This window comes from Manis javanica, chromosome 17 (genome assembly GCF_040802235.1).
Source record: "Manis javanica isolate MJ-LG chromosome 17, MJ_LKY, whole genome shotgun sequence".
Classification (NCBI taxonomy): Eukaryota; Metazoa; Chordata; class Mammalia; order Pholidota; family Manidae; genus Manis; species Manis javanica.
The window spans coordinates 5,536,818-5,588,134 of record NC_133172.1 but is presented as its reverse complement, the minus strand read 5'-3'; the positions used below and the strand labels follow the sequence as shown (position 1 = coordinate 5,588,134).

At 54.7% G+C, this 51,317-nt stretch overlaps 6 protein-coding genes and 3 non-coding genes across 24 annotated transcripts; 2 read left to right on the top strand and 7 right to left on the bottom strand.

Moving 5' to 3' along the window:
• Window positions 1–2,826: 2,826 nt before the first annotated feature.
• On the bottom strand, window positions 2,827–17,250 carry LOC118973819 (uncharacterized). 4 transcript variants are annotated; one of them, XM_073225496.1, is made up of 8 exons: window positions 17,111–17,129; window positions 15,528–15,629; window positions 14,641–14,683; window positions 12,707–12,746; window positions 12,073–12,321; window positions 3,191–3,292; window positions 3,046–3,105; window positions 2,827–2,931 (listed from the first exon to the last, which is right to left on the bottom strand). In XM_073225496.1, exons 2-8 carry the CDS (start codon window positions 15,536–15,538, stop codon window positions 2,894–2,896), a joined length of 543 nt encoding a protein of 180 aa, XP_073081597.1. In that variant the 5' UTR covers window positions 15,539–15,629; window positions 17,111–17,129; the 3' UTR covers window positions 2,827–2,893. The 4 variants fall into 4 exon arrangements, with proteins under 4 accessions (XP_073081597.1, XP_036881835.2, XP_036881836.2 ...); XM_037025940.2 differs by lacking the exon at window positions 15,528–15,629 and having other exon boundaries at window positions 17,111–17,250; XM_037025941.2 differs by lacking the exons at window positions 15,528–15,629; window positions 17,111–17,129 and adding an exon at window positions 17,171–17,250.
• ACP4 (acid phosphatase 4) lies at window positions 7,345–11,754 on the top strand. The gene is given in 9 exon segments (XM_073226322.1): window positions 7,345–8,059; window positions 8,061–8,418; window positions 8,518–8,715; window positions 9,599–9,806; window positions 9,808–9,866; window positions 10,112–10,645; window positions 10,648–10,713; window positions 10,774–10,796; window positions 10,798–11,754. Coding segments are annotated over 9 exon segments (1,593 nt in total). The 5' UTR covers window positions 7,345–7,999; the 3' UTR covers window positions 10,885–11,754.
• Window positions 12,394–12,483, bottom strand: LOC118973839 (small nucleolar RNA SNORD88). The gene has a single exon (XR_005063365.1). It is a non-coding gene; the product is annotated as a small nucleolar RNA SNORD88 (small nucleolar RNA).
• LOC118973838 (small nucleolar RNA SNORD88) lies at window positions 12,834–12,924 on the bottom strand. The gene has a single exon (XR_005063364.2). It is a non-coding gene; the product is annotated as a small nucleolar RNA SNORD88 (small nucleolar RNA).
• LOC118973837 (small nucleolar RNA SNORD88) lies at window positions 14,756–14,846 on the bottom strand. The gene has a single exon (XR_005063363.1). It is a non-coding gene; the product is annotated as a small nucleolar RNA SNORD88 (small nucleolar RNA).
• A 1,877-nt stretch (window positions 17,251–19,127) lies between the features above and the next one.
• On the bottom strand, window positions 19,128–23,701 carry LOC118973783 (uncharacterized). 3 transcript variants are annotated; one of them, XM_073225637.1, is made up of 6 exons: window positions 23,016–23,701; window positions 22,445–22,607; window positions 22,330–22,372; window positions 21,754–21,900; window positions 19,913–19,994; window positions 19,128–19,439 (listed from the first exon to the last, which is right to left on the bottom strand). In XM_073225637.1, the coding sequence occupies exons 1-6, from the start codon at window positions 23,699–23,701 to the stop codon at window positions 19,280–19,282; spliced, it is 1,281 nt and encodes a 426-aa protein (XP_073081738.1). In that variant the 3' UTR covers window positions 19,128–19,279. The 3 variants fall into 3 exon arrangements, with proteins under 3 accessions (XP_073081738.1, XP_073081737.1, XP_036881560.2); XM_073225636.1 differs by having other exon boundaries at window positions 19,135–19,439; window positions 22,330–22,607; XM_037025665.2 differs by having other exon boundaries at window positions 19,217–19,439; window positions 19,863–19,994; window positions 22,330–22,607.
• An 81-nt stretch (window positions 23,702–23,782) lies between these two features.
• LOC118973821 (uncharacterized) lies at window positions 23,783–33,713 on the top strand. Of its 8 annotated transcripts, none has more exons than XM_073225638.1 (5): window positions 23,783–24,027; window positions 26,151–26,284; window positions 32,232–32,378; window positions 32,759–32,887; window positions 33,068–33,713. In XM_073225638.1, exons 1-5 carry the CDS (start codon window positions 23,783–23,785, stop codon window positions 33,343–33,345), a joined length of 933 nt encoding a protein of 310 aa, XP_073081739.1. In that variant the 3' UTR covers window positions 33,346–33,713. The 8 variants fall into 8 exon arrangements, with proteins under 8 accessions (XP_073081739.1, XP_073081742.1, XP_073081745.1 ...); XM_073225644.1 differs by having other exon boundaries at window positions 23,943–24,027; window positions 26,092–26,284; XM_073225642.1 differs by having other exon boundaries at window positions 23,947–24,027; window positions 26,087–26,284.
• Window positions 33,714–33,814: 101 nt separating this feature from the next.
• On the bottom strand, window positions 33,815–39,855 carry KLK1 (kallikrein 1). 2 transcript variants are annotated; one of them, XM_017661581.3, is made up of 5 exons: window positions 38,061–38,172; window positions 36,318–36,477; window positions 34,827–35,113; window positions 34,583–34,719; window positions 33,815–34,028 (listed from the first exon to the last, which is right to left on the bottom strand). In XM_017661581.3, the coding sequence occupies exons 1-5, from the start codon at window positions 38,104–38,106 to the stop codon at window positions 33,873–33,875; spliced, it is 786 nt and encodes a 261-aa protein (XP_017517070.1). In that variant the 5' UTR covers window positions 38,107–38,172; the 3' UTR covers window positions 33,815–33,872. The 2 variants fall into 2 exon arrangements, with proteins under 2 accessions (XP_017517070.1, XP_036881845.1); XM_037025950.2 differs by lacking the exons at window positions 36,318–36,477; window positions 38,061–38,172 and adding an exon at window positions 39,687–39,855.
• On the bottom strand, window positions 39,352–45,934 carry KLK15 (kallikrein related peptidase 15). Of its 3 annotated transcripts, XM_017661572.3 has the most exons (6): window positions 45,888–45,934; window positions 44,508–44,581; window positions 41,552–41,705; window positions 40,988–41,271; window positions 40,726–40,862; window positions 39,352–39,991 (listed from the first exon to the last, which is right to left on the bottom strand). In XM_017661572.3, exons 2-6 carry the CDS (start codon window positions 44,548–44,550, stop codon window positions 39,839–39,841), a joined length of 771 nt encoding a protein of 256 aa, XP_017517061.1. In that variant the 5' UTR covers window positions 44,551–44,581; window positions 45,888–45,934; the 3' UTR covers window positions 39,352–39,838. The 3 variants fall into 3 exon arrangements, with proteins under 3 accessions (XP_017517061.1, XP_036881844.2, XP_073081747.1); XM_037025949.2 differs by lacking the exon at window positions 40,726–40,862 and having other exon boundaries at window positions 45,856–45,910; XM_073225646.1 differs by lacking the exons at window positions 39,352–39,991; window positions 40,726–40,862 and having other exon boundaries at window positions 40,980–41,271; window positions 45,856–45,915.
• Window positions 45,935–51,317: the final 5,383 nt, after the last annotated feature.

Here is a 51,317-nt window from a genome sequence, read left to right as displayed (position 1 = left end):
TGGGTGGGAGGCCCAACCGTCCATTGAGGACGTGAAGGGAAATCCTGAGGGTCTGGGGACAGTGCAGGGAGGGAGGGGGAGCGGGGAGGGAAGGACAGGGGGATCTCCCATCTTCTCAAACTCTGGAGACAGTGCCCCCAGAAATGAATAGCAGAGTGGGGAGGCAGGACTAGGGAGGTGTAGAAAAGGACAGGAACCCAGAGGTGGGGGGGACAGGGACCCAGAGAGAGGGGGACAGGGACCCAGAGAGAAAGCAGCAAAGTGGAAGAAGAGAGCCTTGGAGGGGATAAAGGGTGCGCAGATGTGCTAGGACCACACAGCCGTGGGTGCGGATGGGAGCCGAGGCAGAGAGGCGGTGAGAGACTGGCGAGGCTGCGGGGGGCACCCAGTGGGAGACAGACAGAAAAAGATCTGGAGACAAAGGCCCAGCTAGAGAGAGGGACTTGGAGAGTTCCTGTGAGGGGAGCTGCGGCCTCAGCTGCAGGGGAGGAGGCTGCGGGGGAGGAGACAGATGGACGACAGGAAGACACACAGACAGGGGACAGTCTGGACGTCCTCAGAGACATGGGCCTTGGTGGAAAGACAGGAATACAGACACGGCCCAGGAATGTGCAGTGAGTGTGACAGCAATTCCAGGGATGGGGGACTTTCAGGGCTAAACCAGGAAAGCGCCGCGCAGACAGGACTGTCCTGCAGGTGGGAGTGACACAGACAGCACCGGGCCACTGCTGCCGCTGGAAGAGCACATGCCCCCCACCCCCCAGCCCTCTGGAGCCCCTGCCTGGGAAGCAGCGTTGCTGGCTCTCTTCGGTTTCCTAGCTCCCAGGTATTTCCAAACTAAAGGTTCGTTTTTGCTTGGCGTCCTGTGTCTTCTGACGTGTCTGCACAGCTCCCTCGGAAGCGCTGGAAGCGCCAGGGGGAAAATCTATCTCTTCTGTCTTTGGAAAACGCACTGCGGTGACGCCTCCTGACCCGTCTGCGCATTAGGATCTCCGTGGGGAGCTTTTAAAATCCAATCGATGTCCAGGCCCGGTCCCCAGGCGTTGCGGTTTAAGTGGTCCAGGGTAAAGCTGGGCTCTGGGAGTTTCAAACACCCCCCAGGGATTCCCATGGGCTGCGGGCTGAGCCCCATCCATCTCCAAGTTGTGAAATGCGACCCTGATAGCTCCCAGGGGACCGAGAAACTCAGTGGGGGAAAACCCTGGGTAGGGGGGCAACCATGCAAAGAGAGATTCCGTCGTCGGTATTTGTTTCTTTTACAAACACTGACAGCCAAGACCCAGGCTGCGGGTCCGTTAGGAGTCAGGGCCTGTTCTGTGCATCCCCTGCCCCCCAAGCTCCCAGTCAGAGCCGCCAAGATGGGAGGGGAGAGTAAGGAGGGATGGGTGGGGGGCGGGCGGGCAGCCTCACCCTGATTGGACGGGCTTCTTAGGATTCCTTCCGGGGGGAGTCGACGCAAAGCGGAGGAGAGGACTCTGCAGGCAAGGCACAGAGCGTGAGCAAAGGCACTGGGGTGGGGCATTTTTACCACCTGTTATGGGCGGTTAAGGATACCCCGAGGAGGGGATTTAAGAGGTAAGTGAGGTTTAAAAAAAAGAAAAGACAGGAAGGCGTCCTGCCACACACAGACCCTGGTGCTGGCTGTGGGGCTGGGGCTCTTGCTGCGGGGCTCTGGGGAGCAGTGGGAGGGCCGTGGGCAGGGAGGGAGTAGAAGACCCCTGTGGGGACCGGACGAGAGAGAGTGCGGGGTGAAGGTCCAGGTAAGAGGAAGTCCTGGCCAGCGGGGAAGCAGCAGCAGGGATGGCTCCCTGCCCAGCTTTCAGAATTAGCGTTTGGGGGAAATCAACTTCCCTCCTGGGGCCGGGCCACGAACTTCTGGCTGCGAAAATAGTCCAACGCCGCCCCCATGTGGTTGTTCTGAGTTTTGCGCTCAAGGCCTCCTACAAATAAATGATTACGCTTTTGAGAATTAGAGGGCGCCATCACCAGTTATGCTGGAACAAGCGGCCCGAACCGTCTGTAATCCGTGAGCTAAAGTTACATGGCGACTGTTAAGTCCGTTCCTAATTGGAATTTGCCGGGCCTTTCCTGGGAAACCCAGGATGTTCGGTCACTCCACTCGGAAGCCACCTTTTCAGATCTTGAAAGTGTTTATCAGATGAGAAAGTGGATGAAGGTCAACCCAAGGGCATTCTACCTTCTGGGGAAGGGGGCAGGGAGAGGGGAGGAGGCGGTTAGTGAGGGAGCTAGTAACAGACTCTGGAGATCTGGACACATCTATGGGAAGGGGCATTGACAATTGGTACTGAAGGTCGAATAGGAGTTTGGTGAGAGTAAGATGGGAAGGATGAAGATGATAACTACAGACCCTTTGCAGCTTACAAATTCCATTCACATCTTTGATCTCAGGCCACCCTTGTGGCCTTCTGGGGCCATCAGACAAAGATTTCATCTTTGTCTTGTCTGACTGACAAGAAAACCAGGGCTCAGAGACAAGAAACAGATCTGAAGTCCGTAGCTGTCTGTGTTGGTACCAGGTGAATCAGTTCTGCTCTTCCTTCCCTCTGTGCTCTTGCATACAAAGTTGAAATGTCCTTCCCCACTCTCTAAATGCTCCTGACAGACTCTTATTCATCCCTCAAAACCCAGTTCAGATTCTGGGCTCTTAGCCTCAGATCTGAAGTCCGGGTCTCCAGTTCCCTCCTTCCTCAGCCCCAGGAGGCCAGGTCCCTCCCCCACCACACCCCCTGGCCCAAAGAGCTGGCCCTCAACCCCAGAGCTGCCCAGTCTGTATGCCTCCGCCAGGGTGGTGGGATGAAGCGGATGTGCTGATTCAGTCACATTTATTCAGTCTCAGAAGCCAGAGTCATGGTCTGAGGCAGACGCAAAGCTCTTAGATTAGGCGCGTCCTGGGTCTTCTCATTGTTGAGCCTAGGAGAGGGAGAGAAAGAGATTCACAGAGACATGGGAGAGAAACAGAGACAATAAAACGGGAGCCAAAGAGACAGGGACCCAGACTGCCACCTCTGCCCTCTTCCCACTCACCTTGTTGAAGAAATAGATGGAGGCGACGATGGTAAACATGGCAATGGCCAGAGTTACATTCTGTGGAGAGGGGGCAGAGGTCAGGGTCTGTCCCTGCACCTCCAGCCCCTCCCAGGCCTCCCTGCCCCTGCTGGACCCTTCTCACTTCCTGCGAGTTTGGAGCCATGGTGCTTCAGCCGCTCAGCTGCTTGGCCTCCTCTCTCTACCTCGCCTGGGCCTCTGAGACAGCCGCGCTCGGTCCCGGAACCTGAGAGGGGGGTCGTCAGGGAGACCAGAATGGTGGCCCTGGTGATGGGAGAAGGGCATTCTGGGTAGAGGGCACATAGGGGCAGAGCGGGATTTGGGTGCAGAATGTCACATGCAGTATCTGAACTTGGGAAGGGGACATGTGAAATCAGAGAGTCAAGACTTCCAGCGCAGCCCTGGGGAGTTTGTTTCGCGCTCCCCGCAGAGTGCCGGAGGGCTATGGGAGGGCTGCGAGGGCAGGGGGCAGGGGGCAGCTCTGGAACATCTCAGAGCAGCAGGAGGCTGGGGGCCGGGAGGGCAGGGGAGGCGGCCCAGGCAAGGTTTCCTCCAGCAGAGGCTGCCGGACACGAGGTTGAGGGGCGCAGCAGAGGCTGGACTGGCCACCCCAGTGCCCAGCCACCTGCGTGGGGTGGGAGCGTCAGTCATCACAGTAGAAACGTGGGGGCAGAGGCAGCGGCTTCTCCACGTCCAGTGCCGGGCCCGTGACTCCCACAGCCCACCCACCATCCCTGCCTGACTGCCAGCCCTCCTGCCAGTTTTGTAGACACCTAACTGCCTTTGTTTTTGGCCACCACACCTTTAGAGCTAACTTCCAGGTTACCAGAAATATAGAGGCTAGAGAAAAAGTGAACCTTCAGTACCTGCGGACCCCATCTTTTTGAACTCACCGCCTTGCTAGAACTTATTTGTAATCCCCAAATGAATACGCCCGGCGCTCTCGCGGTCATTCACGGACAGGTGGCTAAAATCCTGAGTCACTGGCTGTGCACGTCGGACAAGGGGACTGCTCCCTCGTTTCGGCTCTGAAGCTGGGCCGCCCAGGGCACGAAGCTGGGAGGGGTGCTTCCATGCAGGGGGGGACTCCCACTCTGGGGCCAGCTGCACGAGGTGGAAGCCCAATTCCCACACCTGTCAGTGGGGTGGTGGCCTCAGGCAAATTTTCGACTTTGTGAAATGAAGAAATAGAATCTCCCAGGATGAGCAGATGTTAGGATTTAAAATTATAATCTGTGTGACAGGCTTGTATTTCCCCTAGAAGCAATGATTCAGAATTTGCTGATTAAGTGTTCCTGCTAACTTTATTAACTACCGGGAATGACAAGAATCGGCTGTAAAATCTATACCTTAGGTCACCGACCAGAAAATTCCAGAAGGCAAGACATTCAACAGGGCAACTGGCTTGGTCTCTGCAGCAAGCCCATGTCACAAGACCAAACAGAGGCAAGTGCACTGGCTTTATTTTTAAAAATCTGTGAGAGACATATGACCAGATTTGGTAAGCAATCCTGAACGGGGTTCTAGTTTGGACAAATCAGCTGGAAAGGATATCTGGGGGGAACTCGGGGACATTTGAATGGAGAGGGGGTATTAGGTGAGATGGAAGTGTTACAGACATGGAAAGGAGGAGATTGCTACAAATTGCACGTCTCCTGTATCTCCTTGTGGCAAAAAGTATGTGTATGGAAAAATGAACATTAGGAAATCTGGAAGGCTGTTCCTTCTCAGTGTCACAGCAGAAAGCAGGGGACACAGCTCAAAAGGGGTTAGCCAGAGAGAAGTTTAATGCAGGGACCACATTCAGAGGTGATAGGCTGGGGCTTAGCAAAGTTGGGAAGCTGCTATCACCCTGACTTGAGTCCCTAAAAGATCTATTCAAGTCCTCGGCCCTGGGACCTGTGACTGTGACTTTATTTGGACATAGTGTCTTTGCAAATGTAATCAAGTTAAGATGAGGTCATAGCTCGTGTCCTTACAAAAGAAGAGACCCAGAAACAGACACACAGGCTGAAGGCCACGTGGTGATGGAGGCAGAGACCGGAGTAATAGGTTGACAAGCCAAGGAACGCCCAGGATGGCCACGCCACCAGAAGCCCGGGGAGAGGCTGCGAACAGACCCTTCCTCGCAGCCTCAGAAGGACCCAACCCTGCTGACACCTTGATTTCCGACTTCTTGCCTCCAAAACTGTGAGAGAATAAATTTCTGGTGTCTAAGCTACCCAGCTGGTGGTGATTTGCTATGGCAGAGCTAGCAATCACACCCTCGCAGGCATTCAGGGCCCTAGAGGGATCCATGTCACCTGAACCCTAAGAGGCAGGGGCCCCCAGTGGGAGCCACGCTATAGCCACCACCTCTCACCCTCGGGAGTTCTGCTTCCCTCACTGGCCGATCCCAACTGGAATCTGGAAGACGGGGCCAGAACGGAGCTGAGGGCAGAGGCCCACCTCCAGGGCACAGAGCAGGATGGAGGACTGAAAGTGGGTTGGAGGGGTGGGGCGGGCCAACGGGGAAGAGCCAGGGGGTCCCCCTGGCATGCGCTTGGGCGGAAGGCTGAGCAGGGGCCTCCAGTCCCCGGAGCCTGTGAATCCACTCCCTCACGGGGCTAAAGAGCCTTCGCAGGGGTGATCACCTTCAGCACGTGGAGGTGGAGTCTTAGTCAGCTCCAGCTGCTAGGACACTATCACGCATGTGGAGGCTTGTAAACAACCCAAATTTACTTGTCACAGTTCTGGAGTTTGGACCTCCAAGATCAAGGCACTGGCAGATTTGGTGTCTGGTGAAGGCCCGCTTCCCGGTTCATAGATGTTTGTCTTCTCACTATGTCCTTGCACGGTGGAAGGGGCTGGTGAGTTCTCTGGGGTCTCTTTTATAAAGGTTATAAACGCACTTGGCCTCACACTGCGAAGATGTGCAAGCAGCGCCATGGCGAGGAGCTGAGGCTTCCTGCCCGCAGCCATGTCAGTGAGCTTCTGTGTCACTCTACCAGCCCCCGTCAAGGGCTGTTCTGCAACTTCCGATCCTGAGCCAGAACCACCCTGCCGAGCCACTCCCAAGTTCCTGATGCACACAGACTGTGAAAAAATAAGTGGCTACTGTCTTAAGCCACTGAGTGTTTAGGTGATTTATCACACAGCAGTAAGTCATTAACATTGTGCAGCAGGATTCTGCAGAAACCTTGCCGTGATTGCTGAGGGTATTTGCGCTCATTAACCGGCAGGGAGATGGTACAGATTGCGCCTGCTCCCATTTGACGAATGAGGAGTCAAGAGGCAGACAGGTGCAGTGACTTGCTCAAACTCACTGGGAAGTGGCGAGGTTAGGGTTGGGTGTTCAACCACTGGCCCCCCCATGCCAGAAGAAGGTGTAATCTCTAAGAAGCCCAAGAGAGCCTCAACACTTAAGAGGTGAAGAAAAGGGCAGACTGGGGGGTGGGAGGGAGGAGAGAGCACAGCATGTGTCTACAACATAGGGCAGGGGTCTCTCTCCCTCTGAGCCCAGGGAAGGGCACCCGGGTTTAAATCCCAGCTTTGTCGCTAGCTGTGTTCCCTCAGGCAGATTACTTAGCCCTTCTGTGCCTCAGTTTCTCCATTTGCACAAGGGGATGGTAGTAATTCTATCAGTCCCTTCTGGGGTTACAGTCAAGATTAAATGGGTAGACCCACCACTTAATCCAAGGCTGGCAAAGGCCCAGGGGAGCTGGAGGCCACCGTGGCTCCTGGGGGAGGCGAGCTGGGACCTGCCCTTCTGGGGGTGCCGGATAATGAACGGGTGGGGCTGCGGCAGAGACAGCAGGCTGAGCTCAGGGTCTGGGCTGTGTGGCAATGACTGGGCTTGGGTTCCAGGGCCTCCCCTGGACCGCTCCTCTTCCCGTTGCTGCTCCAGCCCTGACGGAAGGCCCCTGGTGTTCATGGCTGTGGTGAGGTGTCCTCCCTCCAGCCTCGCCCCTCACATGGTTCTGTCCCTAGGTATTCCACCATGGCGACCAGGGTGACAAGCTGGGGAGGGGCGCATGGGGAGGGGTCTGCAGAGGGTCAGGTCTGCTCTATCCTCAGGAGCTCGTCCGCCTGCAGCTGAACAGCTTCCTGAGGAGCCCCTCCCAGACCTCTCTGAGCCTGGAGTACCAGAGGGAGGAGGCAGTGCCCTGCTGACCCTTCCTGGCCTTCTGACCCACCTCTGACCTCTACTGATTTCAGTGCTCCCTTGGCCTCCACCTCTAACCTTTGACCACCATCAATCTGACCTGTACCCTACCTAACCCCCATCAACCTGACGTGATCTCTGACCTCCAACTAACCCATCTCAACCTGAGTCACATCTTGACCTCTATCAATTGACTTTATTCTCTGACTCCCACAGACTCCAACCAGACCTTCTGACTGTCGACCTTTAACTCCAAAACTTGATCGATTTTTCTGTTGAATCCGAAACTACCTTGATTGGACTTGCTCTCTTGACTGCCAACCTTTGCCCTCTACTCTTCATCAAATCTGACTTTCTTTTCCCATCTCCTGCTCTATCTTCTAACATTCCCCAATTAGGCTCATTCCTCCTGACCTCTGATCCCTGATGGACATGTACTGAACTCTGACCCCACGTCCTCCAGTTTGCCCTCCTAATCTTTACTTCCAATTTCCAGCCACCGGCGATTCTGCTCCTCCTGACTTCCACTGACTCAACTGACCCCCTTAATCCTACGTTCCCACCCAACTTCTGATCCCCAACCCCACAGCTCCTGACATTGACCTCTGACCCTTGAGCCCAACTTCCAACATTGAAGGCGGGACAAGGCGGGACACTAGAACCTGCCCTAAGTCTTGACTCCCAACACCTGACCTTGGACCTGAACTGAATCCCGTTGTGGTTTAGCGCTGCAGCTGACCTCTGATCCCGGCTGTGTTGCCCAGCCCGCGCTCGCCCCACACCAGGTGCATGTTCGCAGCCGACTTTGGCCGGATGCTGGAGGGCGCTCAGTCCGACCTGGCTAGTCTGGTTCCCCGAGGCCGCTTGGAGACGCAGCCCTGTGCACACCGCGCTGGTCAGGGAGGACAAGGTCAGAGGGCCGGACAGCGCGGGGGTGGGGGTGGGAGGGCCGGAGACAGAGACCCAGAGACTGGGCGGGCCCGCTCCAGCATGCTGGGCGCCCCCTGGAAGCCTGTGCCTTCCCCTGGGCGGAGCTGTCCAGGCGGGGTGGGCCGGCCCCCCAGCGCTGCGCAGCCAGACCTGGGAGACCGTGGACCAGAGACAAGAGGCCCGCCTCCCTGCCCACTGTGAGGCCCTCAGTCACCCCCAGCTGCTGAGGGAGGCCACCGAGGCTACGGAGTACAAGGCGGGCCTGAAGGCCTGGACGGTGTGGGTGCCACGGCGGGACCGGGCAGGCAGGAGGGGCGTGGCCACCGTGGCAGTGGGCGGGGCCGACGGGGAGGAGCCGCAGGTGGAGGTCGGGGGGTACTTCCCGACTTAGGGGAATAATTTTACGGGCCCGGCGCTGGTCTGGGAGCCGCTCCGCAGAGCGGGGAAGGTTCTGGACACCCTCATGCGCCAGGTAAACCCTCGCGCCACCCACACAGTCAGGTGGTTAAGGGCACCTGCATTCGAACCCCAGCTTTGCTGCTCATGTGTTTCCTCAGACAGGTCACTTAACCTTTAGAGCCCCAGTTTCCCCATCTGCAGAGCGTGGACGGTGACACCTGGAACCTGAGGTTGCCGTGAAGGCTGAAACCACGTAATCCACGCGACGTGCTTACAACAGCGGCCGACAGAGGCACCCCCGAGATTCGAGGATACATGCTTGCTCCCCCTATGCAGTTCCGTTATCGGAAAACGCCCGAAACCGCAACTTGGGCAGCAGGAGCTGACCTGAACGCGTGGTCCTTTGCATCAGCTTTCCTTACCGCATTTCCTGGGCATGTTCCTGTGGGGAAAATTGCAGTATTCCCAGAATATCCGGCCTGGCTTCCGTGTGTCTGCATATCCTCAGGGGTGGAGCTCACCTCCATGAAGGAGGGCTTACCTGAACCTGAGGTGGGGACGGGTGGTCTGGCCCCCGCGGGAGCAGGAGAGGCGCCCGGGCTGCAGCTTATAAGCAATAAACGGACTTTAAACTTTACTTCTCCCTCGGACTGATTTTGGTTTGAGACATTTTGCCCCAGGATTTCCTGTCCCCAGATTTACAGCTAATTGCACGGTGCAAACAGCAACGTGTAGGATTAAGGGGGCTACCCCAGACACCACTGGCTATGTTCCGAGGCACGATATGGTATTGGCACCATGGGACCCTCTAAAAGCGAAAATATCTTAATTCTGAAACACCTCTGGGCCCAAGGGTTTCAGAAAGGCTTCAGCCCTGTGAATGGTCATTACTATTACTGGTATTTCCCACACCAACTTCCTGGCCAGACCCAGCCCATGAGGGAGTCGGCTGACGGGAGGACTGCGGCTAATCAGGGACAACACCAGCCCCGGAGGGCCTGCGGGAAGGTGAAGAGCTCAGAATGTCTGTCACTTCGTTCTCTTCCCGTCTCTCCCCAGCAGGCCTTCCTCCCCTCCCATCCTGGCCTCCCCCAAACGCCCTACAGACGCTAGCCCAGATCTCAGCTTTGGATATTAAGGCTCATGTGGGGCCATCCCGGGCAGCAGAGGCCCAGCCGAGGGGGTGAGGAGAGGCGCGGGGCCGGGAGGCTTCCTCTGGGTTCCAGCCCTGGTCTTGCCTGCTGGATGCCATCCTTCCCAACTTCTCAAGTCTAGCACCTGGGGCTGCCCCTCAAGATGGTCACCTACTCAGCTGAGTCCTTGGAAGGCAGGCGGTGCCACGTGGCACAGGGATGAGGGGGATGGCGATTTGGGTTAAGGAAAAGCTGGTGGTCTCAGTGGGACTTCAGCCCGCTGCCCTGGGTAATTCCTATCACCAACCTACCTTCAGGCCCTATCACCAGAGGTATACTCGAGGAGGAAGGTGATGGTGTGGAGAAATTTAGCCCTTCTAGAACAGGCTGCCTGAGCTCATCATGTTTTGCATATATTTGATTGATCTTTTTTAAATGACTACCTATACTGGTGGGACTGGGACTTCGAGGGTGAGCAGCTTCGGTGCGTTTGTGCGTGGTTCTAAGGAGCGGGGAGACTGCCAGATGCACAAGTCTGGAGGTCAGGAGATGAGCCGTCTCTCTGCCCACAGCATGACAGCACTACCAGCCCGCCTGGGGGTCCGGGTCTCTATGATGGGCACACCCCACCATATGCCACCTGCCTCGGCAACTCAGATGAAGACGCAGGGGAGGTGGGGGCAGCCCCCGGGACAGGGGGGATGCAACTCTCCAGAGCGACGGACAGTGGCCGTGGCCTGGGATGGATCAGGCCGCCAGGTAGGAGCCAGGAGCCCGGTTTCTCCACTCAGCTGCTCTCTGGACTTCAGGTCAGTGGCACTAAGTCAAGGCCTGGGTGTCACTTGTCTGCTCTCGCCCTCCAGGAATGTCACAATCTCCCTCTTCTACTGCAATGACTGCACCGGCCTGCCTCTGCCCCTCAGCCTCCCTGGGTGGCCAGACCCCTGCCCACTAGGCCACTTCTGCCGGCTGACTGCCCTGCCCGGTCTCCAGCTCGTGGGGTGCCCTGCTACGACTCCCATGAGTTTGCAATCCCTGCAGGTGGTGGCCTGGTCTGGGGAAGCAGCTGAGGTCCTGAAACTCACACCGGTGTTCTCCCAGCCACCGTCCTGCCCCCGCTGGCTTGGGGCTGCGGGTATGCCTGCAGCGCTCAGTGTGGGGCTTACGAACTGGAGACCTGGCTGCCTGCCGGCCTGGGGAGGGCCTATGTGAGCTGAGAAACTGGGTACCCCCTTTCCCATAGCTGACACCGGACCCCACGTCTGCTCACCCACTGCTCTGGCCTCTGTGACTCACTGTGGCCACCTGGGCAACACGGAGAGGGATTCCCACCGGGCTGCTACAAGTGGTTGTGTGCAGTGTGTACATGTGTCATATATGTACGTGTGTGGCTTGTGAGCAGACACGTGAATGTTTCTGCACTTATGTGTGGGCCTGCAGGGCATTGGTACATACGTGAGCCCACATGACATCCCTGTGGACACGTGCACATGCTATGCAGTCTGTGCATGTGGGCACATACCTGTAGGTGTGCCTACACATGTGCTGACACAGGTATTTGTACTTATGCACATGTCCAGAGATGCCCGTGGAGAGATGGGGCCCCTGTCTGCTGTGCATGACCCCTGCCCATCCTGAGAGGGTTCTGGATTCAGCTCCACACCCGTCCACATGTGGCAATGCGAGGCTATTGAGTAAGTGCCTGTGTGCCAGCACCCCTTTGTCATGGCTGCTGTCCTCACAGGTGACTCCTGGCCCTGAAACCCTTAGCCCAGATGTGATAGACACTGGCCAGAGGCCACACATGCAGCTAGGAAACCACATAGGCCCAGCTGCCCTCTCCCTGGGCGAACAAACGGCAAGTCTGCTTTAAAAGCAAAAGGCACTGAAAAAAGTCTGAGAAAAACCATTACAAGAGAAACGAAGGTTCCTAAACCAGTCTTGTATATGCTGCAAGTATTAAGTAAGAACATTGTATTTCAAAAACTGTTAAGAGAAAGGGTACAAACTTTATGATGCATTCATGTCACGGGCTATGCGGTCCTCCCCATTTGGCCTGTAGTGCTTTGGGGTCCATGGAGCAGAGGAGTGGGTGCCCACCCACCATGTCAACTGGGCTGAATTGTAAGACTGAAACCTAACAGGCTGTGCCCAGGTGCTCCCACTCCAGGGGAGGCGCTGCACCCAGCTGCCTGCACCGGCTGATAGGTGATGCCCATGGGGTGGTGAGGGCAAGGACACCCCTCTTCTGGGCTCCTCAAACATGGCGTCAGGGGCGGCTTGCCAACAGGAGGTGGAGCTCTGGACTGGGCCGTGCGTACCCTCCCCGGGGGTGGTTCAGAGAGCACTGCATGGGGCCTCATCACCCTGACATGTCCCTGTGGGCTCCCCTGGACTTACGCTTCCGGCCCTGCGCCAAGTGCCATGGGAAGGCCTGGCTGGCACACGAGCAGCTCCTCCCTGCAAGTCCGGTCAGAGGAGGGGTGCTGAGGGATGCTCCTTCCCCAGCACGCAAGCTAGGGGGGCTCCAGCTGCACTTGGCCTCTTTGATGTGCAGCTGCCGGAGGACCATGGGGGGCTGCTTGGCCACCGTCCCCTTGGGCACTGTGGTTCTAATGTCAGCTCGTGCGGGGGCCACTGCCACAGGAGCTGCAAGGGACACAGGCATCAGGAGGGGAAACTGCCACATTCCCCCTCCCCTCAAGCACCTCCCCAGCACGGAGGCCCCTCAGATCCCGGGTGTCAAAGGTCCTGGAGAGCACCTTGTCCTCACAGGAGGTCAGAGCCCAGGGCTGGACCTCATGGGGACCCCGTGCATGCACAGCCCTTCGGGGCCCTGACCCTGGGAAGTCTTGCTCTAGCCCCTTCCCCTTCACAGGGACCCTGAAGAGGGAATGAATGTAACGCTCGGTGCCTGGCTGAGTATGTGCCCTGCACCTGCCTTTGTAGCATTAGCATTATTTGCATTTCCTAACTGGAAGTTTAATATGATCGTTGCTACTAATAATTAAGAGGGAGACCCTTCTGTTCTTACCCAGATGGATGGTGGGGCTCTTCACTCCTGGAGGAACCACCTGCAGACAGGAAGGAGTTGGCAAGGAAGAAGAGGTCAGTGGGGTGCAGGGCAACCGTGGACACCCCCCTGCTCCTTGCCCGGAGCACAGCCCCTCAGACCCCTGGGTGTCAAAGATCCCAGGGGGCACCATGTCCTCATGGGAGGTCAGAGCCCAGTGCTGGACATCATGGGGGTCCGGTGCCCCACCTCCCTCCCCAGTCGGGTCCCAGAGACACTTGCCTACAGTGCAAAGGAGGATGACACAGATAAGAACTCAAAGATCCAGGCAGGACAAATGGCCAATACCTGGTCCCTCGGGTGCCAAGTGGCAAGTACCCACTGCTTGCTTTCTGACACCCCCCCCCACCCCCCGCCAGCTCCCCGGACCACCCCTCACTGTCTGGCTGGTCCTTGGGTGTCCCTTGCATGATGCGCAGCAGCTGACGTAGGCACACACCCATCCCCAGGTGTTTCCCTGGAAAATGGAGTCAGTGTGCCCAGCAGACAGGCTGTTGGCAAATCCAGTGGCCTCCGGCTTGGCTCTGAGGCCCAGGGACACACCCCTGCAGCTGCCCTCCCCGCCCAACTTTCCAAAGCCTCTGGGCAGACCGGCTGGGCACCAGCCCTGCACCCCTCTTCCTCTGCTCGGAATCTGGGGCCGCAACTGCACCAGAACCTTCTGTGAAAGGGGGAAAAGTTACATGCTTCTCACTGGGACCTGGGAGAACTCAGTTAACCCTCCAGTGCTTAAACATGGCGAGTGCCAGAGGGTGAGCAACTGCCCAGCAACACAGACCATTACATCTAAGTTTTGTGTAGAAATGCACAGTCCAAAAGACTATTTAAGTTTAAATACAATTTAAAAGCCCGGTTCCCAGTTGCACTAGTCACATTTCTAGGACTCCAGAGCCACCCGAGGCCAGGGCTACTGGACTGGACCACGCAGAACAGACCACTCCTATCCTGGCATCCAGCCAGCACTGTCCCTGAGGCCCTTCGGTCAGCTTTCTTCCCTATTCTGCCCTGTTGTGCATCCCTGCCCACTGGCACCTCCCCTACTCCGCCCTCCCAGAAATTCCCTCAGCCCACGGGGAATGCCCAGAGCCTGCACAGGAGGCCTCAGATGAAGAGACAAGCCCCCCCAGGCCTCCAGCAGCTGCAGTCTGAGCTGGCCCTTTCCGGCAAGCAGCTCCTCGTCCCTGAAGTGCTTGTCAGTAGGAGCTGAACCCCCGAGAACAGGCTTCCGGTTTCCACTGCACCAAGCCACCGTTCACTGCCCACACCCAGGATCAGGGAAGATCGCCCTGGAGCTCAGAATGCTTGTTTCTTCTCCTTTCAGATAACCCATCCCCCCTCCGCCCCTTTTACAGCCGAGCTCTTTGAAACACTGTGGAACATTCTCCGGGTAAATCGTGTCATTTCAACAACTACTGTGTAAATTAAGGGTGACTAGTAACTGTACCAGTTTTTATATACATGATCCTTGGGAACTAAGCTTTCCTTAAAGGCGTGTTGTAATCAGTCTATAAAACCCAGTGTGACAGCGCTCCCAGCCTTCCTGTTTCTTTTCTTCTGCTGAGTTTTAAGTTTAGATTTCTGGCAGGTCACACCCACAGCATTCATTCATTCAACCCCTACCTCTGAAGGCAGCACCACCACCCGACCCCAAGCCGGGCAGAGGACTCAGGCCCATGGCTCCTCATCAGTGGAGGGACTGAGGCTCAGGAGAACAGTCGTTTGGCTTATAATCTTCAAGGCCAAGGGCAGCAGCGCTGGGGTTTCTATGTAAACCCCGAGCAGGGATGCTGGTACCTAAATTAAGTCCCAGAGGTATGGGCAGTCACCCAAGATGAAGGTGAGATATTTTATTTTAGACCTGGTAGGTCAAGGAGTGGGAGGGCAAGGGCTCTTACCAAGATGGAATGATGGCCGTGGCCCCTCGGCTGGAAGACCCACCTGTAACACAGAAGACTCGGTGAGTCAAGGGTGCAGAGAAACAGTCTGGAGGTCCAGAGTACCTCAAAACCAGGGCCCCTCAGACCCCCAGGTGTCAAAGGTCCTGGGGGGCACTGTGTCCTCAAGAGGTATCAGAGCCCAGTGCTGGACATCACAGGAGCCCGGGTCCCTCCACAGCCAGGTCCCAAGGCCACTCACCCTCAGGGACAGAGGCCAAGCTAACAGTGCTCAGCAACTGGAAAACAAAATCCATCAGGAGGCTATGGACGTCCACAGCTCTCCCTGCGCAGACACCAGGATGCCCCCACTCCCCCAGTGTCACAGGTCCACAGGGGACTGTCCTCAGAACCCAGTGTCTACCTCTCGTTTAGTTTTGAAGATTGTCAGCACTGGCTATACCTCCTAACAGTCCTTATAGCTAAAGCTGTTAAAATGCTCACCCCTTACTAGCAATTACCAAAGGGGAGGGAGGGAGAGGGGGATTGAGGAGTATTATGATCGGTACACATGGTGTGTGTGTGTGGGGGGGTCACGGGTAAGAAGACAGTGTAGCACAGAGAGGTAGTGACTGTAGATACCCCAGCAGTTAATCTTGCTGTTTTAGTCCCTGCTTCACCTTAATCTATAGCTGAAACTAATCTAAAAGAACAATAGGTGCTGCGTCTTGGAATCTGGTGTGAGTCATGAGCAGTGTGACAAGGGCTGCCAAATTCTAGTGATCCTTCGGAGGCAAACCCAGATAAGGAACACGCTGAGACTCACGAGGCTGGACACTTGACGAGACATAAGAGAAACTTTAAGACGAGTAGTTTGCAACTGTTTTAGCTTGATGAAGAAAACTCACCCTATACTCATTAATCGATGCCTGTCTTTTTGCTTGCTGTAACTTAATAAAGACGCAGGGGAGTGCTGACTTGATGCCTTGTCTCCAGAGAAGTCTAAGCCCCTGCATTAAACGTCATTCTGACTCGGTTTCTCATTTTCGCCGTCCCCGACTGCAACAAGTGACTCTGTGGCCTCTTCCTACCCTGATGGACAGTGACTGCAATGGGGTTTGTGGGGGGGACTTGGTAATATGGGTCAACGTAGTAACCACAATGTTTTTCATGTGAAACCTTCATAAGAGTGTATATCAATGATACCTTATTTAAAAAGTACCCCTTGGCAGAATCTGATGGCGGGAATAAAGTGGAGGGAGCTATTCTAGGGAAAAAAAACTAAAAGCAGCATAAACAATAACCAGAGACCCTTTACTGCAACCATTTTTTGAACAAACCAGCTGTTCAAGACATTCTGGAGATGACAGGATATATAAACACAAAGCAGAAAGGAGAGCGAATCATAAAGGAATCAGCCCAACAGACCATTTTCAAAGGTGACGAGCATTTCCATTAACCTATTTTAGAATTAAGATGTTGACTTTCAGAATATGTAAACATAGTGAAATGTTATCGACTGTGAAACTTACGTCTATTTCCATGAACGTTTGAGATTTTTAATAAAAAGCAAAAAAAAAAAAAAAAGCGAATATATCGCACAATGGCGAAAGATGACGCGCGAACGATGAATGGATGAGACAAATCCCTCCACGTATCACAGGTATTTATCCTATGATAAAGCCAACGGGTTTCCCAGGTGGTTGCCTGAGGAAGAAGCAGCTAGAGATTTTTGCCTGGTCCCGGCAGGTGGGGACAGACAATCAGGGGGCGGCCTCCGGGCTGAGCCTCCTCGGCAAACCGTGGAGTCGGGAAGCCGATGTCCAACAGGGCCTCAAGGACCGATTAGCCCAGAAAGAACGTTTCACGAAAAAAACCTTTGATGTCTGAACTAACCACATAACTTTCAGTATTTGGAGTGACCGTGTCAGAATGACTCCTGAGCCTTAACTGAGGCCCCGTTTGCTCTCTCCTAAGACCGTTCCCATTTGGATCTCAGCCAGTAATTCACACCCTACTTACTGTCACTTCTCCCTTAGAAACTCCCGAAAGCTTGTCTCTACCTGCCCCACAATCTTTGTTCTAGGTTGCACAAAAATGCCATCCTTTTGGAATCGGAAAAAAACAAGAGCGACTTCCGAAGGAAAGCACGCGTAGCTAGCACGGCGGTGGAAAACCGCAGCAAGAAAGACTCGGTGTAACACGTCTCCCGCACCCAACAAACCCCGAAAAGACAAGATGGCTGACCCCTGCGACGTGGGTTTCTGAAATCGCGCAGCCGAACTGCAGTGTAAAGGAGGGCTCGACACAGCGAGACCCGTTCGCTCTGGAGGCAGGAGTCCTCCCCACACTAAGCACCCCTTTCCGTCCCGACGCCCCTGCTCGCCCCGCAGCGCATGCGCAGGCTCGCCTCGGAGCGCGCCAGACCCTTACAAAGGTCCTGACCCCATCCACGCGACGATGTGGCTACCCCTGATGCAGCCCCGAGTACCTCACAGACGCAAGACCCGGATCCCAGAGCCCGGGAACTAAAGGACAGAAAGTGACTAACGTTTCTCGTCCCAAAGAAAGCAAGAGCGGTAGCTTGTCACATTTTATAGTCGGCGCCGCTAACATGCCCGTCCCCGCGCCAGCTCACGCTCCGCCCTGAGTCGTCCAGCACATATGTCGTTATCGGAAACCCCACTTCGGTGCTTGAAGACGGGAATAATGCCTGTTTATAGTAAAATATTCCTGAGGAATCAATGAGACATTTTCCCTGAGGCGTAGAAAAAGGAGCGGGGAAATATCGGGCCGATTGTCCTGTCATGATGGTCAGGCAGTTCTTCGGACAGCAACAAAAGCGGGCCATGAGGAGGAAGGACCCGCCGGGTGGGGGCGGGGCAAAAGAGAGGAGCAAATGGAATCGCCAGCGCGGCTGTGACGCAAGCCATGCAGGGGCCGACCCAGAAGAGGCCCCGCCGCAGAGTAGGAGGCGGGGTCAGTGCGGAGATTGAGAGGCGCGTTCAGGGAAATGCTCACGTGTCGCTGAATCAGAGGCTGAGCCTGCGCGGGGAGAGGCAGGCGGGGTCCTGGATATGGGTACGGGGTGGAAGGGTGGACTCCAGGCTGAAGTGCAGAGGGGCCCGGCGGCCTGGACTCCGGGATGTAAGGGAAGAGGGGGCCGGGGGCTGGAACTCCTGAGGGCGGACTGGGTTTGGGGCTCACCCCCGTTGAGATGGTCTAAAACCTAGGGGCTTGGATTCTTGGTAGCGATGCAGTAGATCGAAGTCTCTGTGACCAAAACACAACTTTGTTTAGCCTGCGGTCTCCCTTGGTCATTTGGGTGGTTATTCTAGTGAGGAGACTCCTATGAAACTTGTGGTCTGAAGTAAAAGGAAAAGACCTAAACTCTCTTTAAGAAAAAAAGACATTTTCTTCACTGGCTCCTGCCTCACTCCAAGTAAGGCAAAGTCCTCACTGAGGCCCAGAAGCACAGTGGCTTCCCTGGTCTTCCTGGAACCTGCCAAGGGCATTTCTCTCTCGGGACCTGTGCGTTTGCTGTTCCCTCTGACTGGAACTCTTTCCCCCATTCTATCCTCATGGCTCTCTTTCTTCTCTTCAGTCGCGTTTCTACTCAGATGTCTCCTTAGCATAGAGCCTCCAGCCCCCTTTCCAGACGGGTCTCCCTTACCTTCCTTTTTCTTCATAGTTCTCTTCCCCTAACTTATCTGTGGACGTTCTTTTCTGCTTCCCCTCTGAAATGGCAATTCCATTACGACCTGGATTTGTGTTTAGTTTGATCATTGCTATAGATCCAGTATCTGGCACATAATTGCAGCTCAGTTTTCATAAAAAATTAACAACTTTGAGAGCCTTTTGTGGAAGACAAGAGGAAGGATTATTGTAGCAATACATAAAGAGTACATGCTATGAACCAGGTGTTCTGTTACACTCTGTCTAGATTGAAGTACTATCACTATTCCCATTTTACAGATGAGCAAACTGAGACCCAGATGGGTTCAACACCTTGCCACAGGTCACAGCTATTAGGTAGCAGGGCCTAGACTCAAAACCTGCCAGCTTAACCACTGTGTGAGAGGGAGGTAGATGGAACCCCCAGGTGGAGTGCGGAGAGACCCAAGCAGTGATATAACTTTGTACTTGAATTTTAGCCCTGAACTATTAAGCAGATGACTTTGTTGGCCTCCAAACCATCTGCAAAAATCTGCTACAAGAAACAGCCTTAAAAATAAATAAAATAGACAAAAAATTAAAGAAGGAATGGGACCCTTTAGGGAAATAAAGTGCTAAAGAACAACCTTGTGTTGGGAGATGGGGGGAGAAAAAAGGGTAGGTCATGGCAGGAGCTGCTGGGAAGGGCAGAATTGCTTCAGGAGGGGCAAATTATCGGGGTCACAAGATTAAAGGGTGAAGCCCAAAGGGCTTGGGGAGAACCAGGTCTTCAATAATTGAGCACCGTCTGCAGGCCAGACCCTGTGCCTTGTGTCTCTTCCACCTGAGTCCCTTCCCTCACCTATTCCTCTACTGCTGAGGACTCCAGAGATGGTCCCAGGGAGGGATGGCATTCCCACAAAACACAAATTACGGAGCAAAAAGAATATTTTGGGTGAAAAATACAAATTATTTAAAAATACAGATTATTAATCTGAGGGGGGATTCAGAAGGACTGAAAAAGGACTAGGACTCTGGGTGGGAGAGGAGGGCTGGACAGCAGCGTTGTCAGGCCAGAGGTGGTATGAGTCCCCGGTCCTAGGTTCAGACTGCCTGGAGCATCATGCTGGACCAGAAATTCACGTAGTTCAGGTAGGAAAAGAAGCCTGGGGGAGGAAGTGAGCAGAGAGGGTGAGGTGCAACTCTGATCCCGGTCTTCTCCCCAAGCCCAACCACTGTCCCCAACCCAAACTCAACCCCATCCCCAACTCCATCCCATCCCTCACCTGTCCCAATCCCATTCCTAAATTTGAGCCCAGCCCCTCCCCCTCCACTTTTCCCAAACCCCCATCTTCCAACCCAAACCTAAACTCATCCCCTACGGTCCCCAACCTATTTCCAGAACCCAGCCAAACCCTATCCCCACATCCAGCCCTATGCCTAACCCCAGTCTCCTCTCCTGACTCTGTCTCCCCCCTCAGTGCCACCTAGCCCTGTCCACAACCCCGTCCCCATCCCAAACTCTAGCACACAGTCTCCATCTGCATCTCTGAGCCCATGCCCGAACCCAGCCCCCGCCAAGCCCAGACCAGTCATCAGGAAGAGAAAGACGCCAGTCCACGCCAGGTAGAAGCTGCACCCCAGCCTGTAGGTCATGCCTTCCTGCAGGTACTCATGCGCTTGCCTCAGGTAGAACAGGACCCCCAGGATCATGCTGCTTCCTGCACAAGGACAGGCGTTATGATGGGCGTGAGGTGTGTGGTGACCCTTGCCCATAGTCGGCTGCCTGGCTCTTGCTTATTGTTTACCCACTTCTACACTTCCCCATACCTCTGCTCGCAAGCAGGGAACGAAGCTCCAGACAGTGCCATGGCAGAGGACATGGGAAGTGCAAATGTTCTTTAACCAAACGATGGTTAAATGGCCCTGAAACCACAGACTTTGGAGCCATCAAAAGACCAGAGCTCTTGTGTTGCCTATGTCTGCCACCCTAGGACAGCCACTCCATCTCTCTGGGCCTCATTTTCCTCATCTGTAAAGTGAGCATAATCGTAGGTCCTAGCCCCTTGGGCTCTTGTGAGGAGTTACTGAGATGGGCACAATTCCTGGCACAGTGGGTCCTCACAAATTGAGACTGAGCATTATCATTATATTGGGTCTTTAATTTGTGGGCTTCTGAAGCAATGGGCCAGGAACTCAGCCATTCTGGATATTTTTGTTCTGTTTTGAAGTGACATGAATTAAAGATAAAAGGAAAAGATATTTTTTCACACAGTGGAGGACTGGGTGATTTGTTTCATGTTATTGAAAAAATTCAGGAGGTGCATTCCCTTGAGTTAAAAGGGGGAATGGGCAGAAATGATTTTCTTATAGAAAAAAATGTCCTATTTTGGATGACATAAAATGGAAGTGTTTTCTACCCTTTTTACCTTATATTTAAAACAATCGGGAAGAGTTACTAGGCAAACTATAAACACCATTTACTAAGAAGGAAACAGGAAGTTGAGTGTTCTCTAGGCTAGGTCTTAACTATCACTCCCCAAGAACGTTCTTCTGAAAGTTAAGGTCAATTACTACAAGAGAGAGGAGTACAATATCCTTCACTTCCAAATGAAAGCCCCCCCAACCAACCCACTTTAAAAAGTTTGACTTGACATGCAAATGGAAAATTAAACTATTCTAACGAGAATGTCAATTCTGAGTTATCTGGTTGGTGGGGGGATGGGAGAATTATCATGATAAGGACTTGTGCAAAGTTAAAGTTAAATAGCTACCGCCAAGTAATGACTTTCTAATTCAATCCTCAGTACATTGCCACGTGGTAGAAGTTTTATCCCCATCCTACAGATAAGCAAACTGTGGCTCAGAAAGGTTAAGTAGCTTGAACAGAAACACAAGCTGCTGGTGGTTGGGAGACAGGATTTGGGATGGGGTTGGAATTGGAAATGGGTTGTGTACTGGGAAGAGGTTAAAGTTTTAGTGGTAAGGATGGAGGTTATGGTGGGGGATGAGGATCAACTAGAGATTGGTAAGAGGATGTAGTTGGGGATGAGTTGGGTTGAGTTTGGGAGTGAGGTTCGCAGGTGGTCGGGTTGGGTTGGATTGGGAATGACCGTAAGGGATCGAGTTGAGCAGGGTGTTGAGGTCTGGGGAGGGGCTGGGGATGGTGGTGGGAATGGTTTGGAGTTGGGAGAGGAGACAGAGTTGTAATGGGGCGGGGATGGAGCTGGATATCACAAAGCAGAGGTGAGCGAGTTTGAGTTTTGTTAGTGATTGAAGGTGGGAGGTGACGTGGAGGCTGGTATGGGGTAGAAATGGGGTTGGGCTGGAAGTTGATATTTTTTGTTGGGTTGGGTTGGGGATTTGGAGGGAGACAGGATCGGGATTGGGGATGGGATTGGGGTGGGCTGGGGAGGGGGCTGGCTATCATGATAGGTGCTGGGTGAGGTGCTTCCTGAGGGAAGGATTTCAGTGCCATGCCTGTCAAGATACTGCTGATGATGTTGGAGAAGTCTAGCGTGGGTAAGTTGGAGCTTGTGAAGAAGACGATGTTTATGAGCACGATGGAGAGGCAGAAGCTGGTGATGAAGGCGACAAAGAGGAAGATCCAGGTAACGTCCAAGAAGTCTGGGGAGGGAAGAGAATCAGGAACACCAAGACAGGCCCCCAGGCTCTGAGCGTGGGAGAGAGGTTCCCCAGTGAGTCCGGGAATATTCTCAGACCCTCTCCCTTGCAAATTCTTTCTCCCCATTTTAAGAACATTGAAGTTCAACATCAAGGTATACCCTCTGGGTCAGTAAGAACAGGTTCTTGGGCCATGAGGAATGGGGTGGGCATTGAGGAACCAGCTTGATGTGGTAAGGACAGATTTCCTAGGGTGAAAAAGCCTCACGATAACGTGTGAGGTCCTAGAGTTGTGAGGACTGTGAAGTGGGCATCGTGTAGGTGAGGATGAGCATAAGGCAGTGAGGACCATCCCAGGGAAGGCAGAAAGGGGTCCCTGGGACACAGAGGAGAGGTGAGTCCCGAGAATGCAGGGTCTAGGGCAGGCCTTACAAGCAGTCCGGTCGTACTCATGCATGCAGGAGATGTTGAAACACTGCGTAAAGAGAATGGTGTCGATGGGGATGGTGAGGGGGCCAGCAGGGTCCCCAGGGGGTGTCAATGGCACCTGGAAGTGGATCCAGGCCTGGCCCAGAGAGATGCAACCGATGATCATCATGCCAGCCAGGCTCAGTATCAGGCTCAGCTGGTGGCTGAACTTCTTGGCCTGTTGCAGCAGCCACCAGCCCGTGGGCAGCCGTGAATGTCTGTGCCTACGTATCTTCTGAATCCTGCAGCAGATAACCCACCACCAGTGTCAGCACTGAGTCCAACCACCAAACCCAGCCACCCCAGGTCCAGCTGCCAGACACTGTCCCACCCAGCCTCACCTTCAGACTCTGTCTTCCTTATGTCCATCCTCCATGCCCTCTGTTTCCTAGTCCCCTTGTCTCCAGATGAGCTTCCAGGACCACCTCCCCCAGATTCAGTCTCTAGGCCGAATCACATATCCAGCCTCTATGGCGTACCCCAGCCGGAGCCACCTTCAGGTCCAGCTTCTAAGCCCTGCCACATCTAGATCTAACCTCCAGTTTCTGCGCTGCTGGCCATGCTTCTGGTCCCTGATCTTGGACTGCTGCCCCTTTCTCAGAGTTCTAGCCCAGAGCCTGGCCTACTGCCTGGAACCCTCTGCCTCTCACCTGCCAGAATCAACCTCAAGGGAGCTGTCTGATGGTAAATTGTGGATACTGCTTTCTAGGGTATTTTGGTTGAGTTGAGTGCTGTCCTCAAAGTCTTCGAAACTCTCCTTGGAGGTCCAGATCATTGATTCCACACTTTTCCTACTGGCGTCTGGGCTATGAGTAATTGAATGGGGAACACTGGTTTTGGCCTGGATTGGTAACATGGAGCCTTGAACGCCCGCATGGAGACTCTGAGGTCTTGGTGGGTGGTCTTGTTTACCGTAGGTACGGGATTCCATATTGGTCCAGGGGGTGTGAGTAGTTAATGGAGGGCTTCGGACACTGAGATAGCGAGTTTGGAAAGTTGGCAGAACATCTTGAGTATCGAAATGGCGACTGTAGGTTATTGACCGTGTGTCTTGGAGGCTGACATGGCGACCACCGACCGGCAGAGGGACTTCGAAGCTGACTCGGCAACCGCCGACCGGCAGAGGGACTTCGAGGCTGACTTGGCGACCGCCGACTGGCAGAGGGTCTTGGATGCTGACTTGGTGACTCTTGACTGGTAGAGGTTCTTGGAGGCTGACCTGGAAACTGGGGGTAATCGGCGCAGGGTCTTGGCTCTTGTCTTGGATGTTGTTGGAAGCTTCTGGAAGGAAACCTGGCTGGGTGCTCTGGCGGCCAGCTTGGGACTTCTGGGACATGTGGAGCTGCAGGGCAAGACCAGTTCCCACATGCACTGAACAGCCTGCCAACTGCCTCAGGCCCCACTTCCAGGCACCTTCATGGCCACCTGGAAATCCGCTGCTCTCTCTTCCCGGTTCAGGCTCTGTGCTTTGGGGTTTAGATCTTCCTGTGCCTCTGTACCTTCCTCTGTGTCTCTTGGTCTCTCCTGCTGTCCACAGGCAGGCCTCCGGGCTTCGGTCTGGCCTGCTGCTGGGGGCAGGGGCGAGGAGTTCCGTGACAGTTGGTGGGGGGTTCTAGGAAGTTGGGACGTTGGCCATGGACTCATACTCCACCCCAGCTCTGTGTGAGTGACATGGCTGGGGCTGGGTCAGGATGCATTCAGCGTGGGGTCTGGGCAAGGTCGTGATTAGGTCAAGAACAGGTCACAGCTGGGTTAGGTGCTAGGACTGGGCAGGGTTGGGTGGGGGAAAAGGAGCCGTCAGAGTGGAGACAGAACAGGGTCAGCTGCAGTGGGGTCAGGATGGGGACCACAGGGTCCGAGAGGGTCTAGAGTAGGGTCAGGGCTGGGTGGGGAAGATTCAGGGCCGGGTCGCCAGCATCTCTGAGATGAGTTCTTACAGTTTTTGGTGGCCTGAGATCTGAATTTATCATTCTCTCTGCCTGCGTGCCCCTAGGGCCTTATCTGGATCAATCTCAGCCCTTGATTCCCTTCTCGAGCTCCATGGCTCTTGGTCCCTTTCTTTCTCTTCTGTGTCTGTCTCTCTTCGCCTGTCCCTGAGGCCTCAGGGACCCACAGAAGATTGGGCCTGCCTCCCATCCTCAAAGGAGAGAGGAGGCAGACCCAGCCACAGCTTGGGAAGGGCTCAAGAGAAGTCAGCAGGGGTTCAGGCACCCCAAGTATGTGTAGCCTTTCCAGTCAGGAGTGGGGACTTTTCAAACTGCTGTCTCCCTCATCCATTCCTTTGTCTTTTATAACGATCTTTTGGGAAAAAAAACACACCCACAAACTTTTATGTCTTTAATTACATCATTATCTGTTTGACTCTTCTGTGCCTGTTTTCTCATCTGTCAAAGGAGATAGTGATCCTTCAGGGGGTTGTCGTAAGCATAAAATGGGTTAATATCAAGCAAAAGTACTCAGAACCCATTGTAAAAAGCACCTGTTGAGTTTTCACACATCACGGCTATTTGTTTTGATTCTAAAAGTTTCTCAATTCCCCCAAGCTCCTTCCTGAGCTCCAAACCCAGTGGCCAACCTCCTCGGCAAGCCAAATTGAGATGTACCGCGGAAAGAGAGAAAGAGGGTACCATGAATGCATGGTGCTGCTATACCTTGATGCCACCGTTCATGTATTCATTACCCATTTTGTTTAATAAATAGCAAAGGCTCTGTACCAGGTGACAGGGGTGCAGCAGGGTAGGAGGACCTACCCTCATGGAGGTCTGCTGGGAAGGCCGGTAGGGAGCAAGATCGGGAATCAGGTCTGTGATACAGCAGCGGAGAGATGCCTGTGACACGATGTGAGCTTTGGATGGGTTCCATTTGGATTCCATTCAAGAATGAAGGCTGGAGGTGGGGCTGGAGCCTCAGGAAAGGCGATGGGAAGGAAGTGACATTGGAGGTGAGATCTAAAGGTGAATGGGGCAGTTGGGCAAAGGTGAAAGAAGAGCACCCCAGGCAGAGGGAAGCACCCCGAGCTGTGTCGAGAGGCCCGGGTTGGAAAGTTCTTGGTGTGCTGGGAGGAACCCTGTTAGGTCTAGGGGTGCTAGAGGTAAGTGACCAGTGGGGGGTCAGGAAGGCTGGCAGGATCACAGGGGCTGGGCCACATGTGCTCATTCTTTTGATACCATGGGTCTTGGCCGCATGAACACGCTTTGGAACCTGTATCCTAGTTGTGAGAGTCCTGGGTGGCCATCTGCAACAGGGCTGGAGATGGGGGGGATGAAGGTGAGAGCAGATGGAGCTGGGCCTTGGGGAACGGGGACCAGAGAGGAGGGGGCTGGAAACGAAGCAAATAGGTTTGGGCTTAGGCTGGGGCTGTGAAAGGGGGATGACCTGGGCCTTAGGGTTAGAGGTGAGAGTGGGGATGCATTTGGAGTCAGGAACGTGGGTGCGGACGTGTTTGAGGGTTAGGAGAAGGAAAATATGCGGATGGCATGGGGTTGTGAATGGTGCTGGAGAGAAAGGTAATGTTGTGGATGGGACAGGAACAGAGAGGGATGAGGGGTGGTTGGGGCTTGGTGGGGGTGAGGAGAGGGCTGTGGGCAGAAGGAAATTGAGAACAGGGTAACAAGTAAAGTTTGGGTGGAGATAGAGATGTGGCTATGCATGGAGATGGAGGCCAGAATGCCACAGGGTGAGGCAGGTGTACCCAGGCCCCCAGAATTCTCTTCTTTCCCAGTAAAGCTGGTGTCTCCCTGGAATTACTACAAGTTCATCCTGCGGGCCTGTTGTCTCGTCCTCAGCATCCTGGCGACCCTGATGATTCTCAGCACGGTGGATGGGCGTATGGCCCACGTGCAGGGCTCCTACACTGGCTACCTGGGCATCTGGCCTAACTGCGGGAGGCACAGGTGTGCCAACCTGGACCAAGTCACTGGTCAGTAGGAGCCTTGACAGGCTATGGGGTGCTCCGGAGGCAGGGTTCTCTGGACATGGTTGGAGCAGAAATCTCTGGGGGAATCTTTTTGGGTGTCCTTGGAAGAAGTCTTTAGAATTCTGGGGATCTCTGAAGGTCTTGTGAGGGAGTCTTCTGGAGTTTTTAGGTGTCTGATAAGGAAATGGAACTGTCATACTGCACAGGAAAGACAATACTACACGTGCCTGCAAGCAATCTTCCTCATAATTAGATGGCTAAAGACCACAGTTCTCTCTCACTTGCTTTTTAAAACAGTTTTGTTTTTAGTTTAAGACGATAAGAGGCTTTCAGCTCCTTCAGAAATAATTCTGCCTCCTGTAGGTCTCTGTGCAAGTCCAGGGCTGTTCAGCATTGCAGCAGGGCCTGGCGCCAGCCCCACCCAGATGATAGCGGGATAAACCTGGGCTCGTGCCTTCCCCTCTCTGTGCTCTGGTTTCCTCATTTCTAAAATGGCAGTGATCAGAGCACCTACCTGTGGGCTGTTTGAGGAATAAATGAGTTAAAACACCTAAAGGAATTAGAACAGGGCCTGGTACACATTAAGGGCCGCACCAGTGTTAGCTGTTTTTATTATAAGGATTTTTTTTTCCTGGCCAATGCATCTGCCTGCATTTCAGATCTGAAAATAAGTGCTTAGGAAACTTCCATAACACTGTGTAGTGTTAATCTTATTTATGCATTTTGGATATCTCTTTCTCTTATACCTCCCAAACTTAAGCTGGTGTAAGACGAACGGTGGTTTCAAGTTGTGGAAAATTCCAGCGGCGTCGATCACTCCGGGTTCAGGTACTGCTGGATCTAGGTGCTTTAGGAGTGTCATCAGGGGCCTGTCCCTCAGGTGTCCCTGAAGGCATTCTCTGTGTCAGGCCCTCAGGCAAGCTGTGCATGGTGGCAGTGCAGTCATCAGCAGCCCCTGGATTCCATTTCTTCTGTGAACAACCTCAGAGACAAGGGCAGGAGTTGCCTTCTGTGGCCCTCAGGCTAGTGTAGCGGGCATAGCTCTGATGGGATATGAATCCCTTGGGATTTCTCTCTTCCCTGAGCCAGTTGCTGTGGTCAGCAGGATGTCATGCTGTGATGGGGTGGCTCTGAATCACACGTTTTTCTTAAGCGTCAATGGAGGGGTAACTTCCGTAAGAAGAGGATGGACGGTAGGTGCAGAATTGCTTCGAGCAAAACCCAGTTGCTGTTGCCAGAAGAATGGGAACAGATGTGGGTGGGCATAACGATGCAGCACAATCCCCCCAGCCCGTATTTACCATACTTTATTTGAGCATAATTGCTTTGGGGGTAGATTCCCAAGAACAGAACAGCAGCGCTTCAAAAGGGCTGACAAAACTTTGTAAGGCTTTGATGTACATTCCCCAGAGAAGGCTGGATTCTCCCAACAAGCAACAGAAGCCAATTTAAGCTGGTTTAATTCAACTTATACAGGATGTTGGGAGCTAACAGAATCTCTGAGAGGCCAGAGAACTGGGCTTTGTGGGCTGAGCAATCAGGGCCATGCCCGAAGGCCAGTGGAGAACTGGCTGGCTGGGCAAGCACGCTGCACCTCGCCCCGTGGACCCCAGCCTCTCCAGACTTGGACTCCACTGGGGAACCTCTTTCTCTGCTGCCCCGGGTAGCTGCCTGAGGGTAGCTGTGGTCACCCCAATCAGAATGGAGTGAGTGCCTACTTCTGGCTGCCAATTCCAAGTCTAGCATGGCCCTCTTTTATTGGTGGAGCCTGGCCACAGGCTGAAGTCCCAGCTGAAAGAGAGGCCGGTGCCCTTACTGGGAGTTGTGGATGTACACGCGGGGAAAAAGTCCCCAAATGTAGGGCTGGTGTTCAAAGGTGCTGGGAAGACAGAAAGAGGGGTGAATCTACATTACACTCCCCATTGGTCCTAAAATGTCAACTTTGTGTGATTTTTAAAAATACTCTTTATTTTAAAATCCAATTTGCTTTTATTTCATTTCAACAGGCAAGATCGTTACATGGTTCAACATTTTAATGGGTGTAAGAGTCTCCTCCTCATTTCTGTCTCCCACCCCTCCCATCTCACTCCCTTGGGGCAGCTATTACTAAGCCATTTTTAAGTTTTTGTGTGTTCTTCTCATCATAGTCTCTGCGTATATGAGAAAATGACTGTGTATTTATATGTATGTATGGCTGTATATACACATACCAACTGTTAAGTCCAGGGAGAGGAAATCCTGGGGCAAAATACCTCTAAAAACCGAAATCAGTCAAAGGGAGAAATAAAGTTTAAAACCCATTTATTGCTTACAAACTGCAGTCCAGGGCCACCTCTCTCCTCTGCTCCTGAAGAAGGCAGCAAGCCAGCCCCTCCCCTTAAACTCCCAGGTTCAGACACGCCCTCCGTTGCCCAGGTAATTACCTACTGACATGGAGATGAACTTCTCTCCACCCCTGAGGATATGCAAATGCCCTAAAGCCAGGCGAGATACTCTGGAAATGGTACAATTTTACCCACACCAACATACATGTATATACACATGCATGTATAGCTAGCTATGTGTATATATGTGTTTTATTTATCATTTTGAAAACACAATAGTATTACAGTTCTCTTAAAAGGCAGATCGCCATTTATTGAGTGCTAAGATGTACAATGTACATAAAGAAATAACATAGGTTATGAAGGTTTTTTTTTTTTTTTAAGGTTGCAGAAATTTAGAATTTTTTTGTTCTAATTTCTCCATCCTTGATTCTGAGACCTTACCAATTACTTGTCAGCTCTGGGGAGTTCTCCTCCCTCTAGATTTCTAGTGAACATTCAGTTCTGGTTGTGCATGTTTGTGTGTGTGTGTGTGACTGATTTTGGCTGGCGGCATGCAGGCAGCATTGAATTCTGTGCATCTTGCCAACCTCTGGGAGGGACCTGTGTTAGTTGGGAGTCTTTGGGTCACAAGTGAGAGAAACTTTAACTTTAACTAGCCTGAGTGAAGGAACTTATGGGCCCATCTAAGTGAAAAAGGGTGGGGGTAAGGAATGCTTTCAGGCATGGCTGAACTCAAGGGTCCAAGTGACGGCATCAGACCCCACTGTCTACCTGTTTCTTGGCTACTTAATGGGCTTTATTCTCAAGACGCTCTTATGGCAAGTCTGGTTCTAGTTAGGAAAAAAAAATCATTCTAGATGCTTCAGAGGGTAGTAAATACAGGGAATTGGTTTCATGTGTGACAGAAGAGCTGAGAAGCCAAGTAGGGTAGGATAGGGCATGGTGAGGTAAACTCAGGGAGCCGCTATGCTTCTAGGCCAGAACAAGAGAGGAGGTGGCTGGAATCTTGGAAGAAACGCAGCTGCTGCTGAAGACACCCGCTGAGACAAGAGAAAGGCTGCGGTGGGGAGCGGAGGGTGGGTGGAATGTGCGTATGTGGGAACACCCTGGCTTGCCCCCTCCCTCCAGAGCCAGTCTTCTGCCAGTGCCTCCCATTAGCCAAACAGTCTGATAAGCTTGTGAGCAAAGGAGGCTGGGAAATGTAGTCCTTGCAATACAAGACAGGAAGGGTAGGGGACGGGTCTGAGGGCAGACAGGTACCTGGGCCTCAAGTCCGGTAGGAAAAGGAGTGCAGAAGTTTCCTGCGAAAGTCTTATGCAGCTGGGTCACGTGGTCGCCCCAAACCATATATGGTGACCAAGCAAAGCACCGACTGGCTTATAACTAGGGCTGCATGCGGGGACTGTGCAGTAGGTGAAACGCATGGTGGAGAGGAAAGCTCCTCCTGACCACAGCAGATCGGGTTGGGCCCTAAGATGACAAGAGCCAGGGTCTCCAGTGTCATCTCAGCTGTCTTTCTTTTCTTCTCTTGTCTGCTTTTCCGTCTCAGTTTTACTCTTTCAGAGCTTCTGTACCACATGAGGCTGGGTCCCGGCTCAGCCAGCTCCAGGCTGTCCCTAATAGCTTCAGTTGAAAAAAATCCCATGGCAGAGCTTGGCTGGTTGGCTGTGGTCACGTGCCCATCTTTGGGCCTGTGTGCATAGAACAGGACCTGATTCCAGTGTGTGTGTGTGTGTGTGTGTGTGTGTAGGAGGGGGGTCTTCTCCCCCAACACACCACCAAACATTCCTGAACACCAGCAGGGTGTCCAAGAACTCAATTCTGATGCTCTCTGCCCAGGGACAGCACCAGATTCCCCAGGGGAAGGGCTCCATCCTACAGGACTGCCCTCCATCCCCCACTCCAGGTGACTGTCCCCAGCCCCAGACAGTTTCCTGTGCTTCTGACTACTGGCTACAGAAGGGAAGTTCCCACGACCTGCCTCTTGGGTTCAGTTACTTTGCTAGGGCGGCCTACAGAACTCAGGAAAACACTTACCTGCCAGTTTAATAAAGGATAACGTAAAGGATACCAGTTAACAGCCAAATGAAGACACAGGGCGAGGCTCCAAATAAAGGAGCTTCTCTCCTCAGGGAGCTTGGGGCCTAGCCCGGTGGTATGTGGAGGCAGTCTGGCTCCTACAGTGCAGAAGCTCTCTCGAAGCAGGACCCAGCCAAGCAGACAGCGACAATCTCTTGTCAGGGGTTTTTGTAACAGCTTCATTGCATAGTCACGATTAACTAAATTATTGGCCATTGGCTGATTCATCCTCACTCCTGCCATGGGGTGGGATTCAAAAGTCTCTCATTAACATGACAAAACACCCATTTCACCTTTAAGACTGCAGTTTTCAGGAACTGTAGATGGAGACTAAATCTATCTCAGAATATATATTTGGTCATCTGAGTGACCAAACAATATCTCTTATGATTCATGATATCAAGGCCAATCACTGTGGTCTGGGGGATGGGGCGCTGTGATTGGCTCAGCTAGAGTCACATGACTACCTTTGTGGCCCCAGAGGGCAGAGTAAGTCTTGAGAAGCCCTCAACCAGGAATGTGTAATTGATCCCTAGAGCATTATTGCTGTTCTGTATATGGGACTAAACTTTTGCTTTCTGGTTGGGTGTTAAAGACGTGCGATTTGTCAGAAACAAAGTACATGGAGTCTTACCTCATTTGGCCAAAACTGTCTTGCACCATTTAAAAGCAGACAAAGTAGGAGAGGGCTAAAAGGAGGAGACAGTTCTCAGAAGAGGTTGAAACTCCTGTTAGACTGAACTGTAAGTTGGATAAATACCAGTTTTAACCTGAGCATGATCACCTCCTAGGTACATTGGTTTTAGACCATTTGACTGGAGGTTTTTCTTGTGTGGACATGTGTGTGCGTGTTCTGGGGACTGAGGCAGGGGTGATTTGGAGAATGTGGGGAGCTCTGAGTGTGAATGGGGGTGACACTGGGGGAGATTTTGGGGGCGTGAATGGGCTCACTAGGGGACCTTGGCGTATGAGTGGGAGAAATTTTAGCAGAAGTAGGGTGATTTTGGAGATGACTAGGGGTAACCAAAGTGTCTTGGGTAAGTTTGGGAGTGCTATTGGCAGTGTCTGGGGGTGATATTGAGGGTACTGATGTGACATGCCGTATCTTTTGGGAGTTTGAAGAGGGTGATTCTAGAAATTATTGAGATGATTCTGTGTGGTGACCTTAAGGATGTGAGTGGGGGTGACTGGGGGCCACCTGTGGGGTGGCTTTGGTGGTATAAGGGAGTTGATTATGAGGATATCTGGGGGTTAACTCTGGGGTTAAGTGGGGGTAATTTGGGACAACTTTGAGGGTGTGAGTGGGAATGACTGAGCTGACTTTACAAGTGACTGGGGGTGACTTTGTGAGAGTGGACATCATTTTGGGGTTTCTGTGAGGAAACTTTGGTGATGGGAGTGCGGGAGAATTTGAGGATGTCTTTAGCCAGACTTTGGGGGTGTCTGTTGGGATGCTTATGGGTGTGAGTGGGGGTGAATTCGGAGGGTGGCCTTGAAGAGTTCCGAGATGACTCTGGGGCCTTCTCCCTCTCTCCCCGCCGCAGTTCTTGCCCACATGAGCACGGGCTTCATGATGCTGGCCCTGAGCCTGAGTGTCATTCTCCTCCTGGCCATGTGCCTTTCCCTCAGGCCAGTCTTCTGGTGCCTTAACAAGGTAGACCTTGTCTTCAGTTCCCTCAGCTTCATCACTGGTAAGTGTTGGCTTGGGGGAAGGGGTGTCCTCCCCACCCCAGCACATTTCCCCAGGGCTTTCTTTCCAGCTTTGGGAGGTGCATGTCAAAGCTTCTGCCCTGCTGTCTGGTGGGTCTCTGTCTTTGAATGTCTCTTGGGGGCCTCTGCCCCAGTCTCTCTGAGTGCATCTCAGTTCTACTTTATCCTTTTAGTAGAGATGACTGTGTGGGGGTAACTCCCCCCCTCTTCCTGTTTCCTGTTTCTTTCTGCCTGTTATGGGTGTGTGTCCGCGTGTGCATCTGCGCACGCCTGCTTGTCATGAAGGGTGGGAGCGGATGTCTTTTTTTTCTTGGGGTGCCTGTCCACCCTCGTGTCCATCTCTGGCCCCACCCCAGTGCAGGGTTCCTGATTGTCCTCAGCATGGCGCTCTTTGTTATCCAATGTGAGACGCTGCGCCCGAAGCCACAGGTATCCTACCTGCCGATCACTTACCTGTGCTGGGGCGCTGGCGCCTTGATGCTGTGGGCCGGTGAGAGCAGGGCCTCGGAAGGGCCGGGGGCGGAAGGGGGCGGCCCAGAGAGAACTCGAGACAGGGCCTGGGGCCACCTGGGGCCGAGCGGCAGGGGTTGGGGGAGGTCGGCCTAGAGCGACAGCGCGGGTCCAGGGAGCGGCTTGGAGTCCAGCGACCCACTTAGCGTTCCCTGTCCAGGAATCCTGAGCTACTTAAACTACATGGGCATCTGCAGCAAAGTGAGGTTCTTCATGGAGAGGCGGATGAGCTATCGGCGCTGGGTCTCGCAGCGGGGCGCCCTGAGGTCCGCGTCCCAACAGCAGTCAGAGCCAGACACCAAGCACACCGTGCACCTGCCCAGTTCTCTCACCCTCCCGGGCACACCCCCGGACTCTCAGGACACCAACCAGAAACCGAGGCTAGGTGCTGGGCCCGCCCCGTTCATCGTGGCTGTGCGCCCATTGGACCTCCCTTGAGGTCTCACTCCCTAAGAACAGGCCTTGCCCTCCGGGGACCTTAGCGGCTCTGCTCCTGCCCACTGAGTCCTCAGCCTGCCCTCGCCTTCTGAGCGCACCTGGAGCAGCGAGGCCCGTTGGCATGGCCCCTCGCAGGCCACGCCCCGAAGCCCCACACCCTCTTCAGAACACCTCCCCTTCCAAGGCCTGGAGTTGACCTAGGCACCTGCTGGACCTAGACCTTCGGAGGAACAGACCCCTCCTCAGAAAGGAGTGACTTGCAATAACATCCCCGCCCCCTTCTAGGCTTCCCGCCACAATAAAATCTGGGTGCCACCCAACCTTTCAGAGTCCAACCCTCTTTTGTGTCCTCTCCCCCAAGGCAAGGTTGGACCTGGGGTGTGTGAATTGGTCTGAGTCCCTGCCTTGCCGTTTGGGGTCCCGAGCTTTCCAGGTGACCAGCGTTTAGAAAGCCAGGTGACACCAGAACTTAATGCGAATTTGATGCGTATTCAATTTTACTGGGGGTCAGGGACATGGTGGGGCACTCAGGGGTTGGCCTCTATGGTCTCCTTGATCCACTCCAAGTGTGCAATCACCTTAGTGTAGACGGCAGGCATGTTGGGGGTGCCACATGGGATGTGGCCCCAGGATGTGATTCCTTGAAGCATGCCATCGCAGACCAGAGGGCCCCCCGAGTCGCCCTACAGCACAAGGGGGAGAGAGAGACAGAGGTCACTGAGGCCCTCGATTCTGCCAGCGGGGCCCGAGCTGTCAGACCTGGGCTCACAAATCACAGACAGTGACCCCTCAGCTACAGGGAAAGACTGGCACCGGGGTCCGCTCCCAGAAGAAGACAGGCGGGCTTCCAACAGGGGACAGTGGCTCCAGTGCTACCAGTGTGGATGGGACTGCAGGGTCCAGGAGCACGGCCCCTGCAGACAGATGAGCGCCGAGGAGGAGCAGGAGCCCGCTACAGCCCTCCCACCCTTGGGGCCCATCTCAGATGCCTCCTCTCCCCAAGGGGCTTTCTCTGACCCGACAGTAAATAACTGTTGGGGGCACGGTGCACTATGATGTGAGGGGGCAGGTTCATCGGATACCTGGATGGGGTGCGGGCTGGGGGTGGGGTGGGGTGGGGAGGAGCTGCCGCTGGGAAGCAGTTGGCCACAGATGCCCGATCAGCTCTCAATTCCAGTTCAGAATCTGGGTCCCCTCCCCCAGCACCCCGGGGCCCCAGGAGAACAGGATGGCTCACCACGCAAGTGTCCTTGCCGCCCTCCAGGTGGCCAGCACACAGCATGAACTCTGTCACCTTCTGGGCGTGGGCCTTGGCGCACACGTCATTGGACAGCAGTTTGAGGTCCACGCACTGGAGATCGTCTGGGTACACGTCTACAGGCCAGACAGAAACCCCGCGTGGCTCCCCCACCCCCTCCCTCACACCCCGCGGGCCGGGCCCCAGCCCCCTCCTCCCTTCGCCCCCCGGGAGTCTGGCATACACGCATCCGGCACGGTGCTGCCCCAGCCGGAGGCGTAGCAGGTGCTCCCCAGCGGGGGCTCCTGGGCGGGCAGGTCCGCGGCCCTCACGGCGTCGGTCATCTGGGCGGGCTCCGCCAGGCGCAGCAGCATAAGGTCGTGGCTGAAGTCCTCCCCCGGGAGGGGGGTGTGGTTCTTCAGGAGGCTCAGGTTGAATTGAGGATGTGGGAAGCTGCTACTGACGTGGACAAACTGGGCAGTGTTTTCGTGCTCAAACAGGTTGTGGCGCCCCAGCCACAGCTGATAATTGCTGGGGAGAGAGGGGGACGGAGGGAACCGGAGAGTGTGGTGGGGATGTGAGGCAGGAGGGCGGTGGGAGGTCCCCAAAGAGAAAGAGAAATGGAGAGAAAACAGACATAGCAGGGAAGATTAGGCATGAAAAAAAAAAAAAAAAAGACAGTGAGAAAGTAAGGAATGTGGCCGTGTGGAAGCCAGGGACAGAGTGAAAACAAAAAGCATGAAGGATACAGGGCAGGGCAGGAGGGGGCGGGGCAGCGGGAGGGGGGCGCGAGGCGAGGTGCAAAGGAGAGGGACACGGGGTGGGGGGGACACGGCCTCAGGGAGAAGCAGGAGGGAGGCCCAGAACCGGAAGGAGAGTGGGCAGTGGGCCACGGGAGGGGACGGGGACAGAGGGCACAGAGGGGACGCGAACCAGAGGCACAGCGCGTGAGGGAAAAGGGAGAGGGGCAGACGCCTGTGTCCAGCTCAGCTGCCGCAGGGGCTGTGGGGCTGGCACCTGCAGGCAGGTGGCCTGGCCCCCAGCCCAAGGTCATCCTCCCTCCCCGCCCCCTTCTGTCCCCTTCCTCCAACCTCTGCTTCCTCCAGTGCCCCCACCCAGTTGCAGCTGCAATCAGCCCTCCCCCGTGTCACCCGGAGTGGATGATCCGAAGCAGGGCCTGGCAGCGCACGCACGCACGCGCGCGCGCACACACACACACACACACACACACACACACACACACACACACACTCTCTCACACGTCAGGGACAATCTCTTTCCCTGGGGTGCCCAGCAGTGGGGCGGGAGAGGGAGTGCGGCAGAGACCCAACGAGAGAGGTGGGCAGACAGATGGAGAGGGAGGCACGGGTGACAGAAACAGCAGTGGAGACCTAGAGATGGACAGAGACCCAGAGAGACACAGGCATGGAGACAGGAGAGACGGAGACAGGCACAAGTCCCAGACACACTGAGAGACACGCCAACAGAGCCAGTTACCAACAGACACAGACGGGACAGAGGGAGACACAGGAAGACAGCCACAGCCACACGGGGACACAGGGAGCAGGCGGCAGGGAGGGCTTCCCTGGGGCCGTCCAGTCCCAGCCCTGCCCAGCTGTCCATCTCCTGGGACCTGCACCAGTGCCATCCTCGCTCCTCAGTCCCCCAGCAACCCTGAGGTGATCCCAGGCTGGCAGCACAGACGCCCCTTCCCAGGGCCCCTGACGCTACTCACTCATTTATGCAGTGGGCAGCCGTGAGCACCCACTGGGGGTGCACCAGGACTCCCCCACACTGGAAGTTGCTGTAATGGTAAACAGCCACTTGCCAGGGCTGGGAATGCTGTTCACACTCCCAGCCCCCTACGACCCGGGACTGGATGGGGGGCACAGCATCTGTGGATGGGGTGCTGGGTCAGGGGCTGGAGGTTGGCAGGAAAGGCCGGGGGGTGGGGGGGCGGCGGCAGCTGTGCTGTGAGGTTGGAGGCATATGGGGGCAGAAGACCAGGGCCAGGGATATGGGCAAGGGGTTTTGAGAACCCCGAATCCTCCAGCAGTCTCTGGAACTGTGATTTTGTGGCTGTTTTTGGGTGGGGACCTCAAGGTTCAGGTATGAGACAAAAGGGTGGCCTCTGGAGCAGCACGGGGCTTGGGGGTTCGGTGATTTAGGGTGTTGGACTGGGGCTGGGAGGCTGTGAGTTGAGAAGAAAGGAGATTCCCAGGAGAGCGGACAGCGGCTGTGGGGGGAAGGATTCGTGGGGGTTAAGAGGCTCCCAGGCTGTGGAATGGTTAGGACATGGGTTGGACTTTTAGGATTCTGCAAAGGGAGACTTGGGGAGTCAGTTCTGAGAGGCCAAGAAGATACTGGGGAATCTGGAGTGATTTGGGGGTTCTGGATTGGGACTGACAGAGTTGGGTGAGTCTGGAGTTTCAGGTCAAAGAACGAAAGATAGGGTTCAGCTGGGAGAGGGGACCAGCTGGGTGGGGGGTCCGTAAAGAGGAATGGCATTCTGAGAGGGGCAGGGGCCCTGGGCCCACGGTTGGCATCAGAACTGGGAGGGGGCTCCAGAGGAGGGAGAACAGGTGGCAGCCATTCTAGGGTCGGGTGATTATCATGGGGTGGGGTTCATGGTCTGAGGGTCCTTGAGCGATCCAGGCTTCTCTTGGGAGCAGCTGGGACAGGAACAGAGGAGGCATATCTGGGGCCAAGCAGCTGTCGGGGTACAGGGAGGATCCCCCCGATGACACATGTTGGGCCCCTTGGGGGAGGCAGGGCAGACCATGGGGCTGGGAAGGGGTTTGGTATGGGGATCCTGGGGTGGGGGACTGGGTCCCAGAAAAGTAGAGCTACGGGAGGTATTCAGTTGGAGAGGGCTGGAGCTTGGGGAGGGAGGAGATTCCACAGGGAAAGGGGTGTGTGGTTGGGGCTTCCAGGGCAGAGTCGGGGAAGAGACATTCACAGAACCCCATACCAGGATGGGGGCCCACCAGGTGTCACGGACCAGAAATTCTGGGTGAAATATGGGGTTCCTGGGAGAATAGGGGGGACTGGATGCCAGGGCCTGGGGGACCCAGCAGACAGCCGACAGCTGGATGAGAGAATCACCAAGGTGTGGTGGGACCTGGGGGCTCAGAGGGAGCGATCAGGGTCCCACGGCCTAGTGGGATTGGGAGGGCTCCCTGGAAGAGCTGGAGTCCCCCCAAGAGAGAGAGATGGCCCAGGCTCTGCGCCTTTGGTAAGGTGGCTGAGGGCAGGGAACTAGGTGGGGAAGAGGAGAAAGTTCTGGGGGTTCCTGGAAGGAAGCAGGGACTTAGCATGGCAGTGAGGACTGTGACAACAGGAGGCGCTGGGGGACAGGAGAGCCTGGTCCTTGGGAGGGGGGGGTGAACAGTGGGAGGGAAAGGACTTGGGGTGGGGGCCGAGGGTTGCACGAGAATCTGGGCCCATTCCCCCTCCCACGTCTTCCCCACTGTCTCACCAGTCCCTGCCAGGGACAGGGCAAGGCACAGAGCCAGGAGCCTCATGGTGACAGAGGTGTCCAGGGGCCAGCAGGTGGTGAGCTTGGAGCTGGGGAGCCTTTAAAGGCCCTCATCTCCCCCAGGGCCCCGCCCCTGCCCTGCTGGCACCCAGATGCTGGCCAAGGCCCTGCCCCTGCTGTCCGGGGGCCGGACACCTCCTCCCACGCCGGAGCTGAGGACAGGCCGGGAGAGTGAGCACCTGTTATTCAGCAGGCCCTCGATGGAGCTGGAAGCATTCCTGGGGCCTGAGGCCAGACGGGGCAGGGCCTGGAGCTCCTGGGACCTTACTCTTGGGGACAGAGCCAGAAGGGGGGTGGGCAGGGTGAATGCAAGCAGAAACAGGAGGGTGGAGGAGTCACTGACCCCAGTACAAAGCCCCATACACTTGAACCCAAGTAAGGCCATGCATTCCAAGACTCCATGTGCCCTCAAATATCAGCAGTGGGGGGGCGTCTGATTCCTTCCTCCCTGTGCTTCTTGGAGCCAAGATGCCAGCTTCTCAGCTTTCAGTTCCCCCCAAATATAAGCATTGGCTTTCAGGATACCAGGATTCTAGCACTCCCAGACTCAGAATCTAGACCCCCAAATCTATTGTCCCTCTCATTTAAAAAACTTAGGTTACCCACCACCACAATCCTAGCACCCCAAGATTCAGGAATATGAAATTTCAGAGGTCTCCCTGATTAAGTTTCGTAGCGTTTTGAAACCCAATGCCCCCACCCCCAAACAATGTTGGGATCCCATTACACAACCCCCCTTCTTGTTCCCCAGAGCTGGATGCTCAAGGTTATGTTCTCTGAAGCCCCAGGAATCCCAGACTACTTGCCTTCCAAGGTCAAGAGCATCCTCTCCCGAAATTCCAATCTTCCCTCCCCCAATAAAATATTTAGGTCTCAGGAGCTAGGTTCATGTACTTCAACATTCAGTGATCTTGAAAATCACATTTTTTTGGATATCTGAAGAGAACCAGAAACTAGATTCCTGCAGCCTCAATGGTAAACCCATAGGCTTCTGACACATTCCCCTGGCTCTCGAGTAAAATCAGTGCAGCTCACAGGGTCCCAGCCTCTGCTGTATATGCTAGGAACATGTCTAAGGAGAGCATTTGCCTTTTTGCTGTGGCTACCAGGAAGCCCAGGCTAATTCTTGAGGAAAATGAAGTCATTTTTTATCATGTAGCATGTGCAGGGTCCTTTCACTGGGGTTCTGAGATATATTTTCCCAATGCCAGCTGCTGTTCGAATCAGTTCATTCACATTTCTTGATTTAATCTTTACAACCCTATAAGGCAAGCAATGTAATGATCTCTCTTTTATAGATGGGGAAACCAAGGCTGAGTGAGGTCGAGTTTTTTGCTCAAGATCATGCTGCTAAACCTGTGCTGAATGAACAGAACCCTGCTTCAAGCCATTTCTCTTCACCTAGGGATCAGGGCAGTGGGTGGAACGGAACAGTGTACGGTGGCTAGTCTCTAACTCCCATTTCCCCCCATCCCCAGAAGTAAGTCACAGAAACTCCTATAGAAAAACTTGCATCAGTGCTGTTATGTTGGTGGTAAACATGTGACCTTCAGCACCAGCTCTCACCTCAGATGGGACAAGCCCTTGCCTAACATCTGAACTTTGTACGAATGGGGTCTTGGGGGGATGGCTCAGTCCTGTCCCAGGTCAAGATGGGACTGCTGGCCAGTTGTGGGAGCTTCTGTTCAATCAGTAACACAGGTGGTCGGTCAATACAGTCAGTTCCTCTTCGTGGTTTTCCTGATCCACTCCAAGTAGCGGCAGACTTTGGTATAAACACCGGGCTTGGTGGTTGTGTCACAGGGGACATCACCCCAGGACACAATGCCCTGCAGAACGCCCCCACAGACTAGGGGGCCCCCGGAGTCACCCTGTGGGGAGAGATGGAAGCTTGAGTGTGAACCTTCTGGGTCCAGTGCCCCATCCCCATCTGAACCACCATTCACAACCTGAATCAAAATCCAATCCAACCCCACCCCATGCAACTCCACCTAACCTGACCCACACGTCGTCCCCATTCAACCAGACTCCCGCCCATTCCCATCGGCAACACGACCTCATCCCAGTCGTCATGTCTTCTACACCCCGAATGTCCTATCCCCAATTCAATCCCGAGATATTCCCAATCTAAAATCAAGCAAACCCATACAGAATATAGTCAGTAATATTGTGATATCTTTCTATGTTGACATATAGCAACTACATTTATTGGGGTGGCCATATAATAATATAGATAACTGTCGAATTACTGTTGTAAACTCAAAACTGATTATTGTATGTTAACTATACTACAGTAAAAATAAGTAAAAGTCAGTAAAAATAATAAAAAAATAAATAAAATCAAGCAAAACCCATTCCCATTCTCTACTCCAACCCATGCCACCCTCAACCAACTGCCACGTCATCCACGCCAACCACAATTCAACTCTATCCCCACCTTTAACCCAACTCCAACCTCACCGCTATTCGAACTGCTCCTTCTCCATCTCCAAACCTACACGTAGCATCTCCTCTGGCCCAAAGCAAGCAAAACCCGACCCCATCCCAACTCCCAAACCTGTCCCCCTCCATCTGCCCGCCCCCCATGGCTCCCTCTGGCTCTGACCTCACAGGAATCTGTGCCTCCGCCCTCTACTCCTGCACACACCATGGTGTCCTTCACGCGCCCCGGGTAGTCCTCGTTACAAGAGGTGGTTGGGATAACGCTGATGTTGCCACAGTGCAATGTATCTGGGAGATTCACTGTGAACGACAGTGGACTTGGAGGGAATCCATACATTTTCGGGCCCCTTGTTCCCCTCCACCCAAGAGCCCTGGAGGATAGGGGCCCTCGGAGGCCTGACATCCAGCTCCATCCTTTCACGCACCTTGTGACTTTGGGCTCCCCCTGGTCCCAGGCTCCTTGTCGGACACCAGGCCCCAGCCAGACACCACGCAGGCCTCTCCTGGCTGGGGGCAGCGCGTGGGCAGCGCCACCGGGCTCACTTCCGGGGAGACGCGCGCGGGCCGGGTTAGTCGCAGGAGCATCACGTCGTGGCGATGGCTGCGCGCCTCGTAGCCCGGATGTGGGATGATGCGAGCAACGGTCCGCAGTTGCTCCGCCCCGTCGCGCTTGCGCAGATTGTGCTCGCCCAGCCGCACTCTCATGAAGCTGTGCGGGCGGGTGGTTACCCGCAAGTGGGGCGAGCAGCAGACAGAAAACTCAAAGAACCAGCAACCAGGGGGCCCACCGGCCCTTTGGGAATCTGGAGAACCATTACCCTCCACCCAAGGCCCTAAGCGGGTCGTTCCAGTCCCCACCCCTCAGAGACCAAGGCACCCACATGGAACAAAACCCCCAGGCGTCCGTACTTTCTTCCTCAGGATCCAAGATTCTCAAATCCCAGACCCTGCCCGCCGTGCCCTTCAGGACCTAAGCCCTGCCTTCATACCGGGTTTGGCAGTGGGCTGCAGACAGCACCCACTGGGGGGAGATGAGGGAAGCACCGCAGTTAAAGCGTCCGCGCTCGAAGAGGGCCACTTGCCACGGCTGGGAGTGGGGCGCGCACTCCTCACCTTTCAGCACCTTGCCGTTGTCCTGGGGGGCTGGGAGAGCGGATAGAGGGGGACCCCTGAGGACAGAGCCCTTTTCCTTCCACCCTGCCTTCACTACATGTTTTTCACCTGTGACTACCCCCAGTTTCTTAAGATGTCCTAGCTGTTGATCTGTGAGCACTGCCTACTCTCTAGCTTCAACAACTACTGTTTATTTTCTCCAGAGCTGTGTACCCCTGCTCTCAGCCCCATTAGCTACAGGAATCTGGGAGAGGGAGGACAGGAAAATGACCAGAGAGAGGGCAAGAAGTCCTCTGTGGCTGAGAGTGGAGACAGGGACAATGGACACAGGTCCAGACATGTGGTCACTTGGAACCAGTCATGCAAGATCACCATGCTGTCACAGACATCAAATGGATGTGGCCACTCAGTGTGTATGACACACAGTCTTGGCTCCAGGGTGTGGACATCTTAGCCAAATGCAGTATGTCGTACAAGGGCACAGATGTGGCCACATCAGGTCATGGGCAAGCAGGCACAACCAGTGTTCCAAACTTAGGAACTGATACGGACAGCCCTGAAGCTGGAATTCACTCGCATGTTCTTGGGCTGCAGCTCCGAGAATCACAGCACAGATGTTCATACGTGTACATGAGTACAAACAGTTAAGGCATGGGTGTATGTGCACACACACAAACATATTCGGACACAGGTCTGCTCAGACCTAAATGTACATCCTCCTGTGTGGGTCACAGACTCCCTCACTTGCACACAGGGCCTGGACAACAAGTTGGGGTCCTTAAGAAGCGAACCTGGGGAGAGACATGGACGTACACTCAAGCTCCCCCAAAGACTTCTTCATAGACACAAGTCTGTAGTATAGTGGTTAAATCTGGTCCAAACTTTATCTGCTAGACTTTGAACAAACTATCTGAGTTCTTTGTGCCTCTTTCCTCATCTGTAAAATGGGATTGTTGAAATGATTAAACAAGAGTGTGTGTGATGCCTGGCACATTGTAACTGGCTAATAAATATTAGTCATTTTAACAAAGGCCATATAGACTTATTTATGCAGACATACATGTGGATGTTCATATTTGGGCACAAATATGGACATACACGTGGATGTTCATATTTGGGCACAAATTTAGCCAAAGTAAGCCAGATACATGGCCAAACCCAGATAAAGATGGTAAAGATCAAAACTATAATTCATCCTCAAGCAATTTTGTGGAGATTAGAAGATGCAGACACCAACCAAGAGCACTAACACTGAGATGAGGACCCCAGGGAACACAGACATCCAAGACTGGGCATTCAAGGTCAAAGGCCATAGGTGGGCACACAGGCAGCCAGGACAGGACACATTTATCCATCTCTAGATCGGTCTCCTAGTCAGTCATGTGGTGTTAAGTCTACTCATTGGGTTTCTCATATGGGGACCTGGTTCATACCTGTGGGTAGGATGTGGTCACACAGGACCTTGCACACCTACCCCCCTCCCTTCCACACATACAAACACACACACACACACACACACACACCTGCACCATGCATGAGGACATAAATAGGAATGTTCCTTGGTCACAGGACTACAACCCGCTACACTGGGCAATGTGAATATGCCCCTTCAAGGTCACAGCCAGGCATGCAGATACCCACACTAGGGCAGGCTTTGCACAGCCAGCCAAGTGCTCATGCCCTGCCCACAGGGTCAGGAACTGGGCCAAGGGCCCTGGCAAGGTAGAGGGGTGGGAACTAGGATGTGGTGGCCCAGGGACTTAACACAGGTAAGGAGGGGTCACCCTGTGGCGGACAGAGGGTGAAGGCTGAACAGCTGGGCACCGAGGCTGCACCTGGCCAGTCCAAGCCGGAGGAGGGTGGAGGGCCTGGCTGGGCCCAGCAGGCAGGCGGGAGGCAGGGAGAGAGCACAGAGAGAGCCCCAGGGGAGTCTGGCAGCCAGGGGGAGGTCCAAGGGGCCCCCAGAGGCGAGAGTCATGTGGGGAGATATGAAAGTCCAGTCTCAACTTCTCCAGGGTAGAGGCATCAGGTTACCATTAATTTCTCCATGGGTGGTGGTGGCTGAACTTGGACTGGAGTTCTCCTGTCACCTGGGGTCACCTTGACCTAACGTCTGCCCCTTTCCTGCTCCAGCCGCATCCTCTGTCAGACGAGGCCAGGAGAGCCCACCCCAGGGAAACATCTCAAGGATTGTCATACACCAATACTCAGCAGGGCTAACACCCACTTCCAGGACCCCACCCTGGGCCAGGCACCTTCCAGGGCTTCACACACGGGACCACATTTAATCCTCACAGCCTCAGTGGGGAGTGTCTGTTTTTATCTCCCTGGTATACTTGGGGAGCTTGGGTCACAGAGATATTAAGTAACTGGAAAGTGGCAGAGGCAGGAAAGAGGCAGGATTGGAACCCGGAGTCTGTGTTCTTGGGCCTTGCAATACTTACTTAACGCTTGTTAGGAGCTTTACCTACATTATATTATCGAAATCTTGCCGTTATTGTCACATGTAGGTGCCGTCTTCTAGAGAAAGGACTCGAGGCCCAGAGAAGTAAAGAGATTTCCTCAAGGTCACACAGCAAGGAAGGGGAAGGCTCAGAACTGGATTCAGGTCTGTCTAACCCCAGGGCTGTTCTTGTTGTGGGGGCGGCAAGAAACCCCAGGTGGAATGGGGACTCCAGAGCAGCCCCCGGCCCCTGACAGCTCTTGGGATGGGGTGAAGACTGAGGGACAGCAGGTGGCTGGGGGACTCATCAGACAGTCTGCAGGGTCCAGATATGCTGGATGGGGCCACCACACTCCCACGGACTCAGCCCTGACCTTGGCCCAGCTCACCTGTAGCCGTCAGCAGGAAGGAGAAGGTGAGAAGAAGCCACATTGTAGAGGAGCGGCCGGGGCTCTGCTCAAGTCTGGGAAGGGGAGAGAGTGCACCGAGCTGAGGCTGGACCCCGCTGCCCCCGCCCAGATCCCCCCAGACCCAAACTCATCCCATCTGCTGCTGAAGAAGATTTTGTCACTACCCTTGCTCCCCACTCATCCCCTGCCACTGTTCCTCCCACATTTCCCCATCTCTGAAGGGTCTCCAGGCACCAGACAGACCAGACAGAGAGAGCCCCCACAGCCTGTTTCCACAGACCCTGGCACCATCCCACTTGCCCCTGGCTCTCTCTCCACCTTCAGGGCCCTGACTCAGGACACTTGACTCCTCAGACGCTATCCCAGACTCCTCTCTGGCCTCTTGCTCTCCAAACCCACCCGTCTGTCCCTCCGTCACCTTCACACTCCCCTCATCTGCCCCCTACATGGCCCCACAGGGTCTCTCTCCACCCAGAGTTAACCATGTTCCTTTCCCGATTACAGACCTCATGGATCCCCAGGACCCCCAGGATAGAGTCCCAGCCCTCCCAGCCCCTGGAGTCGGGGCTCCCATGAGCTTGTCAGGACCATCCCCTTCTAGACACAGCTCATTCCTCCATTTCCAGTGCTCATTCTTCAATTTCATGCCTCCACACCTTTGCTCAGGCTGTTCCTCCTCCCTGGCATACCGTTCCCTTCAAGCCCCACGTCCTCCTTGAGGCCTTTTCTGATCTCCCCCAGTCAGCGGTGTCTGCCTGCACCCCCCCCCCCACAACTGAGAACTCCCTGAGGGCAGGCCAGGCCCATCTGGACTCTGGACCCCTACAACTGCCCAGTGCAGGGTCCAGTCTTTGGGAGGCCCCAGCAAGTGTTGGGAGTGAATTGAAGCCCTTCCCATCATCTTCCAAACTCATATTTGCCCTGCAGGACTCAGCTCCACCCCCGCCAGGAAGCCCTAACACGTATCTCTTGTGGGTCCCCCAGTGCCTGTGGGTCCCACAGAATGCTGTGTCCCCAGCACAGCCCAGCCGGGGGTCTGGCACACGGGACACCTTAGGGAGGTCATGCCAAGCTGACCTGAAGCTGTGATGACTCCTGATCCTGTTCTTGGCTCTGGTGCAGCACCTCTGGGGATCTCTTCCTGATTCATTCCACCCCTTCCCCCTCCACCTCCTTCCTGCATCTCCAGAACATTTCCTTGGTTCAGGTTCAAGTTGGGGTCTCAGTAAAGGGTGCACAGACCTGCTCAGGTGCCCTTGACACTCAGCTCCCTGAGGGTGGTCCATGTCTCCCCCCTGGGACTAGGGCATCCTGTGTCTTCCCTTACCCCCACCTCCACTTCTGGCTCAAAGATCTCACCCCCTCCAGATCCTCCAGCAGCATCTGGGGCAGCCTGGATGCCAGAAGAAGGGGAGCAGGTACCTGAATGCCTGAATTTATAAGCTTTCAGCCCCACCCAGGTCGGGGGTGGTGGTAGGGTAGGGTGGGGTGGGAGGTGGTTGAGAGTCGGGTTTACAGGCAGGACGCCCAGGTGGCTGGTGGGGCGGGGAGGGGGGGGGCGATGAGGCCTAATGAGCATTTATTAGGCTGAAGCTTTTGTCTGCGTCTATAAGAAGGAATTCCTCACCAGGGGCAATTTCTCAGCTGGGAGGAGGCAGGAGGGCAGGAGTTGAAAATTGGAGATCAAAATACGGACCTTGGAGTCTGCAGCCTGGAATCTGGAATCAGGGTTCTGGAGTATAGGAACTAGATTCAAGAGTCATGCTTCTTGTGCCTGGAGTAGGGCTCTGGATCTTGGATTCTGAATGCAGATCTGGATCCCCAATGCTGGAACCCCAAATTCTGGATTCTGGATCTTTGATCTTCTATTATGGGTTCTGATCTTGGATTCTGGATCTTGAATTCTGGCTCTTGGATTTTTGGATCCAGATTTTGGGTTCCAAACTTCGATTATGGGTTCTGATCTTGGATTCTGGGTCTCGAATTCTGGCTCTTGGATTTTTGGATCCAGATTTTGGGTTCCAAATTTTTGATCTTAGAGTCTGGATCTCTTAATCCTGGGTTCTGGACCTCCAATTCTGGATTCTGAGTTTGAAGGTCCAGAGTTGGGTATTCAGGACTTGAAGTCTAGAGTGTGAATTCTGGAGTCTGAGTTCTGGAGTTTGGGTCTGGAATCTGGATGCCGGAGTCTGGTCTTTGAGTGACAGGTCTCTGCCTTGGATTCCAAATCCTGGGTCTCTGAATCCAAAGTCCAGACTAGGAGTCTGGAATCTGGTGTTTGGAATCTAGGACTTGAGGTTGGAAACTTTCATACCTGCTGTGTAAAGCTTGGGGTCTGGAGTATGAATAGATTTTGGATTTTGAGTTTTGGTGCCTGGATTCTAGAGTCTGGGTCAAGACTGAGGTTTCCTGGGCTGACTTTGGAGTATGGAGTCTAGAATTTCAAATCTGTATTATGCATTTAAGAGGCTGGACTGGAAGAAATGGGCCTGGCTTCTACCATTCTGTGATTCCTAGTATGAATTTAGAAATTGGGAGACTGGAGTCTTCATTCTGGACCCCGTAGTCTTGATTCTGGGTTCTGAGGCTTGAAATCTGTGTTTTTCCTGTTTGGAAGCTGGAGATCGTCACTATGATGATGCAAGGCTTTGGGAATTGGAAGTTGCCTTCCAGGGTGTCGGGACCATAGAGGGCCCTGAGCAATTGCCTAGAGTCTATTCTGGCTTGTTTAACGAATGAGGAGGCACAGAGAACACGAGGGACTGACCTCAGATCACCCAGTGAAGGATGGGATCTGTTATAAGCATGGTCCCTTTCAGTGACTGGAAAGCCATCACCTTTATGGGCAGGGGCTTCATGTTGGGGGCTGGCTGTTCAGGAGATCAGTGGCCAATGCCTAGGGGTCTCTGGCCCTTGATTTCCCCACAGACAATATGGGATAATGCTGGCATCTAACCCCCCAGAAGTCTTTCAGACATTCTAGAATCACAGATCCTCAGTTATTCCAGAACCCTAGGGTCTCCATTACTCTAGAACCACAGACCCTCAAAATCTCTGATGCCAGACTTTCAGCATCTACACTCTCAGGCCCTAAGCGATTCTGGAGCTCTAGGTCCTCAGATACTCCAGAACCTGAGATACTCTGGAGTTCCAAATAGTTCAGAACCACAGATCTCCAGACATTCTAGAACCTTAGATGTTCAGATGTTCCAGAAACCCCAGATCTTCAGATATTCTGGTTCCCAGGCTAGAAGCTATTTTAGTTTTCATCTGGCCACAGATTCATGCTCAATGACTGTGGGGCTCACAGTGGGCCACAACTTCAGTTGAGCAGTCCTCGTTTACACGACTCATTTATCCTCCTGACGGTCGTGTGAGGAGTTATTATGGCTTCTCCATAATATGGAGAGCACCGCGGCCCAAAGGGGGGCGTCACAGGCAAAGGTCACGCCGAGGGCCGAGAGGAGTCCGGCGTTCTGAGAACATCTGTAGGAATTCTTCGTTGGCCCTTTCGTCCCCACCCCACCCCCACCCCGCCGGCCCCACCTCCCTCTGCTGGAGCTGGGAAAGGAGGTGCGCCCCTGGGGTAATCATCACGGCTTCCCCGGGGCCAAGCTAAGCTCTTTCCATCATGAGCGCACTATCCCAGGCAGGCAGGTGCTGTGAGCGTCCCCGTGACACAGTTGGGGACCGTGAGGGAGCTCACACCGAGCACAGCCCAGGGTCACACCCAGCCTGCCCCCTGCTCCCCGGGAGGGCGGCGCCCCGCCCCGCCCCGCCCCCGACGCGACGACGTCACGCCCCTCCTCCCGCCCACTCAGAGTCTGAGCTGGACGACCCGCGTTCTCCTGGGCACCTCCCCGCACCTCCACCGCAGCCTGAGTCCTGCCCCCCGCCCTTCTCCGCCTCCCCCTGGGAACACTGCCCAGAGTCTTTCATCAGCTCCCGCGGTTCAACCACCAACCACGCAGGTCTCCATCAGACCCTGAACTCCAGCGCCCGGCAGCCACCCCACTGTCCCCAGGCCCCCTCACTCCCTGTGTCCTAACTCATTTCTGTCCCGTTTCCCATCTCAGGCACAGCCCCTGGCCAGACGCCCCCAGGCGCCGTCCCTCCTTCTTCCCTCCCTTCATCCCCCACAGCCCAGTGGTCCCCAGCCCTGTCTCCCTGCTCTGTCCCTTTGGCCCGGCTGCAGCTCAAGCGTCCTCCTTTGCTCCTGGACCCTTGCCCCAGCCTCCTCCCTGGCCCCCCACTGTCCAGTTCGTCCCCTCCCGTCATCACCAGACGGCCTCAGAGCGTCTCTCTACACTCAGAGCTGACCTCACCTTCCTCTGCTCACAAGCCTTCCTCGGTGGCTCCCCGTCGCCCCTGGACAGGGCTCCGGCCCTCAGCCTGGCGTTTGAGGCCCTTTGGGATCCCCCTACCCAAACAAATCTGGGAGGGGCCAGGATCTAGTGCCCGAGGGCCACCCCTGTGTGTCGTCGGCCTTCCTTTGATTTTGTCTCGCAGACGTCCCCCCATTGTGGGGCCAGCGGACGGTGATGTTTCAGGGTGCTTGTGTGGAGCCGGCCTGGGCTCAGCCCCCACTCCTCTGCTTGCTGATTCGGGAGGTTCTGGAGTCTTCCCCCTGCGCTTCAGTTTCCCATCCTTAAAACCAGATAAGCGAGGACGTCCTCATAGAGTTTGCAAGGAGCACCTAAGAGTTACTGCCCGTGATAGCAAAGGATGGTTGCTCATTCCACCCCATTTCACATATGGGTGCAGGTGTCCCTCCTTGAGTCCCAAGCATTCGTCACCTCTGGGTACAGGCTGCTCACCTGTGAAGGGGTCCTAGGGTGGGGTAAGAGTGGAAAAGTGCTGTTTCTCAGCTGACACAGCTGGGCTGTGGCCTGAAGAACTGGGGTCTCTCCATCTCTGTGGCACCTTTCTCTGACCCCCCCCCCCATTTTACATATAGGGAAACTGAGACTCAGGGAGGGGAAACAGATGTGTGAGGGCCCAGCCTGAGAGGGCGACACGGATCAGGGAGAAAGTCTCACGTGGAGCCTCGTTTTCCTCGAAGACCTTCTTTCTTTTGCGGTGCTGAGGGGAGCAGGACGGAACCCAGACGCAATAGCGTTCCTCTTGCCCTGGGGGGGGGTCCCGCCGCTAGGTGGCGCCGACGTGCGCTTGTCCGTGGGAGGTTTGCTCCTGGGTCTGAGCGAGGACGGGGTGGGGAGAGCGAGACAGAGAGACGGACAGAGGGGGGTATGTGACACGCAGAAGAGGGACAGAGAGCGAAAACAGGACAGCAGACAAAGGCAGGCAGGAAGGCCCTTCTCCTGAATGCAGCCCCCGGTTGTCCCCCACAGGGCATCCCCCCAACTCCCAGTCTCATGACCTAGACGCCCTCTGCTGGCTCCGTCGCTGCCCTGTCTTGCTGCATCTCCCCCCACCCCCGCCCACCGGGGCTGTCCCCCCTCTGTGGGCCAGTCCTTGCTCCCCTGAAGTTTAGTCTGTACTCTTTTGGGTGTCCCACAATATAGGTCTCTCTTGCTTTCTGTTTCTCTGTTTTCTGTACCTTTTTTTCTGCGTCTCTGTGCCTGAATCTCTCCCTCTGTCTCTCTCTGTCTCAGTTTCGGCATCTGCCACCTCCTTTCCCCTTAATCTCCCTTCTTTCTGTCTATTCCCGAACTGGTCTTGCTCTCTTGACGCCTCCAGTCCCATGTGTCCCTCTGTTCACACCTGCTCTCTCCCTTCCTCTCCCTCCCTCCTGTCTCCTGCTGTTTTACCTCCATATTCCGTCTCTCCCCATCCTTGTGTCTTGAGTCTCACACCTCCTTCTCTCTGCTCCTCTCCTGTCCCCTGAGTACAGGTCTCCCTTCTCCCCTGTCCTTCCCAGGTCACATAGGCAGGAGCCTTGCCTTTCTGCTAAAACAGAACATGCCAGAAGGGTACAGCAAAACATGGCTTTGCCGATCTTGTTCACCTCCTGCACCTCACTGCAGCTCTGGGGGACTGGCCTGGGACACACCATGAGGGGACAGAGAGAGTCAAGGACAAAGACACAGTGAGACCCAAAGATCGGGCTTGCTTGTCCCCCTCCATCCCCAGCTGGAGGCAAGGAAGCTGGGCTGGTACTCTGGCAGCAGGGATACAGTGCCACTGGCTGGCTGCTGCTTTCTCGGCGGGTGCCCAGGCCCCAGCGCAGCCTCAGCCCGGAGTCCCCTCTGCCTCTCAGTCCCACTGCACTCAGGTGGCAGATCCCCCGGGCTCCCTGTAGGGTGTCTGGAGCAGCCCCTGCTTCCTGCCTAGGCTCAGAGCAGCCCCACCCGTTCTTCCCCATCGGCCTACCTCTCCTCAACCTGTAGTCTGACCTCACACGGACAAGAGGGACCTGGAGTCAGACCCCATCCTGCTTCCGCTCAGCACGGCCCACAGCTGCCAGGTCCCTCACAGGGAGAAAGAGTCCCCTGTTCCCCCCATCCCCCGTGGCCCCAGGTGAGGCTGCCATGGCCCCCCTCCCTCTGGTGTCCCTCCACCCTCTCCCTCAGCTTGCTGACCCTCACTCACCCCAGGCCCTAGTCCCTTGGGGCCTCTGCACCTGCGGTTCTCTCTGCTCTTCCCCACACCTCGCACAGCTCCCTAACCTGCTCCAGGGGTTCACTCCACCTGCCCTTCTCTGTGAGGTGTCCTTCCTCGTCTACCAGCTGCCTCTCCCCACTGCCCACATCACACCATCACCTCCTGATTCACACCATCACTTCTCATGTTCACTGTTTCTGTCTGTCTGCATTGAAAACGGGACCT

Coding starts and splice junctions, on each gene's coding strand:
- LOC118973783 (XM_073225636.1), bottom strand. CDS start 23,701: ATGTCCCAGAAGTCCCAAGCTGGCCGCCAGAGCACCCAGCCAGGTTTC. Junction 21,901..22,329: donor TGAGTACGACCGGACTGCTT/GTAAGGCCTGCC, acceptor TTCCCTCCCCAG/ACTTCTTGGACGTTACCTGG. Junction 19,995..21,753: donor CATCAGCAGTATCTTGACAG/GCATGGCACTGA, acceptor GTCCTTGTGCAG/GAAGCAGCATGATCCTGGGG.
- LOC118973821 (XM_073225638.1), top strand. CDS start 23,783: ATGGCCACCTGGAAATCCGCTGCTCTCTCTTCCCGGTTCAGGCTCTGT. Junction 24,028..26,150: donor ATACTCCACCCCAGCTCTGT/GTGAGTGACATG, acceptor TCTCGTCCTCAG/CATCCTGGCGACCCTGATGA. Junction 32,888..33,067: donor CGCCTTGATGCTGTGGGCCG/GTGAGAGCAGGG, acceptor TTCCCTGTCCAG/GAATCCTGAGCTACTTAAAC.
- LOC118973819 (XM_037025940.2), bottom strand. CDS start 17,235: ATGTTAGCGGCGCCGACTATAAAATGTGACAAGCTACCGCTCTTGCTT. Junction 14,684..17,110: donor CCGGGTCTTGCGTCTGTGAG/GTACTCGGGGCT, acceptor TCTGTGTTACAG/GTGGGTCTTCCAGCCGAGGG. Junction 3,293..12,072: donor CTTGGCGCAGGGCCGGAAGC/GTAAGTCCAGGG, acceptor CCCCCCTCTCAG/GTTCCGGGACCGAGCGCGGC.
- KLK1 (XM_017661581.3), bottom strand. CDS start 38,106: ATGAGGCTCCTGGCTCTGTGCCTTGCCCTGTCCCTGGCAGGGACTG. Junction 35,114..36,317: donor GCTGCCCACTGCATAAATGA/GTGAGTAGCGTC, acceptor CTCTCTCCCCAG/CAATTATCAGCTGTGGCTGG. Junction 34,720..34,826: donor CAGCACCGTGCCGGATGCGT/GTATGCCAGACT, acceptor TCTGGCCTGTAG/ACGTGTACCCAGACGATCTC.
- KLK15 (XM_017661572.3), bottom strand. CDS start 44,550: ATGTGGCTTCTTCTCACCTTCTCCTTCCTGCTGACGGCTACAG. Junction 41,706..44,507: donor CTTCCTGCTGACGGCTACAG/GTGAGCTGGGCC, acceptor CCGCTCTCCCAG/CCCCCCAGGACAACGGCAAG. Junction 39,992..40,725: donor GAGGCACAGATTCCTGTGAG/GTCAGAGCCAGA, acceptor CTCTCCCCACAG/GGTGACTCCGGGGGCCCCCT.